At 49.6% G+C, this 72,089-nt stretch overlaps 1 long non-coding RNA gene across 1 annotated transcript; it reads right to left on the reverse strand.

The window, feature by feature from the left end:
- Positions 1 to 23,371: 23,371 nt before the first annotated feature.
- On the reverse strand, positions 23,372 to 43,909 carry LOC128122999 (uncharacterized). The gene is made up of 3 exons (XR_008222551.1): positions 43,069 to 43,909; positions 38,777 to 38,949; positions 23,372 to 30,631 (listed from the first exon to the last, which is right to left on the reverse strand). It is a non-coding gene; the product is annotated as an uncharacterized LOC128122999 (long non-coding RNA).
- Positions 43,910 to 72,089: the final 28,180 nt, after the last annotated feature.

Here is a 72,089-nt window from a genome sequence, read left to right on the forward strand (position 1 = left end):
AAGACTCTCTGCGCGGGTCTTTCAAAAGGAATTTAAGTGGAGTTGACATATAATAGGGATGACAATGTCCCAGCTAGACATCATACGCCATCAAGAAAAAGCCCAGGTACCAGGAATGGGTTTTTTCTTGTTGAGTTGTTGGCTAAAAGAGTCCCACAGACCACTCCCCCAACACTGAAGACTATTGTCAGTGCTACTGGTTACCCTTCTTGGCCTGATAGTAAGGCCCTATTGCTGAAGACATCATGTGCTTATGCATCATAAGTGAGAATTACATTGGTGCTCAACAAGAAGGTTCACCACTTTTGACTAGCAGTCATAGTGCTGGAAGGTATTGTATAGACTATCAGAGGAGAAAAGTAATCGTCAATCAGTCTCACCCAGCTATGAACCCTGTAACCTACAACAGTGACCCATCTGCAAGATACACTGATGCAGTAGTGGTATGAATGGTGTGGAAGTAACCAACTACTTTTTGATTGAGTTTTGTTTTGTTTTGTTTTGGTTTTGGTTTTTTGAGACAGGCTTTCTCTGTGTAGCTTTGCGCCTCTCCTGGAACTCACTTGGTAGCCCAGGCTGGCCTCAAACTCACAGAGATCCACCTGGCTCTGCCTCCCCAGTGCTGGGATTAAAGGCATGAGCCACCACCGCCCGGCTTGCGCCACCACCGCCCGGCTTTGATTGGGTTTAAGGAGCAGTGCATGAGATGAAACCTACACCTGACATTGTCAACGAGGCCAAGAACCTGAGATTGGGTAGGTCATAGGCCCCAGGGGAAAACCTACTGCAATTATTCTTTAGAACATAGGACTAAAATGACTCTCAATGACACGGCTATATTCATAGATCAGTGCATTGCTCAACCCTTACCAGAGAAACTTCTTCTTGCAGTAGGTGGTAATTAACACAGAGGCACACAACTGGACAACGTGTGGACAGTGAGACTTTGGAGCACTCAAGCCCTAAATAGGATAGTTTCATCAAACCCCTTCCCTCCATGCTCAGGGATCTATGAGGAAGAAGAGACAGAAGAGCCTGAGGTGGTGAATGACTCTAAGAAACAGTGTTCTCCAGACAAACAGGGATGATGCGATATGAATTCACAGAGACTGTGACAGCATGCACAGGTTCAAACCAGACAAAATCCCAGCATGGAGAGGAGAAGCAGACATAACATCCCACCCCTAACCAAGAAGCTATTTGTAATTGATACCTAATGGCAGAGGGAAAGATCAGTTTTCTCCAGTGGAGTGTCACTGGGAATATCAACCACACTCCAGGGCAGGCCTCACGCTCAGGTGTTAAGATTGTAATTAATATTAAGCCTCTGAATGATTATTTTATAAACTGCTGCAGGCAGAATGGGACCCAGAAAAACTTCCAGCTACACTCAGGAATATTAGCCAACACATAATGGACTTCATTGTTTTTTGTTTGTGCTTTTTATTGTTGTTATTGTTTGGTGTTTTTTGTTTTGTTTTGTTAATTTTTGTCTTTGTAATTTTTATTTTGTTTTGTTTTTAAGAGAGAGAGAAAGGACATGAAGTTGAGTGGGTAGGGAGATGTGAAGGATCTAGGAAGACATTGGGGTGGGGAAAGTATATGATCAAAATATAGTGTATGAAAACAGTTTCAAAGAGAGTAGAAACCTCCAGATCTTTGGAATGGTCACATGCCATTGGTTACAGCAATGAAGGCCAGTTCTGATTCGATAGTGTATTGTGTCCCTCCCCACTATTCATGGCCACCCAGAACTTGGAAATAGGGACTTTGAGGATGTAACTAAGGATCTGCAGTTAGTGGTCCTAGATTTGGGATGCGGCTGAACTCTAACAGATTCTCTTACAGAAAGGGAAGACATTGAGATGGGGAGATGCAGGATGGTGTTTGGAGGGATGCAGCCATTGTCAAGGAGTGCCAGCAGAGCTGGAAGAGAGGCATGGGGTGGAGTCCCCACTGGAGCCTCATGACCCTCCTGACACCTTGACTGGACCTGACTCACCCGAGCTGCTGGGTCTGCAGCAGCTCTGAGACACCCAGACAGGGGGACACAGATTCCACTTCTTAGGAGTGAGGTGGGGGGATGGACCAGGAAGGTGGGCAGGAGGGGAGCCACATTGCAATCTTGCACCTTGGTTTTTCTCAGCTCCCAATCCACTATTGGCATTTACCTTGAAATCAAAGAGCAGCCATCGGATGGCAGACACCAGCCCGCCACAGCCCGCTGGTTCTATTTCAGCGCCGGCGCCTGAGAGAATGAGCATGAGGTGTCATCGATCCACAGCTGCCTCCCTTGCAACAGCCTTTCCTCACCACAGATTCTTCACCACATCCGGCTGGACTTAGGCCCTGTCAGCTCTGTCTAGGAAGGCAGGATGGCCAAGTGGGGTGCAGCCTGAGCTCCAGGGGACATCTTCCTCACCTCCATTCCAAGTGGCCTGGGCCGACCTAGATTCTTGCCTCCTCCATAGATCCAAGCCTGTCCCCGGTGCACAGGAGGGGACTCTCTATTGATAGGAAGACAATTTGGAGAGAGTACATTTCATCTGCAGGCCCTGGGGCTTGCTCTCTTAGGAGACTGACTACAGCTCCAGGGGACCATCAGCCCGTGTGCTCAGAATCCCCGCTGCACACAGGGCTCCTGGATGCAAAGGCACCCGACGCCTGAATCCTGTTTTTAAGAGCTGACAGTGTCAAGGGGGCACCCTCAACCACACTGCCAAGTTCCTGGAACTCCAGGCAGTGGGTTACAAGGCAGAGCAAAGAACATAGTCCACAGGAAGACTGTGTGGAGAACCTTCCCCCCGGCATTAAGTCATGAAGTCACTAGCACCTGCACCAGGGAGCTCCTGGCTCATGGGATCCTGCTGCAGCAGCCTCCCCAGGAGCTGAGATGACAGGTCGACACCGTGCACCCCTGATCACAGCTTTCCCTTGGTGCGGTCACCAAGGGCAATAGTCCAGTGGGAGGTGGAACCTGGGACGCTGGTGGTAGGAGATGAAGAGTGGGTCGAATAGTGCCCCCCTCCGATTCATGTTGATTTGGAACCCCAGAACACGATATTTTGTGGAAATGGAGCCACCAGCCATGTCCTTGGTGAAAACAAAGTCACACTGGTATAGAGCAACTCCTTGAACACCATAGAACCACTGCCCTTGTAAGAAGAGAAAATAACCAGCTATGTAGGACCAGAGAGAGACCACATGTGGCAGAAGCAGAAACGGGCATCATGCAGCCAGAAGCCAAAGATCTCCCGCAGCTTGGAGAGGTAGGAAGGACCCCTGTTCCAGAACCTTCAGAGGGGTGTGGCCCTGACTGCACCGTCACTCCAGCCTAGAGCCTCCAGGGCTGTGAGAGAATCATACTCTGTTACTGGGAGGTTCTAGGCTGTGGTATCTTGTTACAGTGACTACAGGAGACTCAGATGAAGTCATTCAGGGGGTGGGGTGGGTAGAATATTCCAGGCCCAGGAAGATAGGTACAGATGCAGTAGGGAGAAAGTTGTTAGAGCCACAGAAAGGATGTTGAGGGTGCAGCTAGTACAGAGATGGATCCAGATGGGGCTGGAACCCAGGAGCAGGGTCGTGTGAGCTACCGTGACCCTTTGTGAGAAGTCACTGAAGGATCTTAAAAGAAAAAAGACCATAGTTTGAAGTTCCTTAAGAAAATATCACATCAAGCCGAGTGTGGTGGCACATGCCTTTAGTCCCAGCATTCAAGAGGCAGAAGCAGGCAGATTTCTGTGAGTTCGAGGCCAGCCTGGTCTACACAGTGAGTTCCAGGACAGCCAGGGGAAAAAATAAAGGAAGGCAGGGAGGAGGCAGAACAGCCACATATGGCAGGCAGAACAGCCCGTCATATCTTTGGACCAGTAGATATGAAGTCACTTTAGAAGACACAGTGCTTCCACTCGTAGAAAATGAAAGCAATAACTACACAACACATGGATCTTTACAGCATCTTGGAATAGCTCAAAAACAGGCATAAAACAAATCTCTACGAGGTGACGACAAATGGATATGGAACACATCGTCTGTCCATAGAAGGGGATATTATTTAGCTAGGAAAAGGAATAAAGTTCTGACATTTCTTGAAACATGTCACACACAGAAAGAAGCAGGCTAAGTGAAGGGGCAACCACACAAAAGACCACCTAAGAGTCTGTCCTTCTGTCCAGAACCTGAGACTCCATTGTGATGGGTTGATGAGTAACAGCTTTGGATTGGAAAGGGGCAAGGGCTTAAGGGGTATGGAGTCTCTTTCTCAGGTGATGGAAATGTCCTAAACTGATGATGCTGATAGTGCACACACATGGAACATGCTAGCAACCATGGAGCTACTCATGTTGAATGGGTGTGCTCTCTGGTGCATAATTTATACCACAAGTAAGCTGTTTTAAAGAGAGAGACTGTAAAGGAGGGAAGGCGGAGAGGGAGCTACAGAGGCTGCTGAAGAGGAAGTCGTGGGTGAGCCTTAGAATAGAGACAGCAAGGAGGGATGAGAGCAGTGACTGGCTGAAGGCAGTGTAAACAATGGATGGAGAGATGAACAAAATATAAACTGTCTACCCAGAGGGATCTTACTCCCGGGTAAAAACATCACACCAGGCTGGGAAGATGGTTCATGTGCTTTGCTGCGCAATCTTGAGGACTAGAGTTTAGATCCCCACCACCCGTGTTGATGCTGGTCTGGGTGGGCATGGTGGCCTGTGATTCCAGCAGCCAGAGGGGGGATATGGGAAGGATGCCCCCCGATCAAGCTGGCTAGATAGACTAGCCAAATTGGCACACTCTGAGTTCAAGTGAGAGACTCTGCCTCAATATGTAAGGTGGGGAGTGGTCCAGGAAGACACATCAACTTCTGGCCTGTGCACACATGTGTGCCCACACAGTCCAAAAACCACGTGCACATATGTGTGCACAACACACACACACCAACACACAAAACCATTATGCCAAGTGAAATAAGCCAGGCACAGTGATTGGTCATCATGATCCCACTTATACAAAGCGTCTAGAACAAGCAAGTTCACGGAATGGGAGAACAGAACTTCCCAGAAAGTAAGTGGGAGGAAAGAGCAAGAAATTACCACCTCGCCATTACTGAATGGGCTGGGATGATGGAAGTTCCAGAAATAGTTCTGAAGTCACACAGTTTGAATGTTTCTGAAGCCATCAATCAGATGGCACACAGTGGCTTCAGTGTAAATTGTGTGAGATTTGTGTTTGTTTCCCCATGAAGAAGGCAAAGACAAAGTGCAGGAGCGGTGGGCACAGACCCACCTTCTGAGATGTGGGGCTGGCGGTGGCAGGGGGTACAGGGTGTACAAGGGCACTGGTCAGGGGTGCTTTCATACATCAAGGCACAAACAGATGACCAACTCTATGGCATGGAGGACCCGAGTGTTAGTTCTAACAGTGCCACTCACAGGATAGGAGAGTATGGCATGTTGGACATCCCCGTAGTCATCCAGCTGGGCCTTTCCAGGGTCTCTTCCCTCACACGGTGCCTGGACCATTCAAGGCTGGTAAACCCCCAAACCTGGGAAAGGTTGGACACTTGAGGGACAGAGGAGAGGTGAGGCTAGAGATTTGGCTCTGGGGAAGGTGAGCTGGGACACAGACGGGTGCCACCAGATGTCCTTCGTGCCTTGGGTGTGGGCTGTTTTCCCAGCGCAGAAGGCAGCTGAGACGGAAGAGGTCACCAGATGTCCCGCAGGTGTCCCACAGGTGTCCCGCAGGTGTCCCACAGGTGTCCCGCAGGTGTCCCGCAGGTGAAATAGTGGCAGCATGCATAGCAACTTCGCCTTCTTTGCTGTCTTAAAAACCAGCTGAGATGCCCTTTCCAGGCCTAGACTTCACCCACTCCAAGCATCCGGTCCAGTTGCTATTGGTGTATTTCAAGTGGATAACTATCACCCTCATGAATTTTAGAACATTTTCATTTTCCAAGACCTCTCTGCACTCCTCAGCCATCACCAATAGCTAAAGTGACTGCGTAGGACCTCTCCTCGGCAGCTAGCACCCTTTGGTGACAGCTTCATGCCATGCTGTTTCTCCCTTCTCCTGGCCTGGACGCTATGTGACTGTCAACTTTCTCAGACGGAGCCATGTCCACACCTCCTCCTTGCCTGGGGTGAGGGTCAGAGTAGCTGTCTTCAGATGAAGGATCACCAGACAAAGGGAGAGAAGCCAGGCCACAGTGCTCCAGAGGCCACTGGCTCTGCCGGACATGTCCAGAAAACTAAAGGCCTTTTCAGCTCCCTCCTCAAAATTGCTTTGTGCTCGGAAACCTCCAGGCACATTGACCCTGGGTCCCTCCCAGGAAAGATGGAAGCAGGGAGGACCCTGTGTCTCTGCTCTGTCTTCCCCTCATTTCCTGGCCCCTGAGTGACTTCCTTCTCCATGAGGTAAGGGAGCTGCCTGCCACCCCCCTCCCATTCCCAGCACTGCCCTCTGTGTGTCCTGCCTGAATTCCTAGGAGGAGCTCGAGGGGCATCAGAGGCAAAGCCAGCCTGCCTTCAGAAGACTGAACTCTCTGGAGGCTCCAGGAACACGTCCTGGGGTCTCGGGGCTGGGGGGAAGGGGAGATATGACACTTGGGCATCACACAGTGCCCCCTGCCTACTTGTTTTCATACACCACTCTTCTTGTTTTAAAAAGCAAACAAACAAACATCCAATCACCTTTTTCAGGAGGCTGGGCTTTTCTGTTTGCACTGCTCCCCCATCCCCAAACAAGTTAGTCAGCTAGTTTGGGAAAGGTATTCCGTAGGTCTCAGGCACTGAAATTGAGGACCCCTCCCCTGGAGGGGGGCAACACAGATAATTCCGTACAGCCCAGGTAGTCCTGGGCTTAATTAAACTCTAACAGGGAAAGGCGGCTTGGAGCTTCTAAACTACCCAAAGTCTGGGGACTGAGTATTCCAGAGGTCTGCAGAGGGGTAGCCCAGTGCTCAGCCTCCTCGATGGAACCAAACGTAGCTTTCTCCTCTTCTGAGTATTCCTCTCCACCTCTTCTTTGTGGTTCCTGCATCTCTAGGGGAGGGGCACAGACGGGCCCTGTAGTCCGAGGACCCAAGCTTTGATTCCATCCTAAGCTGTGTGACCTCTCTGGTCAAACTTATTTCATCATCTGTGAAACAAAACTTAGAGTATCTACCTTAGCTATCACACGATGAAAAAAAGTGTTACAGAGCACGGGGGCATGTTCTTATGGGTTTCCTACCCAACCGGGAGCAAATGCCCGATACACTGTCCCCCAAGACCAGGGCACAGGAGAAATTGGCCACCAGCACTGTCTTTCCCACCTGATGAGAGCTCCGGAGAAGGAGACTGTAGTGGAGAGCAGGCTAGAAGTCGGCCAAGGGCCCCCGAGTGAGAAGAGAGCCCCTACAGGCCCTCTGATTGTTAAAACCAGAGTTTGGCCCCATGTGGAGGGACAGCCCTCACCACACAGGCTTCAAAGGTGGCGGCGGAAGTCCCAGATGTTTGTGCAGGCACTCTGCGTGTAGCATTGAAGTCCCCGTGAAAGAGCAAGTGTGGCTATGGGCAAGGCCAGGCCCAGTGTCTTCTAGGGAGAGACACACTGCCCCTCCCCGAAATGCTGTCTGGAAGTTCGTGGGAGACTCCACACCAGCTTATTTGTCTCATGTCCGCGGTCCTCATTCCTACGGGGTTTAAAGTGCTGGGGAAAGGGGCCACTTCTCTGCAGGGAGGGAGAGAGCTGGGCCTTGAGAACTGAGACCCGCTGTGGGTGGAGGGATAAGGGAATGCCGAAGGACCCGACCATTGAAGGCCTTGGCTCCAAGCGGCACCTTTCTCCTCTCCACTTGTTGGAGGTCTAAAGCAGTACCTCATCTAGTGTGCAGGGTAATGATTGCCAACCTCCAGTTCCCGGTAGAGCCAGTTACACTGAGGAAATCCCCCAGAGAGAGCTGATTTGGACCAAAAAAACTGTGATCTGCAAATCTCAGCACTCATGGAATCCTCCTGTCCCACTGGCCCCCATATCCACTTACACCTTTACTTGCAAGAAAAACCCCTCAAGCGCCACCTCCCCTGGGAAGGTTTCTGGGAATGGCCCCAGAGGGAAGTGTTCATTGCTGTGGCGCCCGTCTCCCTGGCCATCTTTGCCTGAGCCCTTTGGGGATAGAGGTTTTATCTCCTTTGTCCCTCGGCTTTTCTCTGGTTACTGGATTTTGCTCTGGATGGAGACCTAGATATGAGGACCGGGACTCACGGCTCCTGGGCATCCCGGCTCGCTCTTGGAAGTTCAGAATTGCTTTTTGCACCATGTGCGCCACGCAGCCATTTACTGAGAAAAGTGAAGGGATAATTTCCTGACCTTAATATGCAAGCTGAGATTTTCTCAGCGGCTAATGATCAAAGTGCTGCCCCTGCCTCCTTAGCCCCAGGACGGGGAGGCCGCCGGGCTTAGTAAATGGCTTTAGACATCATCTCAGCCTGGACCTCCGTAATTAAATTTTACATGTTAATCTGAAAGGAGTCGTTTTGAAGGGCTTCCCGTCAGCCCAGCAGGACTAATTTAGTGAAGCCAGGGCCAGGAAACAGAATGGCCGCCACCTGCAGGTCAGGCACAGGAAGTCAATTTATGCTAATGAGGGTGTTTGGCCTGCCTGAGGAGCATTGTGGGAACAACATGTGTCCTGTTAATAGGTTGTGGTTTTTCTGCTGGGTCTGCCTTGGTGTCCCAGGACCACATGCAGCGCCACCTGCAGGTCTATCTGGGTTGGTGCAGGCTGGCTGATAACCTTCCTTCCCCATGGCACTATCAGGTAGAGGTGAGTGACATCCCCAAATTTTGCCATTCCTGTGCTTCTTGCAATATTAACTATGTGAAGAATCCCGTTAGGATATGGTCATCCCTGTTTCTCTGCTGAAACTTACTATTGTAGAACTTTTTTTGGTTACATGCTTCTTCCTGAAGCTCTTGGCTTAGTGTTATCAAACTGGGGGGGGGGGGTGTGTCACAACCTGTGCCCCAAGCCACGACCAGCCAGCCTATCCTCAATATGTCAACTAAAAGAGTCAAATTAATAATGCAAAGTAGGAAAGGGAGATTTATTCCATATGGCCACATTGGGAAGAGAAAACAGATCTAGAAAACCTCTCAATTCTGTCTTCAGGGTCTCAAAGTGAGACTAACATTTAAACAGGGGGACAAGGATATTCTTACCACGGATCTGTCACTGGGCTTCAGTCTCATCCTGTCAGGGGGTTTGACAAGTTGTTAGAACTGTGTGGAACCTCTTTCCAGTTCTCCCTCTTTTCCTTCTCCCAGCTTGAGATTCCTGAGGAAATACCCACTTTTGGGGGGTGGGGGAGAGTTGGGGACAAGTACATTGTTCAACAGTCTGAAAGCCAGATTGAGAGATGTAAGCATCTGTTTGCACTATATCCATTTCTGCCCAGCCCGTTCTATTAGTGGCTCTCAGTTAGGGGGAGCAGAGCGAACTCTTGTTGGTTGAATAACTTGGTGGGCTTCTACATGCAGCTTAGGACTCGGGTCAGAGGTCTGGGGGTTCTGAGCTCTGTTCAAATGCCTCCACCTCACCCACCTTCACTGGGGACAGACTAGCTTTCCGGAAGTTCCTAATGGAAGACCAAGGAGGGGGATCAGCCTGGACATGCCTGCTTAGGGGCCTGCCGTGCAAAAACAGGTAGGAGTAGGTACACTCTCAGAGCAAAGTGTGCTGTTTGTGCTACTTAGCAAATAGGAGACCGAGGCGTAGGGAGCTTAAGGGGAGGGAGTCCAAAGGGAGGAGAGGGCTGAGGGAGGGGGTGTGATGTGAGGGGCTCAGAGACCACATTGGCTTCTGTGACGGGTGGAAGGCATGGGTTTGGTGCCATGGTCCCTCCCACTGTGTAGAAGTGGCATGTTACAGGCAACCTGCAGTTCTGAGGGAGATCGGGTACTGTGGGGGACATGCTGTCTTTTAGGTTAGTAATGGGGAAGTATAGTCTTGCTCCCACAGAACGTGCTTATGTCCCCCAAATCTAATGCTTATAAGAATCATCTTGAGGCTGGTGGTGTAGCCATGTTGATAGAGTGCTTGCCTAAAATGCATAAAGATGGGTTTGATTCCCAGCATCACATAAGCTAGGCATGATGATACACATTTGTAATCCCAGCACTCAGGAGCTGAGAGTTCAAAGTCACCCCCATCTGCATAGGGAGACCAGAGCATCTTAGGCTACATGAGACCCTGTCTCAGAGTTGTTGGGGAAACTAGTTCACATTCAGAGTCCCTGGGCACGGTAGTTTGAAAGAAAATGCCCCGCAAAGGGAATGGCACTATTAGGAGGTATGGCATTGTTGGCTTAGGTGTGGTCCTATTGGAGGAAGCATGTTACTGTGGAAGGCGGGCTTTGAGGTCTCATATATGCTCAAGCCACACCCAGTGAGACAGACCACTTCTTGTTGCCTGCTGTTCAAGATGTAGGACTCTCAGCTACTTCTCCAGCATCATGTCTGCCTGCATACCGCCACATCACACCATGATGATAATGGACTAAACCTCTGAAAATGTAAGCTACCCCAACTAAATTTTTTCCTTTACAAGAGTTGCCATGGTCATGGTGTGTCTTCACAGCAATAGAAACCCTAACTAAGACACTGGGCTTTGCGTGTAGGAGTCTGAGGAATCTTGGGGATCTATCTGAGTGTAGCCAGGCAGGTTGGTACTGATACTCAGATGGCCTAGATGTGGGTGGCACAAGAAACTTCTTTGGAGGAAATATCCCGGTGAGCCAGAACATCCAGAGGTTTTATTGAGTTTTTCATTATAAAGGATGCCTAGTGGCTGCGACACTCTGTCTTCCAAAACACTGGGGTATCAACACACATTGCGGATCTTAACAGGACAAAATGATTGCCATAGAGAGGAGTCTTATAGAGAATGGGAAATTGGATTCTGCTCTGCGAGGTCTTCATACCAGTGTACTCCCCACTCAACCCAAATAGATAGACAGTACGACCCAACTCAGCAAACTTAGTTCAGGAAGGAGCCAACCACTGTGGGTAGGGGTTAGCCTGGCAGGCTGCACGTGAACTCCTCACCTGCACGTGAACTCACCTGCTGGACCAGAATAGGAGGAAAAGTTTCCTAAGTACATCATTGGGGGTCAACTGGCTGGGTAGTCACTAGTACAGTCTGCAGTGTGGAATGATGGTTTGTGATGGTTTGTGGGACGTCTGTGGTGATATTGTGTTCCCCAAAATATTGTGCACCCTAATAAACTTATCTGGGGTCAGAGAACAGAACAGCTACTAGATATAGAGGCCAGAAAATGGTGGCACACACGCCTTTAATCCTGTCACTTGGGAGGCAGAGATCCAGATGGATCTCTGTGAGTCCAAAGCCACACTGGAAACAGCCAGGCATGGTGACACATGCCTTTAATCCCAGGAAGTGATGGCAGGAAGCAGAAAGGTATATAAGGCGTGAAAACCAGGAACTAGAGCTGGTTAAGCTTTTAGGCTTCTGAGCCACAGTTCAGTTGAGATCCATTCTGGATGAGGACTCAGAGGCTTCCAGCCTGAGGAAACAGGATCAGCTGAGGAATTGGTGAGGTGAGGTGGCTGTGGCTTGTTCTGCTTCTCTAATCATTCAGCATTCACCCCAATAACTGAATCCAGATTTATTCTTATTTAATAAGACCTTTTAAGATTCATGCTACAGACATCCTCTTGGTTAGGGTGTTTCTTCGTGCACAGTTTCCTGGCATGTAATTCATACCATGCAAAGGAGAATGGTTGAGACCAGCCAGTGCACGGTTCTGAGAGAACAATGTAAGCTGCGGGGCATGTCACTTCCGGTCTTGTCCTTAGCTTTTTCTCAAGAAAATGTCGTGTTGAATCTGGGTGTGGTGGCATGGGCCTATCATACCAGCACACAGGAGGCTGAGGCCAGAGGATTGTAAGCTGTAGGCCAGCCTGGGCAACTCTGCCCCAGTCCCGTGTCGGGGTACCCCCCCTCCCCCGTCTCGTTGAAACTCTGTCTCCTTGTGCCCTTGTCTGTCTTGCCGGCTTCTCATGGAACACAGAGGCGATGCTGGAGAGACTGCCAGAAAGTGGGTGCAGGTGCGGACTCGGTGCCGAGGCGTTTGTCACATCCTGTGGTAAGGGAGGGAAGGATTTTGCCTGTGAAACCTTGGAGAGCTTTTAACCATCTTGGCACCAGGCAAAGAAGATATTCTAAAGAGACACTATGCCCCGCCCTCCCTTGGGCTATCAGAGCGCTGAAACAATGGACCCCCGGGAATTAGAACATCCCTGGAGTCTCATGCTGGAAGGAGGAGGAGAAGGCTGAAGGCTGGTGCGGCCAGAGGGAGGCTTGTCTCCCAGGAAGAGATCTCACACAGTCTGACTACTAGTCCAACTACCTCGCAGGACAGACAGGAGCTAGAGGATGGGCCAGTCATGGGTAGGACCACACCTTGACCAGGACTGCTTAGCCATATGCATACCTCTTGTCCTCTATTTGAACCTAAACCTCATGTCAGGACCCCCAAGATGAACTTGGGGGAGTGGTCACTAGACCGCTTTATTCTTCTCCCCAAGTGGCTACATGGAACAAACCTCCCTTTTCTGTTTCTCACTATGACTCTAGTGTTGAATTGGTCTATTGAGGACCGGTGCTGAGGCTAACTTGTTAGAGCCCAGGTTAGACCCTGACAGCTTTGTTCATTGAGAACCAGTTGCTTATTTTCACGCTCCAGGAGCCTAGACTGCTGTCCTCTGCTCTGGGTTAATCCCTGGCTCCCAGCCACTCTTCATCGTCTTGGGGTCCCCCATTCTGCTTGTCTGCTCTAGACTGACACACACGTGGCTGCTGGAAACACTCACTGTTTTCCAAAACAAACTGCTGCAGTGTGTGTTGAAGTTCAGTGTATCCTTGATCGTCTTGACCCGCTAAGGAGACAAGCTGGACCAGAAAACACATGCATAGACCCGAAAATGAAAACTGATTGATGGGGGCTAGGGAAATGGCTCAGCAGGTAAGAGTCCCTGCACTGCACACACAAGGACCTGAGTTTGAATCCCCAGTGCCTATGTAAAAAGCCTGGCATGGCTATGCCTGCTTGGAACCCCAGCACTGGCAGGGCAGAGACAAGTGGATCCCAAGAGTTCCCTGGGCAGCTAGCCTAGTCCAAACTGAGCTCTCAGTTCAGGGAGAGACTCAGGCTGAGAGGAAGGCACAGACATGCTGTTCTGGTCTCTCTGTATGCACATGTGGGTTAGGCACCTGCTCATTCACATGCATGTGTCATACATCTACCACACACTTACCACAACAATAACACACACACACACACACACACACACACACACGCACACACACACACACACACACACACACACACACACACACACACACACACACAGTGATCCACACCAGAGTGGACAAAGAATTTGGGCCTATGCCGGCTCTGGGTGTCTCTGCCCAGTCACCCTTCCCACAGTGCTGGCCATATCCCTGATCTCCAGTCCTGTATTTAAAGGGACCTGGTTCCTTCTTGCCCAGAGGCCTGAGTGAGCTAGTAGGAGCCTTTCCTGGGGTTTTTCATACTGACATATATACGCCAGCCTCTCTTCCAGTCCCCCACCAGCAGCAGATCCTTGGATTCCATCCCATTCCTACCCACCCCAACCCCCATCAGCAAGGTGAGCTGTGCAAAAGCTTCCTGCCTGGGAAGAGGCTCCAGCTGTTGACGGAGCTACCGCTGTCCCTGAATGGGGACCACCTGGCAGCAGAGGAAGGATTGGCTTTTCTTTATTGAGGTGGATCAGTTTACTGGGGAAGTGGCAGTCGCAGAATCCTCGAGGTAGCAGAGACGACAATTTACTCTCAAAAAGAGCTAAGAGGTTTGCAGTAGTTACAGCGTATTCTAAACAATCATGGGCTTTATCTGTGTCCCCGAACCCCCACTGCACATTGGAGTCACCTAGAAAGCTTTGGAAGAAAGTCCCGGCTCTCACCAGGCACAGTTAATTGGTTTAGGGTGGGGACTCCACATCGGTTTTGAAAGCTCCCGGGCGATTCTCACATGTAGTCAAGGTTAAGATTAAACCAGTGCTCTTCAGACTTCAGTGAGATCAAATACACCTGGAAGGCTGGGTTAAAACTGCGGGTTCCACCCAGGGAGGGGGGGGGCAGGCTGCGGGTTGGGGGGGGCGAGGCAGAAGGTTTGGGGAAGGAATGCAAGGATTTGCATTTCTAGGGGCTTGATTGGTGCCTGCCTTGCAAGCAAGAGGACCTGAGTCCCATGCCTAGAATCTGTGTAAAATAAATCAATACATTCAAGCCCGTGTTGAGCTGAGGGCTCAGTGGGTAAAAGCGGCACTTACCTCAGAGCCTGGTGACATCAGTTCAATCCCCAGTACCCTCATGAGGTGAGAGGATAGAATAGATTCCGCAAAATTGTCCTTGGACCTCTACACATACATCACGCACATACACAAAATAATTTGCATTTCTGACAGGGTCTGACCTGACCCCTGACCCCCTCTCTGCTTTAACTACCATGGATAAAGTAGGCATTAGTTGAGAAACTGTCCTTGTGTCTTTAAACACTGCTATGACAGTCCTTAGGGATTGACAGTGACTCTTAATTCCAGCAAACCTCTTTTCCACAGCATTTCTATTTTCAAAGGGAGGCTAGTTGGGGAGTACCCAGGACTTCATTTCTCTGCTAGGCTTGCAGGGGCTACCCTGCCTCCTTGGTCTGCTGAGCCTAAGGAGGTCTGCTTGCCTGGATTTCATATAAATAACAAGGCGTGTGTGTGTGTGTGTGTGTGTGTGTGTGTGTGTGTGTGTGTGTGTCCGTGTGTCCGTGTGTCCGTGTGTCCATGTGTCTGTGTCTGTATAACAAGAGCCTCTCCATACCCTGATTGATCAGAACGCTCTACTCTCCCAGCTGGCATCATTTCTGAAACATGGTGTCTCCTGGAGAGAAGGTTCATGGCGGGAGCAGGGGATGTGCTTAAATGGACTACCATTCCTGTCTGTACCCCAGAAGTAGGTAAGGACACGCTGCTGGGGCAAGCAACTCAGCCCTCCTCCCCTAACCCTGAGCACTGAAGGGATGATGTGTTAGAATACCAGACCAGGCTCTGCTGGAGTTATGGCCATATCAGCAGCCCTCTCTAGCTCTGTCCTCATAGTTGATTGTGGGATCCCTGCTGTACAGAAGAGAATGACACTCTAGGAGCCTGTCTGAATTTGTAAACAGACACCCCAAGTGCTCAGATTCCAGGAGAATGAGAGGTACCATTCTAATTTCCCTAAGGAAGCATACAAACCTCAGGTTGCCAGGCTCGAATATCAGAGAACTACTGGTGGCCGTGGCCATTTGTACCCCCACCTTCTCCTGGATAATGGGTACAGCTCAACTAGATGTATCCCTTTTTATCAATCCCTCTCCTCGGAGTCTCACATTCCTTCCCCTACCACCCAGGAATCAGGGACAGCTTGGATGCAGTCCTATGAGGCCACCCCCTTTCTCTCTAAGACCTTTAAGAGACCCCCCACTCTGCCTCATGGCTCTGAACTCTTATTACAGGCTCTGCTGTCTGTCTGTCTGTCTGTCTGTCCATGTCACTGATGTATTAACTTAACAAACTACAACTTCCACTACCAGAGAAGCTGAGCTGTTACAGGCAGCCCACCAGAGATGACCACTCGTACACAGTTTATAGCTAAGTTCATCAAGGTCTTTATTCCAGCTGGCTGGATCCACACTCAAGTACTTGGGACCTAAGCATAGCATTAAGTGTCCAGAGCACAGGGTTTTTAAAGACAAAAAAACATATCCTGGCATCTCACTCTTGGCAGATGCAAACGGTTTAACAGAAGCTAAGATGAGTAGTTAGCTGGAGAGGAGGTTTGTACAAGTAGGCAGTTTAACAGAAACTAAAATAAATTAGTTAGGACATCCTGATGTTGGGTTCCTAGAATAGAGTTGGGAAAATTTTCCATGGGATTCTCCATCAAGGAAATCAAACTCTAGTTAAACCTGAAGTGGCCTCAGCAAGATGGAGGAACCTTTGCGCCGCCTTGCCCTGTCATAGAGTATCATCAGATAACATCCCAGGCCCGTAGCTGAGATCTCACTTCCTTTACTGGAACCCACCTCTCTGGTGTTGCCACCCATATATTTTCAAAGTGCTTTGTTTTATGGCTTTCTTTGTTCTGTTACCATAAAACTTCATGAAAGTGTTTCCACATTGGAACATGGAATTTGGGGTGACCTAAATCTCCATTCTCAGGCCATGACCATTCATATTTGGCTCCAGAATCAACCATCTCTTATTTATTTCCTTAAGGTGAGAATTGTGCTTTTGTGTCTATGTTCTCTAAATTTCCAACCAACTCTGTGAGCTCTACTTTCTCTCTTTCTGCTACAATTAACCTAGGTCAGCCCCTAGACTCCATAGGAGATACCAGAAAGTTCCCTATGTTTGGATTCCTGTTCAGAATTCCAGATGGCCTAAGCAAGGGCAAGGAGGTGAGAAACCGTGTTCAGGTTATTTATCTTGTCTTTAAGATACAGGCTATAGTGGGAAGCTCAAAGAGTCGGGGTGAGGGAAGCCAGGCTGGAGGAAGAACAAGGGAGGTCAGAGAGGAGGTGGCATGATGTGTCATAGACAGCATGGTGCCCAAGAAGCCAGTGCATGGCTGGGCCTTTCCTCCAGGGCATGTCAGGCACAGGGAACATTGTTAGTCGGGGAATGGTAGCAATGGTCCAGATTGCTTTTCTCTCCCTGGGCTATCAGGGGGATGAACTTTCCCCATTTCTAATGTAGCATAACCATCATATCGACAGGCGTTCCAGTGAGGTTAAGAGAGAGAGAGAGATGCTACCCCATCTTTCACAGAAGCTAAGGCACTGCCGATTGCTAGCTGTGCCATTATTTTATGTAACCAGAAAGGGGAAAAAAATCTACCAAATAAATTACAACATTGATTGCAAAAGTGTGTCCAACTCTAGAAAATAGAAAAATATGAAGAAATGGTGTCTTTGAATCAATAACATACAGTAATGATAATAAAATACTAAACTCGCTCTTATTTATGACATCCTCTGCCAAACTCTTTACTTCCGTCTCCTCCCAGAGCCCCTCAGGAGCCCGTCATGGCAGGGGCTATTATGCCTCAGAAAAAACGAGGCTTAAACATTTGAGTAAATTGGCCTCTCGGCTGGGGGATGGGGGCGTTGAACTCAGGGTCTTCTGGCTTCTTTAGAGTGAGCTGATAAGCAAGTTGGAGCAGAGCGAGGAAGGATCTCCTCTTATTGTAGTTTGTCAGAAATGAAGATGCTCAATAAGTAACTGAAGGGAGAGACTGGTCCACACAGGCAAAACACATTTGATGGAGGTTTGATAGCAGAGCAGTGATGGCGTAAATCGCTGTTCGCTCTCTGGAAATCTAGCTAGCGGGTAGTATGTAGCGGATAGTATGACCTTCCTCCATCCTCTCTCCAGGGCCTCCACCCCGGGAGAAACAACCCCATCATTTTGGTGTGCAGTCTGAATGTTTTATATGTATATACACACAGTGGGGATGTGGGTATTTTCGTACATATGGAAAATATGCTTCTTTAAAAATTCACTTCTAGAGGCCAAAGAGGTGGCTCCGTGGTCAGGAATCCTCGCTGGTCTTACACAGGGCTCAGGTGTGGTTTTCAGCACTCACATGGCAGGTCCCAACCATCTATAACTCCAGTTCCATGGCATCTGAAACCCTCTTCTAATGACTCCAGGTGCATGCACACACATGGTACCCATACATACACTCAGGCACACACATGCATACATATAAAATAAGTTTTGTTTTGTTTTGTTTTAAATCTCACTTCTTTAAAAATTTATTTTATTCAGTGGCCAGGGAGAGGCCTGTGCTAACCTAAGGTTTTGTGTGTGTTTTGTTTCATTTTGACATAGCCAGGGTCATCTGGGAAGAGGGAACCTTAATGAATAAAAAGCATTTCTTGATTAATGGTTGATATGGAAGGGCCCTAGCCCACTGGCCTTGGTGGCACCTGTGGGCAGGTGGTCCAAGGTTGTATAAGAAGTCAGGCTGAACAAGCCATGATGAGCCAGTAAGCAGTATTCCTCCATGGCCTCTGCTTCCAGGTTCAAGAAGTTCCCCAGCTCCGACTTCCCTTAGTGATGGACTGTTTGTTACCCGAAAGTGCAAGTAAAATTCACCCTTTCTTCCTCAATTTGCTTTTGGTCATGTTATTCCATCACAGTAATAGAACACTAACTAAGATATGACGCAAGACTTTCATTTCTCCACATTAACCCAGAGGACATACAATACATACCCAAGTCTCCCGTGCTAATGTTCCTTGGCATTTTTATCACTAAAAGCCCTTGGTTTATCCAAACCCATACATTTCCATGTGATTCTCTGGAATTCTCCATGGCATCTCAATCTTGAATCACGTAAAGGAAAACCCTTGATTAGGTATCTTTGTGCTGAGAAGCTCTAGTTGGCCATGTTAGCTCTACATGTTTGCATATACAGTTCTGCAGAAAGGGGGTGACAGTCCCCTTCTTCCATACTCACGACAGCCTGGCTGATGTCATCCTCCTGAGCAGGGGGAGGGAAAGGACTTCCAGATCTTGGGTTCTCACCAGACTGGGGCATCTGAGTCTGCGGGAGAGCATATTTGTGATGCTGTTCTGGCTGCACCATGACGAGGACAGCTGGATGCTTTTGCATGAGCCTGAGGGAGTGTGTTCAATCTGCATTGCTGTGACAGAGCAGAAAACAACTTTGTGACTTCTTTGAGCTCACAGTTTGAGGGCGTCTCGGTCCATTGTGGTGCAGAAGACATGGCTGTGGGATCATGGGGCAGGGACTCTTCATAGAGTAGTGGACAATGAATCAGAGAGAGCAGAGGGAACAAAGAGCCTAATATCCTTAATGCTTAACAGCTTGCAGAGGGCTTTCTGATGATCATTTAGCGGTGGAGCACCTATGGGGGGGGGGGCCTGGGGCGGGAGGAAGGTACAGGGCATGCTACATTGAGAGTAACACCTCTGTCTGCAAGGAGTTTGAGCCATCAGACTGATAATACCTCGTGGAAAGAGCTAGATGGAGGTGTGTGCACACCTATTACCTCTTTAATTTAATCATATAAATTTAAGTGATAGCACATAAAAAGCTAATACTACAAGGTGTGACCCGCCTCGTGCTGATTGAGTAGCGCAGATGGCAAAGGACAGTAATTTCCTGGTTTGAGAGCTCCTGTCACACACGGTGGTCAAGGCTCACTGGAAACAGGTCCACCCCCAGTGACCCACTTACCCCCAGCCAAGGCCTACCCCTAAAGTTCCACAGCCTTCCAAAAAAAGCAGTGGGAGATAGGGAACAAGTCTTCAAAATGTCTCCCGGGAGGCATTCTGCGTTCAAACCGCAATAGGAGGAATCATTACTTCAGATCTGGAACCTCCAGCTGGAGGTGGGAGAGAAAACCCCTCTTGTCTCTACTCTCCTCTTCTTCCCAGCTCTTGATTCTCCGCTCTGCCTTTTGACATCCTACCCACCGAAGTTCTCTCTCCAGAGAACCCACCCTTGACCACCTTGTGTGACAGTAGCTCTATTACCAGGAAATTACTGTCCTTTGCCATCTGCTCAATCAGCACGAGCAGGTCACACCTTGTGATATTAGCCTTTTACTGAGATCGCTTAAATTTATATGATTAAATTAAAAGAGGTGATAGGTGTGCACACGCCTCCATCTAGCTCTTTCCGCGTGGTATTCTCAGTCTGATAGCTTGGACTCCTTGTAGATGGAAGCCTCACTCCCTTTCCAGTGTCTCCTGCACCTGGCTCCCAGTAGATGCTCCACAGTTAAAAGACTCTCAGAAAGTCCTCTGCAAGATGTAAAGTGTTAAGAATGCTTAGAGCATGCTGGTGATGAATTCTGATGATGCTGTTTCAAGCACTTCCGCAGCACAGTCCTCGTTTCTGTGAATACATGGGAAGGCTCATCTTGTGTCCCATGTACATGGTGAGTGCAATGCCCACATCTGCCGATTCATTTTAACAAACTCTGGTTGACTCCCATATCCCTGACCCCTGTCTGGAACATGCATGCAGCCGGAGCTTTAAGTTGCAAACAGGTGAACAGTCCACATCCTGCTCTACTGGTGACCTGGCCAAGTCCCCATCATCTCTGAGACTCTTAAAAAAAAAACTCTGTGTGTGTATGAATACAGATTTTGTGTGTGTGTGTGTGTGTGTGTGTGTGTGTGTGTGTGTGTGTGTGTGTGTATGCTCCTGTGGGAGTGGGAGTGTGTGCACACCATGTGTCAGAGGTCAACCTCAGGTGTGGCTCCTCATCTTCCACCTTGCTTGAGATGGAGCCTGTTTTCCTTTACTCTTTGCACACTAGGCTAGCTGACTTGCAGACTTCTGAGAATGTGCTATCACTTACATTTATTCTCCTTCTGCCGTAAGAGCATTGGGATTACAGATGCGTGATACACCCTACTGCATCCAGCTTTACGGGGGTGCTTTGGGCAGCAAGTATTTTTACACCTACCCACCCACCCCCTGCATCCTCCTCAGCCCCTGGCTTCTTTCTCATATGCAAAAAGAGAGTAAAGGAGCTCAATCCCGACATGCCCAGCACCACTTCTGATCTCAGCACGGGGAACTACGTCACCAACAGGGTCCAGGGAGGTTCTTGGGTGTCAGATGTTGTTCACCAGCCAACGCTTCCCCTACAAGAAAGCTGGGCAGAGGGTGAGCAGGGCTGGAATCAGTCATCAACCACAACACAGCTGTGACAGGGAGGCAGCTCCGTGCAAAAGCAATCTCCCTTTAGAATTCCAGGCCGGCAGTGTGTGCCTTGGATAAAGTTCAGGTAATCGTGCCTGCAGCCTGCCTCCTCCCCCTCTTGCTCTCCCCAGCTCTGAGCTGACAGAGTTATAATAATTGGGTGCCTCTGCTTAAGCTCATCAGCTCTGGCTTCCTGAAAGGAACGTGGCAATTAGCAGTCCTCACCCTGTAATAAAGCCTTTAATATCCACTTTCATGGTTCATATTACAGTCATTCAGGCCTGTCCCCTTGCACACGGCCTGTCAGGCAGCGGGGCTGTAGATGCCCACCAGGGAGCTGCCCCCACTGAACGGCTCGGCACACAATGGTTGCAGAGGCCCCAGCAATCCAGGCCAGGCAGCTGGGGAATAGGGCTGGAAATGAGAAGGGATATTTCTGCCCGCTGAGGTTCCAGGGGAGCTGATGGGGGAGATGAGCAGGAGGCAGGAGACATGGGGTAGTATCCCTGCCTCTCCTGTGAGTCTCCCACCATCCACCAGCCCTCCAGGCTTTCTTACCATTGACATACCACTCTACAGTTCCACTACTGGACATTTTAGAAGCACAAGAAAATGGAGGTGGTGCTGGGGGTGGTGGGGACGGAAAAGTTCTGGATGGAGGCTCTGCATGTGTGTGCACCTGCTGGTTGATTGCACACTTCCCAGGGGAGATGATTTTGCTAAACAGCAAGTACAGGGAGCATGCATGTGCCTGGGAGGGAGGCAGCTCCAGCTAGCGCCTCTGGCCACCCTCTCCTGAGCATGGTCATCCCGGGAAGTACCTAACCTGCTCTGTAAAGAGCACAGGCGACATCAGGGTCTTCTTCCATCTCTCAGTCAATTGTGAACTGGCTAACAATGAGCACTGCCCACTGTGTGCATTCATGGATCCAGAGGAAAGCATAAAGAATAACAGCAGTGTATACAGTAGGAGGATAATAGGAGCAAGGAAAGAAACAGGATTAGCCTGTCCAGGAGGGGTGCATCTGTATCAGTGTTCCTGTTGCTGTGACAAAATGCCTGTAAGGGCAATTTGAGGAAGAAAAGAGTTCTTTGGAGTCACAGTTTAAGAAGGAATATGGTCCATTGTGGCAAGGAATGTGTGGCTTCAGAAGCCACGACACAGCCGTTCACATTGCATCCACAGTCAGGAAATAGAGACTAGGCAGGGAGTGATGATGGGTTGTAAAACTTCAAGCTCACCCCCAAGAGTGACCCACTTTCCCTAGTGAGTTCCACCTCTTACGGGGTCCATGACCTTCCAAAAACCATCGCCCCAGCTGAAGACCAAAGTGCTACATCGTCCTGGGGAACACACAGTCCTGGGGAAACACACGGTCCTGAGGAAACACACGGTTTTGGGGAGCACACGGCCCTGGGGAGCACATGGCCCTGGGGAACACATGGTCCTGGGGAGCACACGGCCCTGGGGAACACATGGTCCTGGGGAGCACACGGCCCTGGGGAGCACATGGTCCTGGGGAGCACATCTCACCTTCAAACTGCAATGGCACACAGGGCCTCCTGGAGGAGGGGCTGTCTTGTGGTGAGTTGTATTTTCTTAAAGGAGCGTTATACACTATTCCATGTCATGTGCTGTCTCTAAACCCTGCCACACCCACTCCGAGTGATGAAGTCTGTGTTCTTTCCCATGACCCTGGGCAGACCCTAGTGGCAACCTTGCTCAGTAAAATATGAGATAAGGAAGGCTGCAGGACTCCCGGGTGAGGTGAGGGAAAAGTTACAGGCTTTCTCTTGATGTCTGTCCTTCTGGATGGTTGTTCTAGGAACAAAGCCGCCATGTTGGGAGGAAGCCTAAGCCACATGGGAAGGCTGTGTGCAGATGTCCTAGTCCACAGCGTCAGTCTATGGACAGAATTGACCCAGTTGGATGTATAGTTGAGAAAGCATTCAAGGAGACTCCAAACCCAGACTCTAATTGCAATGAGACCATTAAGAAGAACCACCCAGTGAGCCCAGCCAAGTCCAGAGCATGGGACATGATAATAAGAAATTGTTACTATTTGAAGACTCCACGTTTAGGGAATTCCTTATACGTCAGTGATTCTTAGTTTACAATAGAGGTTGACCAGGTGGTGGACAAATGGAGTTCTAGGCAAAAAATACATACAAAGCAAAAATCCATGAAGTAGATACCTTTTACATAGATTTAAGGGAGTTACAAGGTTTAGAGGGAGTCCATCCTACTCAACTGGGGAGTTATGGAGGGTTTCAAGCAAGGGAAAGACCTCCAGGATTTAATGAGGACCAGCAGCAATATGGACAATGGGATGAAGGAAGAACAACCCACTTATGACTAGACCAGTGCCAACTTCTTGAACACTCTCTAGGGAAGATGCATAGAGAGACGGCTACTCTATGAACCTACTCCGGAGAAGAAGACAATGTCCAGGTAGTGGAATTGTGAGTCCTGTGATATTTCAGATGTGTGATCAGTTTTGTGGTTGGATAAATATGAGAGGAGGGAAGGACTTTTGGATTTGCAAAGGTGTTCTGGTTTCATTTGTGTGGCTGTGATAAAACACCCCGACATGCAATTTTAAGGAAGGGTTTATTTAGCTTACAATTTCAGGTTACAGACCATCATTGCAGGAATGTCAAAGCAGTTTGAAGTAGCTAGTCACACCCACAGTCAAGAGCAGAGGAAGAATGAATGTACGTGTGCCTGTTGGTTCTCTCTCACCTTGATGCAGTCTCACATCCCTACTTAAGGAATGGTGCCCTCCACAGTTGGCTGGACCTTCCCTCATCAATGAACACAGTCAAGATAATTCCCCCACAGACATGTCCACCACCAATCTGATCTAGACAATCGCTCATTGAGATTCACTTCCCAGGTGACTCTGGATTGTGTCAAGTTGACAGCAGAAGGGGTTGTCAGGCCCAGAAATAGAAAATAGTAGAAGCACTTGTAGGGAAGAACATGAAGGTTTCCTCTTGAGACACACACACACACGTGTGTGTGTGTGTGTGTGTGTGTGTGTGTGTGTGTGTGTGTGTGTGTGTGTTCTGATTTTTTGAGATAGGGTTTCTCTGTGTAGCCTTTGCTGTCCTGGAACTCATTTTATAGACCAGGCTGGCCTTGAACTCAGAGATTTGCCTGCCTCTGTCTCCCGAGTGCTGGGATTAAAGCGTGTGTCACTACCACCTGGCTTTTTTTTTTTTTAACAGATAAATATGTCTTGTGGATGGCTAGAGTCACAAATCTTAGAACTCAGAAGAAAAACTGGACGGACTTAAAGAACAGATGTGAAATTTATCTAAACAACTGAGCTGTAAGGCTTAGAAAATGGGAACCGAGGAGGCTCCAGAGCAAGTTTCTGCAGGTTGCGGGCATCTGAAGGTGGTGAGCTGAAGAGGGGATGGAGAGAGAGAAGAAATGGTATGTGTGTGGGGGTGGGAGAGTGGGACAGCCAGAGGTAGACAAGAAGCCAAGGACAGCATTCAGGTAGGCGCATCACTCATTGCCAATATCAGGTTTCCAATGTGTGCAGTCATTAAAAGGAGCAAGGGAGGCAAGGCTAGAAGTCAGTACCTCTTTTCCTGGGAAAGAGTGAATCAGGTCTCTCCCACTGGGGTAGGTAGTCCTCTGTAAAGGAAAGGGGTGGGATGCGGTGAACTAGGTGTGTCTCTTGTCTGAGGTGACCAGAATGTGCCCTGTGCTGGCAATACTTGTAGTTTGCTTTCTGTTGCTATGACCAAATACTTAAGGCTGAGTATGGTAGAAAGAAGGGAAGTTAATTTAAACCACAGTTTCGGAGGCTGAAAAGTTAAGATTGGGTATCCCTATTGGTGCAGGGCCCTGTGAACCCCCTACCCCTCTGCTGCTGCTGCCTACATTGTATCATGGCTGAGAAAATCACGATAGGACTGAGTTAGAATCATGTTAGGAGTGCCCTTGAGGAGGACGGATCGTGCGGCCAGATGGGAGGAGGAGAGATCGCCTTTGTTCACTTCCGGGTCCGTCTGTGCCCACAGCTGGTTGGCCAGTACCTGCTCTCATTCAGAACAGGTCCTCCCTGCTCACTGTGCTGCTCTAGGCGCTGATCTGTGGAAACATCTTGTGATGGTTCATGTTGTCAACTTGATAGGATCTAGAATTGAGTGAGAGACAAACCTCTGACATGTCTACAAAGGATTGGGTCACTTGTGAGAATGTGCACCCTTACTGTGGGCGGCACCATCCCAGAGGCTGGGGGCTAGAACTAAGTAAGGAGAGGAATTGAGATCAGCAGCTGCGTTGATCTCTGTCTGCTTTCTAATGGTGGCTACAATGTGGCCCGTCACCTCCATGGTGGACTATAGTCTCAAACTGTGAGCCCCCAAAACCTTCCTTAAGTTACTTTTGTCATAGCAATGAGAGAAGCAACCCTTACCACATACCTACTTACCAATTCCATAGGCAACCCTCAGTCCCATTACATTGACACCCAAAACTAACGTTGGGTACCATTTTGTAGGTAAAGACACCCGCATAGTAACAAAGGGATTTTTGGTTTTGGGTGAGAATAAGGAGTATACTGGGGCCCAGTCACTCAGACGAGAATTCTCCCTCTCCTTTTTGTCTATGATAGTTTTAACTGTCAATTTGCTACAACCTAGAATCACCTGGGAAGAGAGTCTCAGTTGAGGAATTTTCTGGATCAGGCTGGCCTGTGGGCATGTCTATGGGGATGGTTGTCTTGGTTGTTAATTGATCCAATCCACTGTGGGCAGTGCCATTCCCCAGGCTGGATCTTACACTGTGCAGGTGTGAGGAAAGCTAGCTGAGCCAGCAAAAATGCCTATGTTCTCTCTTTGCTCTTGACTGTGGATACAATGTGACCAGCATTGCAAACTCCTTCCAGGCAACTACCCTGCTATGATGGACCTTAACGTGGAATTTTTGGAACCTGGAATTGTAAGCCAAATAATGTAGTGGGTAGCCATTCCAGCTTTGATCTGGAAGTTCCAACCCCCATTGAGACTTCGGCAACTGTCATGCCTACAAGGCGGGGCCAAGGGAGGCGCCTGGAGACCTGAGCTCTGGATGGTCGGCGCAGTCACTCGGTTCCGGGACCTTGGATAGTGAAGGTGGGCCAAGCAGAGCTCCAGAGAACACGGCTGGACTGCGATACACCTTCCCCAGACCCCGCGACCTACCTATCCCTTAACTTGTAAGTTACGCCATTAAATAAATCTCCTTTTAACTACGTGGAGTGGCCTTAATAATTTCACCAATAAAATAACCCCTAGGTTGCCTCTTGCCAGGATATTTGTCACAGCAAGAGAAATGAAACTAGAACACTCCCCAATTCCCAGAGCAGCAGAAAGGCAGACAGCTCCCTGACCCGGCTGTCCTGCTTTGGGGGTGGCTGCTGAAGCCATCTCTCTCCCAACTTCCCATCCTTCTTCCTCCAGCTGGGGACAACTTCCACTTCCCTCACTTCTACAGTCATTTCCACTCGGTCCAGCCTTCTTCAGCACCTGCTCCTCGCGCTGTCACCTGCTCCCCGAGATGCCCGTGAGTGGGTGGCAGTGAGCTGTGGAAGGATGGGGACTGAGAAGAGTGTGTTGGCTTCGGGGGTGGGGGGTGGGGAAGCAGAGGGCAGGAGGGAAGGGCAAGGCTGTCTCCCCAGGCCCCCCGCCAGCCTCTGCCTACCTGCCGAGCCCAGCACCATGGAACCAAAGCACATTAAGGGTAGGCAGGCAGGTGCTCAGTGCCTCTAATGTCTCTAATGTGTTCCATTACAACCGTTCCACAATAAGGTAATTATGCGAGGAAATAATAAACGTGTCCGTCTTTCTGGAAATATTTTTACTTCCAGCAAGAGGGAAGCAGCGCCATTGTTTTTCGAGAGCATCTCTGCTCCTGTACATATTAATTAACTGTGCTCCCCGGCTCCAGCACCTCACGGCATTTGTATTATTCATAAATGTCTCGGGGACGCGGTAACTTATGTACTCCCCTCCTCGGCTTGAAATCGTTTTTTAATTTCAAGTTCTTTTTTGACTAATTGCACTTGTGGTTTGTGCCTTCTGTGCCACGGGCTCCACTCCCTAAAATGTACCCCCACACTTTCTTCCCTTCCCTCTCATTCTGCTGTTACGAGGGGCTCTGACCTACAAGGTCTTTTTCAGGTCCAAACAGATGCGAGTTTGGGTTCTGTGTGGGAGGAACATCTTTAAGAGCCCTGCTCCTCTTAGAGTTGGTTTCTAACTTTTCTTCTCATTCCCACCCTCCCTGCTTAGCCTTCCCACGGTGAGTCCATCCTCCCTTTCTTTCTCCACCTTGCATTTTTCTTGCAGCGAACAGACTATGATTTTAAGCAGTTTGCAGGGGGGAAAATGACTTGACAGTACAGAGAGTTCCCATGTGCCTCCTCACTCCCACCTCACTTGCTCCTGCTGGGAGTGTCTTGATTAGTGTGGTGTGGGGCAAGAGGACTAGGGCGATGGGTTACATTAGACGAAGCCACAGTCTGCACTAGGGTTACTGTTGATGGTATACATGTGGTGTGTCTGGGCAAATGTCTAGTGTCCTGTCTGCCATCTAGAAGCATTTCACTGCCCTAAAACCCCCTTTACTGCACCCATTCATCCTTCTCTCCCTGGTTCGGTTCCCTGAACTTCTGGTGAACAATGGTCTGTTTTCTGTCTCCATGGTCTTGCCTTCTCTAGAATGTTCTATAGCAGGAATCAGAATGTATGTATCCTGCTCAGATCTCCTTGCATGTTTCTGGATTCAAGTCTTAGTTCTTGAGTGCATGGAGTCCACCCCATGGCCAGGCTGTGAACTCCTCAGAGATAAAGACCATGCCATTGCATGGACTTTTCCTGGCTGTCTAGAAATGGGTCACTGTGGACTGAGATACCAAAGGTAAAGGCAAGGGCAGGTCGAGGCCCCATTCCTCTCTAGTTGGTTTAACCAGATGGTCATAAGATCCGAGACTCTGAGGACAAACCTACTGACCCCTAGGCTCTCTGTGCAGAAATTGCCAGTCCCAAAAGGATGGTGGCAGAGCTGGCTTGCCTTCCCAGTGTCCCTTCTCATCTTAATGAGCCTGAGGTCTTAGGGGGATGACCAGTGACATGGAGTCCTCTCAGAGAGACAGGGTGTGGCACCACTGACCCTCAGGGAAGCCAGTGGGGCTGGCCATCGCAGCCTAGCCTTCTCACGTGAGGCCCCAGGGAGCAAGTGATTCTCTGTTCTGCACGGGTGAACCATGCAGCTCTCCCTCACCCTCACCCTAACCACTGTCTACTGCAGTAAGTCTGGAAAATGTGAGCTCTCTCACTGAGTCAGACCTTTGCTCCAGGATCCTGGACAACAAAGAGAAAGCCAGAAGCAGCCCATCCTCCATGCTTAGCTGAGATTTCAGCCAAAGATGTGTCAACTGGAGAGTCAGAGAGACAAGACCCATGGCCGCAGACTGGGTGTCCTGATTTCCCCTCCTGGAAGTCCCTTCTGCAACATAACCTCTAGCCACCACGTGGCACGTGCCCCATCAAGACATTCTGACAAGTGTGGATCTTTTCACTCTCTCCAGTTTACTGCTCTGTCCGCTTTGAGACAGAAACAGTGGCTGCATTGCAGTTGACAAAGGGCCGGAGGAAGAAGAGCGGTCACCCCCCAGTGAAACAGGCAAGAGCCAAGACACACATTCTGCTGATGCAGGGAAAGCCGCTCCCCCAAGCACATCTGTGACAGACCCGAAAGCCAGACGCCCAGGTGGGAGCCCTCTAGGGCAGCTCTCTCTAGCTACCCCAATCCTTTGCTATTCCTCCTGTGTCAACACAGTTGGCTACAGTGCCGATTTAAAGCCTGGGAGAGGATTCTACCCCATCCACTCAGGGCAGGGGTCCCAGGGGCCGGTGCTCTGTAGGATGCGAAGCCCTCCCAGGGTGGCCACTTCTCCAAGGCTCTGATTTCTAGTTACCATCTTTAGTTATGCATAAGGAGTTATGTTCTGAATAATGGACAGATGGGAGTGGAAACAAAGGCTTTGAATGGGAGGTCCTTTGGCCAGTGTCGCCAGAAGGGTCCATATCGAGAGACACAAGCCAGGGCAAACACAGCTCTTCTGTACCAGGGGTACATAATGGCACCCTCCTTCTCCTTGGGCTGGGATGTCTGGGTGTAGCTCATGGAGACTGGGATTACAAATGGGAAGGATCCTCCCGGGACAGCAAGCCTCTGGCCTAGCAACTGCACAGCTGGGAAGAAAGACAGTCCCCCCCCCCCCCCAACCTTGCTGCGCACAACTCTGGCTGTGCTGTCGAAGCGGCTCCAGCTGGTGCCCTCCTCTCTGGGCCCCCAGCCAGTCTGGCTGGTGTCTCTACAAGTCTGGAAAGGCATGGATGAAGGCTTGAGAATAGGAAGGAAACTGAATAGCCCTCCCTCTGAGCCCTGACTGCTACCCCAGCTCACTGTCAAGGTGAGGCCAGAGGTGTTTCCCCACTTGGACCCTGTTGGCCTTTAGTTCCAATCTGGGTGCTCTGTTTTCCTGGCTGTGAGCAGAAGCTCATTTATGATCTTGGGGCAGGTAGGCTGGTCCCTCTGGGAGTGAGCGGCAGAGGTTGGATCAGTCTGTCCTTGCCTATTCTGCTACGCCTTTCAGCTTGGATGCTCCGTGCGTGCTCTTGGGTGCAAACTTCTTCCAGCTGCATATGGACTTTATGGATGTCAGCCATTTGGACACCTCAAGCAAGCTTCAGTCCTCACATCTGTAAAGTAGGGACAGCCAGCCCAACTTGGGAGCCTGCCTGTCAGGTCAGGTTGCTGGGTGAATGGGAGTGCCCAGAATCCAGCAGTATCCTGCTGCCCTGCTCGCTCCTGTTCCAAGGATGAGAAAACCCAGCCCCTTTGTCTTTTCAGCCAGCTGGTGCTTGCTTCCTACCCCTTTGGCCTGTTCATCTTTCCTTCTGCATTTCTGCTTACTTCTGATTAGCAGCCTTTGTGCATTTCACAGAGCGGCGGAGGTCTGTAGCTATGTTCATCCCATAAATATTTGACAGGTGGCTATTCCACGGCAGGCCGTGCGCTAGGCACAGGGCTTATACCCAGGGGAGAGACAGGAGTGCATCTTGCTCATGTCAAAATGATAGTCTGGTGGGGAAAGTTGGTGTTCAACAAGTGATTTCAATAGCACACAAAGGTTACTACCACCTAGCATGGGGCAGTAGGGCTGGTCAAAATCACCAGGAATGTGAGCCACCAAACAGAAGGCACGAGCCAGAGGAAGAGGGGAGAGGGGTGCTGTCACAAACCAAAAATCACATGGAAGGGACATATGAGGAGGATCTTCCCGGGGCTGGTGGGGGGATACACCCTCAAACAAGCTGCTCTTTTTTATAGAAGCAATTCCTAAGGTTGCCTTTTGGAGTTACTGAGGATCAGATCCAATGCCCCCTTGCTTTTCTGTGACATTTAAGTGGTGGCTCCACAAAAAGGAGCCTACTGATATTTCTTCTTTTTTTTTTTTTCCGATCAAAACAGAGCTGTGTAGATGATCCAAAAGGCATTTCAAGTCATTAAAATATATATTCAAAAGGAAGAGGTCAAAACACAACCTGGTTTGACCTTGGCTCAGAATTATCAACAGATCCTCGGGGTGGCCATTCACACTGTGCACGATGTTTAAAGCATCTTCCAGCCGCCTAGGATATGTTCATAACTCTTGGGCGATAAACAACTCCTTCCGTGAAGCCAGAAGTCATCGGGTCAGGAACAGCTGCAGCCCATCTGAGGCTCTCTCTGTCAGATTGTTCCTGGAAATGAAAAAAGGATGTCAAAGTCAAGAATTGTAGAATAAACTACTGACTTCCCATCTGCCCCTCAGGGACAATTACTGGTTTGAGAAACCCATGTTTAGAGTATGTGAAGCAAGCTATTCGATATGCAGTTTCCAAGAAAATAGTAAATAGACATTGTAAGATGGAAGAGCAAAAATTCCTGTCTTTACTCATGGACTAGTAATAATGAGGGCCAACAGGCTGGCACAGTGCCATATAAAATCCCATCAGGGATGATGGGGCAGGATCTGTTGAATTGTTACATCCTGTATTCATTTGATTTCCTGGTGCCATGATAAAACACTGATCAAAAGGAACTTGGGCCAGGAAACTGCTTATTTGGCTTACAGACTACAGTCCCTCTTCAAGGGAAGACAGGGTGAGAACTCAAGGCAGGATCCTGGGGGCAGAAAGTGAAACAAAGACCCTGGAGGTCACTTAAGGGTTTGCTCCCCATGGCTTGCTCAACATCCTTTCTTATATAGCCCAGGACCACCTGACCAGGGGTGACACAACCTGCAGTGGCCTGGACCCTCCCACATCAATTGTTAATCAAGAAAATGTCCCCACAGACATGCCCTTTCCTTGGTAGCTCTAGTTAAGACACATGTCCTCTGATCCCCAGAGACCAGGAGAGGGAATGCAATACTACCCAAAGGGTCCATTGTAGGAAGTGGCTGGTGCTGTTGGTTGGAACACCCCAAGGTGATCATACAGGACAGCTCCCGGGGTGTGACTGCCTGGTCTCACTTCTTCCTTTTCAGCCCTGGGAAACCACGGAGAGTAGGAGGCTGTGGATAGGCTCTATTCAGGCCACTTAAGGAGTAGAGGGAACAGTAGGAAGAGGTGTGGAGACAAGTAGGACTCATGCCACCTTCATTCATTCCTGTCTTCATGGCTTGCCTCTTGAAAGACTTTCTATTCCCTGTTTTTGGGGATGCCAGGCAAGCCCCCTACCAACAGAGCTACACCCCAGCAGAACTTTTTCTTCTTTTGATATACTTATATAAAACGGCTCAATAAATTCACACACCATGGCTGGGAGCCCCAGTGTTAGAGTTGGACATCCTTGGGCAGACTGCCCTACTCTATGGGTCCCTGGACAAGTTACTCATTCTTTCTGCATCTCAGTTCTCTCTAGAACAGTGGTTCCCAACCTATGGGTCACAACTCTCTTGGGAATCGAATGGCCCTTTCATAGGGGTCACCTAAGACCATCAGGAAACACAGATATTGACATTACTGTTCGTAACAGTAGCAAAATTACAGTTATGAAGTAGCAACAAAAATAATTTTACAATTGGAGGCCACCACAGTTTGAGGAATTGTATTAAAGGGTTGAAGCATTAGGAAGGTTGAGAACCGTTGGTCTAGAGTAAAATAGACATAATGCTATCTTCACTGAAGTATTAGGAGAGGGTGATCTGTGGAGAGGTGACCCAGCAGGTAAAGGAGCTTGCTGCCGAAGTGCTGAGTTTGATCCCTGGGACCCACATGGTGGAAGGGAAGAGCTGACTCTAATAAGCTGTCCTCTGACCTGCACATGCGCACACCACCATGGCAAGCACACACCCCTCCCACATATAAATAAACAAGGGTATTTTTCTAAGAAGAGGTAGGAAAAATCAATGTGCTTTCAGTGCCTACAAGACATTGCAAATGAAAAACCTCACCCCGATCTCATGTGGCAGCTTATAGCTAAAATGAAGGTGTGTGAAACACATCACAAAGTTATCATTTGGTGATGTGCATGTCTAGGAAGCAGAGAAAAAAAAATTCCTGTTTTTTTGAGTTGGATCCCATCCCTAAGATGTTTCATTATGGAAATCCAAATAATCCAAAAGTTTAAAAAGGGAATCTCAAATCTTCTGGCCTCAGTGCTTCAGATAAAGGCCACCCAGCCTGTGCCCATCACTGCCTCTGTGCCTTTCAACTCCCATTTTTCAAGACTCTTCCTGCCACTGTCAAGTACGTTCTGACTCAAGCAGGTCTGTTCCAGCTCTGTTGGCACTCCCTTTGTGTTGGTAGGGGCATTTTCTGCACCTTCCACATGCTGGTCTAGGGCAGCTGGGCACAAGAGTGGCAATGATTCTACAGAGTAAGACCCCACCCCCACCCCACCCAGAGCCTTGGAAGCTGGGATGGGGTCCTTCCTGGACTTGACAGGGAAAGTGCTCTGGCTGAAGAGGAGAGATGGCCCAGCCTGCAAAGGAGAGGGGTCTCAGCACAGGTAACGGTTACAGGGTGCCCCCCCCGCCCCGTGTGTGTGTATATGTGAGTTCACGTGGGTATGCAGGTACATGTGTAGGTGTGTGGAGGTCAGAAGTCAATGTCAGATGTCTTCTTCTGTTGCTCTTTACTATTTATTTTAAGTCAGGATCTGTCACTGAACCTGGGGCTTACTGGTTCAACTAAGCTTTGCTGGCCAATGAGCTCCAGTGGTCTGCTTGTCTTCCTGACCCCTGACTCTCACGGTGCTGGGGTTACAAGTCCACACTGCTGCTTGCGCTGGGGGTCTGGAATTGGGTCCTCATGCTTCGGCGGCAGGCTCTTTACTGACTGAACTCTCTCCCTGGCCCCTTCAAGGTCTTTCTTTTTGGGAAGTTGGGTGGTGCAGGGGCTCAGCTATAGAGTGGGCTCTATGGAGATCGTACACAGATTGTGTCAGGGGGGAGGGGGGATCCTCTGCCCCTCAGGCGGCTTCTGCGATATCATAACTCCAGGAGATAAGACCCCTAATCTACCAGCAACCCAGGTGAGTGATGTTTTCTCAGAGCTACTCTCCAAGCCCTGGGCAAACACCAATTAGTTCTCCTTCTGTGCAGCTTGGTGGCAGCCCGGGGAACCCCTCATGAAGGGCAGACTTTCTCCACAAGAGCAGTCAGAGCTCATAGACAGAGCTGGAGTCTCTGTGCCCCTCCCTGGCTGGATGTGTCAGGGTGATGGTGTGTCCCTTCCTGTGACCAACTTAGAAGTACAAAATATGCCCCCCTTTTAGTTTCTTTAGCCGTGTGTGTGTGTGTGTGTGTGTGTGTGTGTGTGTGTTCCTGTGTGTGTTCGCGTGTGTGTGTTCGCGTGCATGTGCGTACATGTACACACACACACACACACACACACACACACACACACACACACACACACATATCTAGAGACAAAGAGGGAGTGAGATGGAGAGGGGGCATATAACAGAGAGCTCACAAGCACATAAGGTATGAGGAGAGGAGAGGGAGATTTCACAGATTTTAAATATAGGAGTATAAATATTTGAAAATCTGAGGAGCTGTGGGAAGATGCAGATTGGCTTATGGAGTCAGGTCTCAGGAAGCAACATCCTCCTTCTCCTGAAATGCTGTGAAAAGAGGCTTGTGCTTGTTAAGGACTTTCTCGTCTGTCTCTCTGTCTGTCTGTCTCTCTCACATACACACACGGGGTCGAGGGAAGATACACACAGAATAGACACAGACATGGGTGCACAAATACCCTTACAAGCATGTACAGGCCAGCCATCAGGATGGCTCAGAGGTAAGGCCTTTGCTGTACAAGCCTGATGACCCAAGCTTGATCCCCAGAGCCCAGGTAAAAAGTGGAATGTGATGGGATGCATCTGTAATCACACTGCTTCTGCTGGGAGCTAGGAGGCTGAAACAGGAAGGTCATGGGCCAGCTAGGTTGAAGTATACAGTGCAGCAGAAACAGCAAGTTGGTCTTACCTCAATAAGATGGAAGGAGAGAACCAGCTCCTGAAAGCTGTCCTCTGATCTCCACAAGTATGCCAGGGAGCATGTGCCCTACATACACTACATACACACTAATAATAAGTATATACAAGTTTCCACCTTGGAATATCCATGCATCACCCATAGATGTCTGAGTGCTAGTGTATGAAGACACAGCCAGGAGCAAGCCTCCATCCCCTCTCCTAAGGGTACTGCAGCTAGCTGATGGTTGTAACTGAGATATAACCCCCTACACATGAAGCCATAGTGTTGGGGGTACTGTTGGGGGTGCATGCTCAGGAGCTAGGCCTCATCAAAGGAAGACAAGAGGGGTTACCAGCTCCTGTCACTTGTCTCGTCACAGACCCACAGAAGACAAACACATGAATGTGTAGGATTGTGAATCAGTGGCTATGCTGTTAAGTAGCAATACAGAGAAGATGGGCTTAGGAAAGGTCCTCGCATGCAGGAGGAGTGAAGCCCTCAAGGGCCAGCCAGGCCTCCTGTGGGCTCTGAACTTCCAGGGCTGGCTTGGGAGGTGTGGTGGGAGTTGATGCCAGCCTGCAGCTTGGAAAGTAGAAGTTCTGATAAGCTTTAGAAATCTGAGGTCACTCCCTGTGTTCCCCTAGGGATGGAACTTACTCTCCCTCTCTCCTGGAGTAAGGTGCCCCCCCGCCCCCCAGCGATCCTGTAGACTAATACCTGCTCAGATGTTCTCTGGTTTTGGCAGTAAGGGACAGGACTATACCAATGATTGTCTTTAAACCTCATATAATCACCTCCCTGCTGCCCCTCTGCACTGTGAGCATTCTCAGACAGCAAAAGCAGAGCTCCAAGGGCTTCTAACCAGGTTCCTCCCGCCCCACTGGATGGCCAAGAGTTGAATGGCACTAGGCTGTAGCAGGTGCTGTGGGTGCCTGTCCATACCCCTCAGACCCCACCCTCAGCTACACAGGGAGTTGCAGTCCAGCCTGGGCTATGCAAGACCCTGTTTTTTTGTTTTTTTAAATCAAAACTGAAATGAAAAATGAAAAAAGGCAGTTGGGCATAGAAAATCTAAGTTTTGGGCCATACAGATGTGTTGTTGAATATTACTTTAACGATGTAAAGATGTGTTACATTTGTTTATGCTATGGAATATTACTTTAACTATAACTACATTTGTTTATGCCACATTTGTTTAATTATGTAAAGATGTGTTGCTGTTTTACCTTGCCTAATACATCTGATTGGTCTAATAAAAAGCTGAATGGCCAATAGCTAGGCAGTAGAGGGACAGGAGGGGCTGGCGGACAGAGAATAAATAGGAGGAGGACTCTAGGCTCAAGAGAACTAGGGACAAAGAGAGGGAGACATCTGGGGACAGTCATCCAGGCAGCTGCCAGGCAGCCAGACACAGAGAAGAGCAGGAAAAGCAGGACACACAGAATGAAAGAAAGGTAAAAAGCCCGAGACAAAATGTAGATGAAGAGAAACAGGTTAATTTAAGTTATAAGAGCTAGTGGGACAAGCATAAGACAAGGCTGAGCATTCATAACTAATAATAAGTCTCTGTGTCTTTATTTGGGATCTGATTGGTGGCCCAAAAGAAAGCTTGCTACACAGATGTGACCGTTGAGCCCCACCTCCACCACCTCCAGGCTCCATGGACAAGACCTGACCAGCCTCTAGCCACCAAGATCTACACTACTCAGCCAGCTGGAGGGTTTTCCCCAAACTGGCAGGCTGCTCCATCCACAGGAAGAGCTGGGAAGTTAGCCTGTTCCCAGGCAGCCCTGTACCAGAGTCTCCCATGGGCCGTTGTCTAGACACCTCCAGGCAGGGCAAGCACAGCCTGTTCCAGAGTTTCCCTAGTAGTGCCCTCCCCCCCAGGGGGGCAGCTCTAACCCTTCTTTGTACCCTTTCCTGAGGCCACCCCTCCCCACCACAGTCCCTCTTTCTTCTAACCAAAGTACAAGTGTCCTGTAGCCAAAGGGAAGGCTATAAATTCATTTCTTTAGAATAGCTTTGGTATTGCCAACATGCTACATAAGCACCTGGGTCCTTTGTGGCCAGTTTTTGGGACCCAGGATGACACACACACACACACACACACACACACACACACACACACACACACACACACACACACACGTACACCAAGCTCATGGTCAAATCTGCTGCCCCTAAGGCCATGCTCAGGTAAAGCCACCTCCCCCAAGGAGCTAGCTCTCATTAGGAGACTAATGAGGGGCTTTTGCAGGGGCCCAGCTGGGTCTGGAGAAGATGGGGGGGTTGTCTTCTGTGCCCTTGGATGCAAGGCTTGAGTTCAGGCTACAGGAAAATTTCTGAGGGCCCCACTTTTCTCACCCCACCAGGGGCATTCTCTTCCTGATTCTTTCTGGGGTGCTTTCCAGAGGTAGGGGAGAAAACCCACCCCGGGGCAATGCCGGAGAAAAGGCATGGGGCTTTTTGGACAACTCATAACCTGAAGAGGCAATAATGGCTTGGTACATGATATAAATATATTACAACATTTGAGGCACCCCTAGCTACTTTAGAGATTGATATAATATGGCTGCAGGGTAGAGGGTTCTCACTACAGAAAATGCAGAGTTTCTTTGGGGGCATGATCAAAATAGTCTAAAATTGACCTTGGTGATGATATCTGTCCATATCTGAGAATATACCCCAAACACCATGGCATGGTATCCTTTAATGGGAGAATTAGCATGTGCGTGTGTGTGTGTCTGTGTGCATACACGCACATGCATGCACATGTGTGTGTGGCAATAGGCTTCTGGGCATGCCTGTGGGAGAACTATCTCTATTACATTAATTATCTTAACTGTGGGTAGGGCTGTCCCCCTGGGCAGGAGATCCTGGACTGTATAAAGTGGGGAAAGGGAGCTGAACACTAATGTGTGTACATTTGTCCTCTGATCCTAATCATGGATGCCATGTGACCAGCTCCCTCAACCTTGGGTGCCATTTCTCAGGAGCCAGCCACCTTGTTTTCTGATGCAAGTTCTCTTGTTGGCCTGCAACTCTCTTATGAGACTAGGGTAGTTGGCTACCCTAGTGACCTCCCCAGTGCTGCGATTACAAGTGTACGCCACATCTGGAGTCTTCACCCGGGCTCTGGGGAGTGAATTTAGACCACATGTGTGCACAACACGCACCTTGCCTACTGAGCTCTCCCCTGCTCCAGTGGGCCAATTGCATAGTGTGTATGTTCTATCACAATATAGCTCTTTTTAAAGAAGTATTTAGGAACTAGAGAGATGGTTCAGTGGTTAATAGCCTTTGCTGCTCTTCCAGAAGGTCTGAATTTGGTTTCTAGCATCAACATCAGTTGGCTCACAAACACCTGTAACTCCAGCTCCAGAAGATATGACACCTTCTTCTGGCCTCACCTGAACACACATTGCATGCACACACACATAAATAAAAATAACAATTTCTTTAAAACAACAACAACAAAAAAAAGAGGTAGATGTGTGTGACTGTTATCCCAGGACTTGGGAGTTGAGGCAAGAGAATCAGGAAGTCAGGGTTATCCTCAGCTACATAGGAAATCTGAGGCCAGCTCAGGTTGTGTGAGACCCTGCCTCAAAAATATCTCAAAGTAAAAAGAGGCAGCTGGATACAGAAGATCTCAGTTTGGGGGCTAAAGAGATGGCTCAGGAGTTAAGAGTGCTTACTGCGGTTTGAAGCATCCACGTCAGGTGGTTAACAATTGCCTACAACTCTAGCTCCAGGAGATTCAGTGAAACTCTACCTTCAGGGGACCTAATGCCCTCTTCTGGTCTCCACAGGCACCTGCACTCATGTGTACATACCCCCCCACACACACAAATACACACACATGCACATAATTGAAAATAAAATAAGTCATAAAGAATGAAACTCTCGGCCGGGCGGTAGTGGTGCATGCCTTTAATCCCAGCACTCGGGAGGCAGAGGCAGGCGGATCTCTGTGAGTTTGAGGCCAGCCTGGTCTACAGAGTGAGATCCAGGACAGGCACCAAAACTACACAGAGAAACCCTGTCTCAAAAAAACAAACAAACAAAAAAGAACAAAACTCTCAGCTCTGAGTTATACAGTTGTGATGTGGATTCCCACCTCTGCCACTTCCTGGCCCCAATGACAAGACATTTACCCCCTTGAAGCATCAGCTTCTTGAGGTAATCATCCTTTCACTCTAAGATTATTGAATAGACTCCAAATGACTCTAGAAAGCAATTGAAATGTTCCTGGAACATTCAGGGTCCTTACTTTTAATAATTCTTAATAATGATAATTAACAGCTGAAAATTACACAGAACCCGCTACTAGAAATCACCATTGCATATGAGATGCTCATTCATTAGCTGGGAGGGTAATTAGAGGCAAAGCAAGCCTCCCTCTCCCAATGAGGCTTACCTGGGACCTCGGTTGGTTTAAGAGTAGTGGTAAGGGCTGGATAGGTGGCTCCCTGGTTAAGAGCAGGTACAGCTCTTGCAGAGGACCTGAATTCGGTTCTTAGCACCCATTCCAGGCAGCCTGTAACTCCAGCTCCAAGGGATCTGACACCTTCTTTTGGCCTTCTTGGACACCTGCACTCATGTACACAAATCCACATACGTACACATAATTAAAACAAAATAAAAATTTAAAAAAGAAGGTTGCTAAAACTAACTTTTGAAGATACCGAGAGGCCTGGCCCATGGTCATCCATTTGTGCGTATACATTTGTGTGCACATGTGTGGGTATGCTCATCTTGCTCGTGTGTGTGGAAAGCAGAGGTAGACATCAGGCATCTTGCTCTATCATTGTTCATCTTAGTTTTCCTGACAGTCTCTCCCTGAACCTGAAGCTCTACTCCTGGGTAAACCACCCACCAGAAAGCCCTGGCGATGCACCTGTCTTCACCTCTCAGATGTGGGACTGTAGGTGTATCCACATCCACACACCTGACCCTTCTAGTGGGGGCTGGGGATCTGAACTCAGGTCCTCAGGCTTGCACGGTGGGCTCTTTACCCACTGAGCTGGCCTCCCGCCCTGACCATCTAGCTTCTAAAAATGTCAAAACTTTAAAGAGAAATGATCCCAGTCCAAGGGTCACACAGGCCACCAGAATTCACACCAGAAGTGAAATCTCTCATTTGAAAAGTAAGTGGGCGAAGGGGGGTATGCTCCTGTCCTGACACCCCCAGTGTGGGTGCCCTCAGGCTGACAAGGCAAGGCTGTGCCAGCTTTGCCTATGCTGATCCAGAGGCCCTTCTGCAGGATCCAGGGCAAGTAAAGAGGGGCCATTGCCAAGCTTTGAAGCTAACAGGGCATCCCCTTAGACCCACGGCTTCTCTCTCTCTCTCTCTCTCTCTCTCTCTCTCTCTCTCTCTCTCTCTCTCTCTAACTCTTGCACAGAGTCAGTCTGTTTATTTGTCTCACAGAAAGGAGATGGGGACTCGTCAGTGCCATCATCCTTGTAATGGCAAAGCCGAGTTGACAGAGGGTCTGGATTCCGCCATATGTGCTGTCTCCTCGCCTGCTTCTCCAGCTCCTGAACACACAGGCTTAGAAGAAAAGGATCAAGGCACCAGACCCAAACTCATCACCAGGAACCTGGCAGAGTATGAGTTCCTATTCCTAAGCCCACAAGGCAGCTGAGGTCCAGCTGTGTCACAGACACTGGCAGGAAACCAGACACTTGAGGCTCAGGACAAAGGAGAGTTTACCGCCCCCATCGTGGTATCCAGATGGTGTCGCCTGTGCGCCTGTCCCTCCAGCCACAGTTCCCACAGACTGTACAAAGAAAGCCTGGTAGTACCTGTGTACACAATGGGACAAAAGCGGAACCTTGAGCCTAGGGACTCTGTCTTTCATCACAGACAAGTGAGTCTGCCCACTCTCTGTTCAGAGGGCAACAGCATCTCTCCCAAAGCTGTTTACCATGCAGAGTCCTACAGAGTTCAGAATAAAGGGACTCTGCTTGCAGGAAACATAGAAATATCAGTCTCAGGCCAGCTGGATGGCTCAGTGGGTAAAGGTGCTTGCCACCAAGCCTGATGGCCCGAGTTCTGTCCCTAGAACCTACATGGCAGAAGGAGAGAACTGGCTCCATAAAGTTGTCCTCTGACCTCCACATGCTGTGACACACATGTACACAAATACATACACACAAACATGCACACAATAAATAAATAAAAGTTTCCCAAAGATTTTTTTTAAAGAAATATGAAACTAGTGGGAAACAGTCCCTCACCACTACGAGCTTTGTAAATTGGAGTGAGGTACCTGTCCTGTTCAAGACTTAGTTTCCCCATCTAAAATTCAGTAGACAATACCCTGTAGCATATGGCCAGAGAGAATAAATAAAATTCCAGCCTACTTTCCTGTTGATGGGATAAAACAGCATGACCAAAGCAACTTGTAGAAGTGTTTATTTTGGCTTAAGTTTCCAGAGTTCATCATGGCAGGGAGGCTGGGTAGCAAGGACATAAAGCTGAGAACTCACGTCCTCAACCACAAGCATGAAGCAGAGACAAAGTGTAAACAGGGCAGGGCTATATAACCTCAAAGCCCATTTCCCAGTGCCGCACTTCCGCCAAGAAAGGCTACTGCACCCCCTAAACCTCCCCCGCACAGCGCCCCCAACTGGGAACCAGGTGTGCAAATACTTTATGCTGAAGATATCTGTACGCTGTGAATGTGTTGCTATGATTGATTGATAAATAAAATGCTGACTGGCCAGTAGCCAGGCAGGAAGTATAGGCAGGACAAAGAGAGGAGAATTCTGGGAAGTGGAAGGCTGAGTTAGGAGATGCCAGCCCGCCGTCCAGGGAGCAGCATGTAACAGGCACACAGGTAAAGCCACACGTGGCAACATATGGATTAACAGAAATGGGCTGAGTTTAAGTGTAAGAGCTAGTCAGTGGTAGGCCTGAGCTAATGACCGAGCAGTTTTAAATAATATTAGCCTGTGTGTGTTTATTTGGGTCTGAGTGGCTGCAGGCCCATGTGGGACTGGAGATAACTCCAGCTACAACTTGACCCTATTGGGAGGGGGGGGTGCCATTTCTCATTCAAACCACACAGTCTTCCAAGCACATAGACATTTAAGAAATAGCCACTACTCCCCACCACAACCTCCTTCAACTACACAGCAGTTTAGCAAAGACTTTGGGGGCTAGAGGTGGCTCTGTGGATAAGGCTGATTGTTGTGCAAGCATGAGGAACTGAGTTCAAATCCCCAATACCCATATAAAAGCTGGGCCTGGTGTCATGTGCACCTGTGCTCTCAACACTGGGAGGGAGGCAGGGACAGGAGGATAGATGGGGTTTGTTGGCTGCCTACCAGCCTAGCCCTGACTCAGTGAGAGATTCTGGCTCAAGGGAATAAGGTGGAGCGTGCTCAGGCAGGACAGCTCACATCCTCCATGAACACAAAAGACTGGATGTGGTACAAGTTACCCTTGCACAGACCGACTCTCGTTAGGACCAGTTGCCATCATACCCATGTGAAAATTTCGCATGGCTGTTTTGTTTCAAGGTGGTGGCCTACTTGGCAGATAGAATGTGTGTCTTGATCCCATTAACAGCATATCAAACCTGATCAGTTTTGGTGCGAAGACTTAACTGATGAGTGCTTTGAAACTTTTAAATCGAGATTTTGTGGATGGTTAAATCACCTGTGGAAGCTGTGCCCCTCTCCACGTGTGTGCGTGTGTGCGTGTGTGTGTGTATGGGTGGGTGTGCACATGTGGGGAGGCCACACTGGGTGTCTTCCTTAATTTCTCTGTTCTCCACTTTAGTTTTTGAGACAGGATATCTCACTAAACCTAGAGCTTGCAAATTGGCTAGGCTAGCTGGCCAGCAAGCCCCAGGGATCCTCCCTCTCCCCACCATGCCCTGGGAATATTGCCACACTTGCTTTTTTTACATGGGTACTGGGGATCCCAGCTCAGGTCCTCACACTGTGCAGCAAGCATTTACCCCTCCCCCTGGCCATCACACCAGCCCTCCCCTGGAGAGAACATCAAAAATATAAATTCCATCGCCTCCAATCCCAACTAAATCACACTCTCTGGGGAGTATGGCTCAGGCACCAACAGTTTGAAGCCTTCTCTAGGTGAAAACAGTGAGAGGCCGGGTGCTGGCACTTACCCAAGGCTGGCGATTACTCACTCGACCACAACAATTTAAACATGCGTCTCTCCGGTGCTTAAGCCATTTTATTTGAGTGTAATTGGTCCAGCTCTGAAAAGGTCATCATGAATTTGCAGGTGCTGCATGAAGCCCAGTAGGAACTGTGATCAGGGAGAGGGAGGGAGGAAGGGACACAGAGAAGGAACGGAGAAGTACATGCTATGTGTGGTGGGGGTGAGGGGGATGCTTTAACTGAAAATAAGGGGGAGCCCCTGTGACCTTTGGAGTGCCATCTTGGCAAGAGGCAGATCTATACATCCGGGGAGTTCTGGCCATGAACACTCGCAAATGTTCTCAGCTTTCCAGTGCAACCATTGCCAGCATCAAGCATTCTGTATGCACACTCCGGGTTGAAAATAGCTTCAGCCCTCGCCTTGCTCCCGGCAGACTAGATTAGAGGATTAACTCTTTGCTTCCTGGCAGGTCTGCAGGAACCCTCTTTCCCTCCTTTCCTTCCATCTGGACAATCAATATGATCAATTCGAGCTTTTTCCCCCCTCCCTTCTCTCCATGGAGCCATCCTTACCTTTGCTTTGCCAGCATGACTAGAAGGAGAAACTGAGGCTGGCCAAGCCCCGGTGATGCCTCCTGCTCTGGTTAGGAGATGGGTTCCTGGCCTGCTCACTGCAGGCTTGCTCTTTGTGACTCTCCTCTTGCAGGTGGGGGTAGAAAGGAGCAGGGGCCAGGACCTCAAGGGCTTCCATTCCAAAGTCTGAATTTGGAATCTGCTTTGAGCTAGCGTTCAATCACCCTCACTCGTAAACATGCAAATCACCCAGGTAATTGGGACACCTGAAGTCCACGTGAGCTCAATCCATCTAAATAATTCAGGCCGCAGGTAAATTACCAGAAACTCAGTGCGGTGGGGCTTGCACACTGGGGAAAGCCTGCCAGCGTCTCTGTTTCTAAATGGAGACTGTGTTTTCCTCTTGGAGTCAGATATTTAAAAAAAAAAAAAAATGCACCAGGCATCACCTAGCGGAACCAGAGTGTGGGGAGGTGTTCCGTCCTTGAGTCCCAGCTGAGCCCCACTTCTGGAAGTCACTTGGCATTACAGAACCCAGGTGGCGTTTTGTCAACCCCAAAGGAGCCTTTTTTCCCTAGATCTAGGGGCATGGCTGGGCCCACCTAGAGGTGCAGAAAGGGTGATGTAGTCAGACCTTGAGGGCTGGGGGGCTTCGGGACACTCCTGTTAGAAGGTGGATTGACAGGTTGAGTCCCACTGGGAAAACTGGGTCCTAGAACCCTTTGGTATCCTTTCCACCAGGATCGAGTGGCTTTCTAAATTATAGCTCTTCAGACAGTAGTGTGGAGGCTGCATAGGCGTTTGGGAAAGCCGGGCTCAGCAATGTTAACTCAACTTGCTTGTGGAATGACCTTGGACCCACTCAGACTCCATTTCTATCCCTCCACGCCACCCCCCCACCCCACCCCCATTTTCCACTATTCTATGGCTGATGGCATGCAAACAAGGTCTTTGTTTCTCCTGTCTTCCTGGGTACCTGATGCTGTGGTCCCTCCCACCTGAAGACTCACCGGCCTAGGCCTATGACATCACAAGCCTGGTCGCTGCGGAAACGGGCAATGAGGTCGGACAGCAGGGGTCTGATGGCTTTGGGCAAGGGATGGAGGGGCTAGTGTTTGCAGAATGGAGCTTGAAAGCTATTAAGAGGTGACACATGGAAGGAAAATGTAGCCAGCCAGCTTCCCCAAACAGGGAGAAGGCTGGGACTGCGATTCAGACAAAGTGGATTAGCGGCCCCTGCCTGAGCCGCGCCCCGCCCAGAGCCGGCGCTGCACCCCGAGCCTGATTGCCTATTCTGAACTGGTTCAACTCGTAATTTGTTGGCTCAAAGGTCGGAATGGACTCCTAAGGAAGACAGATTTCCTAGTGGCCAATCCTTGGGGACTGAGCTCTCGAAACCAATTGGCCCAAATTTCAGCTGTGTTCGGGTTTTAAATTCCCACTGGGGCGAGAATAGTTCACACGAGGGAGAGTAAAAGGAGCATCAGAGGCAAGTGGCAGTTGGGGGCTTTGAAGTCGGGGCAGGGGGGGGGGCTGTACATCCCCAAGGGGCAGAGGCCTCCCTGCAGGGGAGACAGGGAGGGACAGGGAGAGTTGATGGAGCCCCAGGAGGCCCAGGGAGCGGACACTTTATAAATCACAAGCTCCTTCGTAAAAATGGAGTTTAGCCTCCCCCAGCTTTGCTTTTGAATTTATTAGAGGTTTCATTTCCTTGGGTAATAATTCATTATCTCGTTCCCAGTCCAGGGAGCGGTGCTGGCCCAGAAGTGGCATTTACCTTCCCACCTCAAAGTGAAGCTTTTTTTAGCTATGTCATCTTGTGATCACTCTCAGCCCCAGCCCCATGACAGCTGCATCCTTAACATGCCCCAGACCCCACAGGACCCCTAGGCAGGGCTGACCAGTGAAGGATGGCCCCAGCGGGGTTTCCTAGTCTCGCTACCCCGCCTGCACCCTGCACACTTCAGCCTGTCTTTCCGGAGCTGTGTACTGTCTTCGGGGCCCTGAGCCTCTCTATTGTGGCAGAGACAGCTGAAGACCCCTGAGATAGAGCTGTTCTTCCGGAGCTCAGATAACTGCTGCTGGGGGGACTCCTTGGAGAGCTGGGGGGGGGGCACAGGTGACAGCTTAACTGGAAGATCTGAAAAAGCTATTTCAATCCCGTCTCCATGTGGGAGACAGGCGGATGCCCTTCTGTGGAATGAAACTTGCTCTCCTCCATCATCTTTGTTGAGGAAGGAGGAGGGACCACTCACAGGGGCCAGACAATTCTTGATTTTTTCACCAGGAAAACATCCTTTTCCAAATCCCATCTTGTCTGGAATCACAAAATATCTGGTGTTAGCCAACCCCCACTGCTGAGTGTGCCCTACCCCAGACTCGTTTCTGCTCTGTGTTTTTGATCTTCGGCCTGGTGTCTCAGTGGGCAAAGCCGTTGTGGTCTCTACTCACCTAATTGTCAAGTGGTCTGAGATTTATATCACATTTTTATTAATTCTTTGAGAATTCTGTATATGTTTACAATGTATTTTCATATTCACCCCGACTCCTTAACTACTCCCAGACCCACCCCCTCCCGTCTTCATGGCCTCGCTCTGTTTTATTGTATAACTTACTGAGCTCAATTTGTGCTGCCCATGTATTCACTGGAGCATGGTTGACCTACTAGGGACCACATCCTAAAGAATATTGGCTCTCCCTCCTCTAGAAGCCATTATCCATCAATAGCTCCCAGCTCATGAGCCCCATCCTCCCACCCCTTCCCTGATGGAGTGTTGGCTGGCTTAATCTCGGACACTGTTTTGTGTTGGTCCTCTCCAACCTCTGGCTCTTAGTCCTTCTGGTCCCTCTGTCTTGATGGCTTCTGAGCCGTGTGTGTGTATGTGTATGCACATGTGTGTGTATGTGTATGCGCGCGCGCGCGCGTGTGTGTGTGTGTGTGTGTGTGTGTGTGTGTGTGTGTGTGTGCGTAATATAGATGTTTTATTTATGGCTGAGCAATCTACAGACACTTATTCTCAACACTGACCAGATGTTAGGTTTCAAGTTAACCAACATCAAGTGGTCAGATTTTGCCATTTGGCAAATGTGGTCTGAATATGAAATGTTCCCCACATACTCAAGTGTTTGAATGCTTGGTCCCCAGCTGGCAGCGCTGTGTTTAGAACATGGTGGAATCTTAAGGAGGTGAGCCTCGCTGGGGTTAGTGGGTCAGTGGGGACAGGCCTTGATGTTTGCTAGCCCAGCTCCACATCCCTGCTTCCTGCTTCCTCTCTATGAGACCAGCTGTGCCATAGTCCTTCCTGTCATCGTAGACTGTAGATCCTCACATTGAGCAAGGCAAACTCACCCTTATTTGCGTTCACATGATACCTAAGGCAGGGACCAGACAGCCAGGCTCTCTGAGGGACCTAGTAGCACATGAATCCCACATATGGACATATTTGAATATCAGTGGCCGGCATGTACCTCCTCATGGTTATACAGCAACCCTGCATGTGTGTGGAAATGCGGGATTGAGGCCCCAGCGCACTAGGGTCTGCATTTTAACCAGCCCCAAGTGGCAGTCAAGCATCTCCTCTCCTGTAGGGATAACGCCTGCGCTACTACCACCCGTTCACCATGTCCGAGCGGGCGTTATCCCTACACTCTCGTGGGTATTGAAATCTCATAGAGGATCTGTCCCCTGGAGCCCTGGGCTCAGGGCTGCTTTATTCCTCTTACTCCACCAGCCTTGCTGCATTGTACATGGGACTCACAAGTCCCCGGGGAAGGAGAGAGGGTCTCACCCTTCTCCAGGACTGGCTATCAACACATTTCATCTCCAATCTGCAGAAAGGGCTGGAGAGAAGAGAGTAAGGAAGAGAAGAGGCCCAGATCCCATAGGAGAATGCCTATCAACCAGCAACGGTGGCTCCTGGCTTTAGAACTGGCAAGTGGGGGAAGAACTTGCAGAGAGATTGAGGTCTACTCATGCCCCAGTTCCCTCCTCATGACCACCAGCTCACCATGGTCCAGGCCAGTGCACCAGAGCCCTACAAATAGAAGAAGGGCAAGGAAGAGTAGAGCCCAATTACACCTAAGCAACCCCCCATTCCTGCCTATCCATCCACTCACTACCAGGAACTGTAACTAGACTTGGGGAGAGGTGCTCTTGACTCCTCTTACATTTGAGTCTTGTTTGTCAAAATGGTAGCATGCGTCAAGCACGCATGGCTGAGTGGTCCCTTCAGGTGGGCAGTGGCTTCTACAAATTGGCACCAGGTGGCCTCCTGGCAGCACAGTTGGGTGTCTCCACCACTGGGAGCTGCCCCTTCTGACATCTGGGCATCTCATGGGAGCCCTCGAGAGACACTGCAGGAGGCTGTGGCCGGGCACTGTCCTGAGTGCTGTCCCATGAGTCCCCCCACCCCCCGGGGCCTCCTGGTGTGTGTCTGCCATCTCTAGTTAACATCACACACAGGCAGATCTCTTTCTTGTCATTCCTGATGGCCTCTTCCTCCTGGGACTGTTTCCATCCCCCAAGTGAAAGTAGAGCCTGGAATTGCAATCTCAGAGGTCAGAGTTCAAGCCTAGCCTCTGCCACAAGCCACATGACTTCAGGGGAGCCACACAATTTCTTCCAGCATGGGTAATTCCATCTGTTAAAAGGGAAGAGGAGTGGTTAGCAAGATGGCTAAGTATGTACAGAGCTTGCCTTGCAAACATGAGGTGCCGGCTTCAGTCCCCCAAATCCGTGTGAAAACCAGGCATTAGGCCAGAAGATGGGTCACTGAAACATTTTTTGCCCAGCCTGACATGTTTGATTTCTGGAACCCACTTGACAGAGATAACCCACTCCAGCAAGTTGTTCTGTGACCTCAATATGTGTACTGTGGCACATGTGTGCCCCCATACATACTCATGTGCACACACAAATGTGTATACACACACACACACACACACACACACACACACACACACACACTAATGAGGTACTGTGATCAAGTTTCCTAACACAGTGGCCAGTACATTGTAGGGCTCAAGTAGGTGCTGGTTTCTACATCTCTGCCAATCAAATCCAAGTAGTTGATGTAGCAGCATCTTCAGGGAACTTGCTAGAAGGCTGATTCCCAAGCTCAGCTCTAGACCAATACAGTCAAGCTTTCTAGAAGGGTCCAGGTATCTATGGTCTAATAGGCTCTTTGAATGACTTTGTTCCATTTGTAGCAAGGGTGTGGTACTAAATGCCACATAAAACAGGGCACAACCACCTTCATGTTGTGTGTTTCTTGGAGGGGGATAATACATGTGTGAGGACAGTTTGTGCTCACTGCTGACGCATCACAACACTGGGTGCTGGGTGCTGATGTCCCAGAGCTGATGTCCACACCACACAGAGGTAAAGACATGTTCATGAGATGGAGCTGGTGGGATCTAACATCTAGTGTTCTGCTTCTAGAGGCAATGTGGGCCTACTTCCTGGGAGAGCAAGGCTACGGGAGGAAACGTGGAGGGAGGGCCACCAGAGCAGCATGCAACAGGGTATGTCTGGAGAATCAGGACCATATGACCCCTTTATGACGGAGCCATATCTAAAGTGGGGTATTTGCACTTTCAGCCTTAGGTTTGTTGAGGCAGTAGCTTGTAGTGCAGAGGTGGACAGCCAGAATATTGGCAGCCCAGGAGGTCAAAGGTCAGAAGCTGGAAGAGGAAGGAATAGTTACACACATCAGACAGGAAGATGAAATGCAGGGGAGGAATTCTACTAGAGGGCTTCCTTAAGCTCATGCTCTCTGACGTCACACTCATACAGCCCCTGTAGCTCCTCACCTGCCTCTGTCAACAATGCAAATCAGAGATGTACTGTGCTCAGGTTTGTTCACTGTCCATATTACTCACCAGACTGTACGCTCCATGATGGCAAGGGTGATGGCCAATGAAACAGCCAGGGTTCATGATGGAACCATGGTACCTGGCATGAAACATGCAAATGATGTTTGCTGAATGGACGGACGGATGGGTGGGTGGATAGATGGACAGACGAATGAATAAATTGATGGTGAGTAGGTGGGTGGGTTGGCTGATGAATGGATGGATGGGTGGGTGGGTGGATAGATGGATGGATGAATGGATGGGGGATGGACAGATAAATAGATGGGTGGATGGACAGATGGATGCATGGATGAACAAGTGAAAGAACATTGGCAACATGCCCTTCTCCCACTGTGATTAACGATTGTCACGTCTGTTTTCCTTCTAGACTGAGAACCCCTATGGCCACACAGAATCTTAATCAGATCCATGTTATCATTCACAGGACAATGACTGGTTTCATGTGCTTTTGTTCAGTGACGCCCAATCAAATTTTGTTTCTTATTTTTTTGAGAAACAGGGTCTCATGTAGCCCAGGCTGGCCTGGAACTCACTCTGCAGTGGAAGATAGCCTTGGACTTCTGATCTTCCCATCTCCACCTCCCTGGTGCCTGAATAACAGGACTGCATCACCATGCTTGGTTATGGTGGTGCTGGGAACCAAACCCAGAGCTTCACATACGGGAGGCAAGCTCTCACTCACACAAGCCACATTATTCTCTTGTCACATGTGTCCTTTCTCATAGGAAAGTTCTCAAGAGTCCATCTGTGATCTCAGCACTCAAGAGGGAGGGGCAGGAAGACTGAGTTATAGCCAGCCTGGGCCTGTAGAGAGAAATAAAAGGGATGAGCAACAGACACACAGATTCTAACACCCTGAAGCTGAGACCAAGCAGCCTGCTTCTCGGGCATGAGGATGGAGCCAGGGCAGAGTTCCACCTTCCCCAGCAGCTCAGTCCACAGAGTGGAGAACTTGAAGATTCAAGGTAAACAGCTCCTGCCAAAGGCCTCCACTTGACCCTCTTTGTAAACCTAAGATTGTAAGTAAACCCTCAATTAACCTCTTCTCCTAGATTCTGCTCAATACAAAAGGTTTCGTTCCAAAGGGGAATGCTATTTTAAAACTACCTCTGTTGCTATATGGATAGCCAGCCAGAATAGGTCAATGCTCTGCCTGTGTGGCCAGAAATACCTGTTCTCAGCTGCCAAGGAGGTAGAAATGCCATGCCGCTAGGGGGATGCCCGTGTCTCTTACCCACTGTTGGCCTCCTGAGCTCCTCTTCTGGTACAGCTGCAGGGGGACATTTTCATTTGTATTAGAAGTCCCATTAAAAGGATCAGGCCATGGGGCTGGAGAGATGGCTCAGGAGTAAAGTGCTTGCCTTATAAGCATGAAGGACTGAGTTCAGATGCACAAAACTCAATGTCAAGCACATGGGGCTGGAGAGATGGCTCAGTGGTTAAGAGCACTGGCTGCTCTTCCAAAGAGCCCAGATTTGATTCCCAACACCCATACAGGGATTCACAACCATTTGTAACTTCAGCCCCAGGGGTCTAACTCCTCCTCCTGGCTTCCTTGGGTACTGCACACATGTGCTGCACATACATACATGCAGCCAAAATACCCACACATATAAAAATAAATATTCTTTTAAGAAGTCCTTGGAGCCTGAGATTGGAGAAATAAATCTTGTGTCCCAGGGACATAAAAAATAAAAATAAAAATTCAGGTGCGGTGGCATGCACCTATAACCAGCACTGAGGTGGAGACAGGAGGATCACTGGAGCTCACTGGCCAGCCAGCCTAGCTAAATCAGGGAGCTTCAAGATCAGTGGGAGACCCTGTCTCCAAAATAAGGTGGAGAGTGAGTTAGGAAGACATGAGAGATCGACCTCTAGTATCTGTGTGTACGAGTGCACAGGCACACACACACACACACACACACACACACACACACACACCACCACCACCACCACCACCACCACCACCACCACCACTACCACCACCACCATCACCACTACCACCAGGCCCTGATTTTCTCTTTTTTCTTCCACTGGCTCCCAGATACTTCTTGACCCACCCACAGCCATCTTTAGTAGACAAAAGGGTGTGTTCTCATACAAATGGATGGACAGACAGGCGAAGGAACTCTATTTGGGGGACATACCTAAGCTAGTATCTCAACCTTATTTTCCTCCTTAACTTACTTAGCATGAACCAAAAGGCCAGGCTACTGTGTTCAGGGCACCTTCCAGGAAAGGAGCCAAGAGACAGGAAGACCAAAGCAAGATGATGTGGCAAGAGGTAATGCAGCAAAGGTTACTTTATCCCAAAAGGCCTCATCTCCACACAGAAGGGCACATCATGGAGATATTGATTTGCCTTAGCTGCACCCTCTGTATATTCATGAGGCTGTGACTTTGATATTATTAGGAATGTTTCAGATCTACATTTATTGACCAGGGTGGAAGCCACTATTTCTTATCCAAGTAGCAAATGTATTAATGGAGGCCAGGGAAGAGAAGGGGATGGAGAGATGGACAACTATGTAATGCTGTATTCGTGAAGGAATAGTATGCAGCCATTTAAAATATATGAGTAGGGCCCGAGAGATGGGTATGTGGATAAAGATACTTTTGTGCCAAGCCTGACACCCAGAGTTTGATCCTTTGGACCCACAGGGTAGAAGGAGAAAACCAACCTCTAAAAGTTGTAGGCTGTCCTCTGACCTCCACAAGTCTACAGAAAATGCCCCTCCCAGCAGAGGTTGTGTGTGTGTGTGTGTGTGTGTGTGTGTGTGTGTGTGTGTGTATGTGTGTGTGTGCATGTACATGCACACACGGAGTCTTTAATGACCTGGAAACTGCTCACAATGTAAAATAAGCTTGTAAAAGATTATTATGCATTTAAGGCCAGCCACATACTATTTGTTGAAGGACTGGGAAGAAACAGACCCAAGACTTTTCAATATGCCTTTATTTGGCCTAGTTTTATTTTTTCTTCTTTTAAATACCCTAAAAAAAAGAAAATCATAAGATGTTCTCCAATAAATTCTAATTATACAGACAACCAATTCAAATCTTATGTATATATGTATGGCTGTCCCTGACTCTCACTAGAGGTAATCATTGAGCCTGTGGTCTCCAGAGCTCTCACTGTAGTGTGAATGGGTAACTGTGCACTCACAGGTTTGGCATCCCTTACCTGTAATCCTGGAGACCTGATATGTTTCCTACCTTTTTCTAAGTTTGGAAAATTTGCCTATTCATCATACGATGTCTTGGGGCAGGACCCCATGTTTAAGCAGAACATTTATCTATATTGTTTAGTATTTAACTTATACACCTAGCCTGGAGGGGAGTCTGGGCCCTAGGGACCCTGCACTTCCACATCGGCCCAGGCTTACCAGATTGTCCACGTATCAGATTATGAGCTTAGAAACTTCAGGCTGGGGGAGGGGGCCGTGCTCAGCCCAGACATGGTGTCCTGTGTCATTTCTGCGTCTGGGACAAAATGGCTGACAAAGCAGCTTGAGGAAGGGAAGGTTTATGTAGCTCCAGGTCACAGTCCATCACAGCAGGGAAGGTCAAGGCAGGGACAGAGAGAAATGAATACAAGTATGTGCAGTGCTGGGATAGCTTTCTCTGCTCTTATATAGCCCAGAACCCAACCTAGGGAATAGTTCCTCCCACAGTGGGATGGGCCTCTGCACCATAATTAGCCTAATTAAAGAAGAAAAAAACCCTCAAAGATGTACCGACTGGCCAACCTGATGTAGACACTCCCCTACTGAGACTCTCTTTACAGGTGATTCTAGCGTGTGTCCAATCAACAAAGCTGACCACACTGCATAGGCATGTATATACACAGGGATTTTCAGAATACAATAAAGGAAGCAGAGTGTTGTGGGGTACAGCAGTGACCCCTGCACTTGGGAGGTATAGGCAGAAGGATCAGATGGAGGCTCAGCTCGTGTGGTGGTCGTAGAAATGGGGAGAATGATGGTGGGGTATGGAATTCCTGATGGAAGGAATGTAAAGTGTGGGAGGAAAAGGAGAGTCTGTGATAGCATAGAGCCAAGTGGCCTGAAGGAGAAACCAAAAGGGCCATCCTGTTTACCCTGGGCTGTTCTCCGGTAATCCAACAGTGTGGTGACTCCCTCTGAGCATGACATCTCAGTGGAACGGTCAGTAACCAGTATGCTATTCAGGCATTGTAGGTGTGTGTGTGTGTGTGTCTGTGTGTCTTTGTGTCTGTGTGTGTGTATATCTCTGTGTGTGTGTGTGTGTGTGTGTGTGTGTGTGTGTGTGCTTTCAGAGAGTGATGGCTTTGATGTGTCTCATAGCAGCTGACCCAAACAGCCCCTGAACTGAGAGAAGCATTACTAAGGGAATCCTGGCATGGTGGCACACTACTGCAATCTCAGCACTTGGTAGGAGGAGGAAAGAGGATCAGGAGTTCAAGGTCATCCTCTGGCTACATAATGACTTCAAGGCCAGCCTGGTTTACAGGAGACCTGGTCTCAAAACAAAACAAAACAAATGAAAAACTGACCAAGATGACAACACAACAGCCAGCCTCCGGAAGTGCCTGAGAGTCTCGTGGGTGCCCCCTGGTGGGAAGGTATGGCACTACAAAGAAGCCAGCAACACTCCATCCTCCTCCATTGCTGAGCCACATCTTGCTCCTGGCTCCCTAAACATTCCGATGATTGAATGTGAATTGCTCGCTCAGTTAAGCCTCTGAGCCGCTGGCATCAGGAGACAGGATGAAGAGTGTTGATGTGAATTAGCACACAGCAAGTCCTGAGCACCCATATTTCTTTGCAAGAGTTGGGACAGAAATGAGGAGCCAGTTTTAAACAGAAGAAACATCACATAAATACACTTAAAAAAAAAAAAGTCCCAACTGGGTGTGGTGGACCATACCTATAACCCCAGGATTTTTGATAATGAGGTATGAGGACCACAAATTCAAGGCCAGATGGGGCTACCTAGCAGGGGCCCAGTGTCAATGCTAACAGTGACAACAGACCCCGAAGGTGATGCCAGACAGGACAAAAATGGGAGTCCCAGAGAAGACGGGTATGGGGGAGGAAGCTCCAGGGTCCCCTAATAAGCTGTCAGCACCAGGAGGCCGGGCCTGCCGAGGAAGTAACTGGCTATTGTCAGCAGTGTCATGAAGCTTTGGGCTAGAGAGCTGCGGTGGACGTTGTCGCCTGCTGCTTCGGGTGTTTAGGACACAGATCTTGATTTCTGGACCCAAAGATCAGCACACAGAGTCCTCAGCTTCACAAAAGTCCTCAGCAGGGCAGCTGCACAAGCGGTGTTTCCTCTAATGGTAAGTTTCGGTTTATAGACTGAGGTTTGCTTTAAAAAGAAAGCGTGTCTCTCGATGTGTAAGATGTGTGGTGGGAATGTGGGCGCATGCATGCCATGGCAGGCTTGTGGAGGTCAGAGGACAACTTACAGAGTGAGTACTCTCCTTCCGCCATGTAGGACCCAGGAACTACACTCAGGTTGCTGAGCTTCATGGAAGACATATTATCCTTTGGGCCGCCTCTCAGGCCCTCACTTTGATATTGAGGCAATGTCTCTCTGGTTCCTATTTGATGATATTCCAGGCAGTTCTCTTCTCTCTCTCTGCCTCCTGTCTCATTGTAGGAACATTGAGATTACAGACTCATGCCACTACATCTGGCTTTTTAAGTGATATGTGTGGCTTTCATACACTGAGCCATTTCATTGGCCCAAGAAGGGACCACTTTTGACATAGTCCAAGAGTAGAAACCTGATGAACAACCAAGTCCATGTGACTCTGAGGGGTAAAGGGCATGGAGCTCTGGACCCTGGGGGCTGGATGAGGATGGAGAAGCAAGGTCCCACATTTCAGCAGGGTCCCCACATCCCAGTAGGGTCCCCCTAGTCATATTACACTCGCTCTCCAGCCCCTGCTTCTGTTGATGAGGACAGTGAATGCCCATGGGTAGGAAGTTACATCTTGGAAGCTTCCTGTATATCAGTCAGTCTGTGAGCAAACATCTCTATATGGTTTGCTTTGTGCTAGGCTCCTGCTAGGACCCATCATAGAAGAGGCTTTCAATAAATATTTGTGAGCTTTGGGGAATATAAACCTAGGAGCTTTCCCTCGGCTGAAAGCCAGCTCCCACCTCCAAGTACTTCCAGCAATTTCCCTGGAAGCAGTGTCCAGGGAGAGGGGGTGAACAGAGCAAGAATTGCAGGTGCCCAGAAGCGGGAAGGTGCCATGTCCCTTCCACACCAGCATCCGCCAGGCTTGCTGAGGTAGCTCCCTGTTATTCTACCACCTTCCAGAAAACACACGGCGCCACTGGCCTTGATAAACACCATCTCTCATTCCGGCCTTTGCCTCACTGTGTGCCTTTCTCTCAGGCACTTAGTCCCACTAACTCGATCTGCATTTTTGACTCTGGGCTCCCGTCACGTGAGTCCCCAAGTCCAGTGGCTTTAGGGGCTAATGGATCACAGGGTCCACGCCGAGGCAGCCATGTCTGTGCAGTCACACTTGGTTATAAATATCTATAGAGTGCAATACTAAATAATTGTGGGGCATATTTCACCCTGCCTGTTGAACACATCGCAAGAAAGGAATTGATCCCTGCTGTTTCATTTATTAGATGGTGTAATACCACAAAAATCGTTTCCACAATATCCCAAACTAAATCATTTATTCTTGACAAAAATCCAATAAAGAGCTCGATCCTTCTCCATAGGCAGATAAAGTACAGATTAATGGGGCTGCCTAGATCAAAAAATACTGGGAAAATGAAAGTGAGATAGAGAGAGAAAGCTCCTTCCTCCTCCTCACTTCCCCAAGGCTGCCTCGGCTCAGGGTTTTATTACAAAAAGCCGCCTAAGTATTACAGGCTAATCCGTAAATCCCAGCCTAGTAAAATATGTGACGGATTTGTAAATCGTGCCCTTTACAAATCAGATTGAACTTTTTTTTTTCCCGAAGAGTTTGCCTTCCTCGTTCCCCCTTTCTTCTCACTTCCCCCCACCTCGTCAAATTCTCTCACTGCTGTCCCAGACTCTGATGTCCCAGGCTCCATAACCAGGGCCTAGGTCTCCCCATCACCTTCCTGGGTTGGTTCAGCCCTGCTCTGTGACCCTTTTCCAACATGATATATGGAGGGTTGGAATCAGAGATGGGTCAAGAGGCTGATGTACATCACCATACACCAGGAAGTCAGATGCTGGGGGTAGTGTCTAGGCTAAGGTTGGCATCAGGCATACCAGGAGGCAGAGTCACAGGCCTAACTACAGCCAAGTACAAATAGGTCAAGGATTTGAAGGCACTCTACATTGTTTCAGTGGAGAACAAAGAGACCAAGTGGGCGAACCTCAGAACCTAGGCAAACCCACTGGAAGAGGCTTGCCAGATTTGCTGGTTGGTTTCTGTCAAGTTGACACAAACAAGGGTCAACTGGAAGAAGGACCCTCCCTTAAGGGACTGCCTCCATCAAGTTGACCTGTGGGTATGTCTGTGGGGTGTTTTCTTGATTAATGATTGACATAGGAGGGTCTATGGGTGACCCAGCCCACTATGGGTGGTGTCATCCCCTAGCAGGTGGCCCTAGGTTGTGTAAGAAAGCAGGTTGAGCAAGCCATGGAGAGCAAGCCAGTAAGCAGCTTTCTCCAATGATGCTTCAGCTCCTGCCTCCAGGTCCCTGCCTTGGCTTCCCTTGATGACGGACCATCACTTGGAAGTGTAAGCTGAAACAAACTCTTTCTTCCCCTTAGTTGATGCTGGGCAGTATTTTATTGCAGACACAGAGAAGCAAACTAAAGCACCAGTGGATCTATTTCTGTGTCCTATTTCACCCTAAACCACCTTGAACCACACATGGCGTGCAGTTCCTCAGGGTCCATCCAAGGTATCTACCCAGTACTCTCCACTATACATATCAGTTCCTGAGGACCCGAGGACTTCAGTGTGCCCTGGATCAAGACTAGGGGTGCTCCTCGGATACAGGACACTCATCATAAATCCACCAAAGTCCCAAGCAAATAGCTAAGTTATCTACCTTGCGCCCTCCACTTAAAGCTCTGGTTGCTCAGGCTGACTTTCAGCGGCCCCTGTTCACTTCCCTCAATGAAGCCAACAGACATGTCAGCAGTTGGCTGGACAGTCATTTGGTTCTGCGCTTGAGTCCCAGACATGTCACTTTCTAACCTGTGGGTACTGGCCAAGCCACAGTCTTTCCTAGCCTCAGTTTCCCCGAAGGAAAATGGGAATGTTAGCTATTCCATAGTAGATATTGAGTCAACACTAAACATGTTTCCTTCAATAAAAAAGTCATAGGATGAGAAAATCCCAGAAAGCTGTAGGGTGATGCCTTTCCTCCACCCACAGCAGGAGCGCCCTACTATGGGAGCCTAGCTAGAGCCTGGCTGGAAGCCTTTAAAGCAGCTCATACTGCAAACTGCTGAGGAGCAGAGGATGCCGGGACCACTCTTTCTGCTTGGTGCTATGTTTCGCATCATTTTGATCCTGGGAGAGAGGACCCAAGCACCCCAACAAAAATGTCTGCTGCTCTTGTCACAGATTTTCAAAGGCAAGGGAAAGAGTGAGCTGGGATGGTTGCCCTGGCAACTTTCCTTCCGGATCCCCATCACTACCACCTCCACCACACACACACACACACACACACACACACACACACACACACACACACACACACACGAGGGGGGGCAGGGGAAGAGTTTGGCCCGTTCACTATGAAAGCAGGTCAGCAGAGGAGGGAGGGAAGGGTACTGGGGCCAGCAGTTCCTGGAATGGCATTTTGCAGCTTTATAGAAATGCAATAAAATGGTAATTGCCTTAGAACTCTAACTGCAGCTGCCTCAATCCATGCCCATTCCATTCTTCCATTTGCCATTGCAGGATGGAGCTGTCCCTCAAATTCCTGAGTGGTGACTGCTGGGAAATTCACTGTACTGTTCCACCTCCATCTTGTTGAAGGAATGTGGTGGGGGCTGGAGAGAGGGCTCAGTCCCTAAAGTGCTTCATGAGTACCTGAGTTTGGATCTGCAGCACCCGTCTATAAAAACAGGTGCAGTAGTGTCTGTCTGTCCCTCCAGTACTGAAAGGGGATTCAGGGAGCTCACTGATCAGCCAGTCTAGCTGATTCAGTGAGAGACCCTGCCTCAAAAAGTAAGGTGAGAACAATCAAAGAAGACAAGCTTGTGACCTTGAGCCACTGCATGAGCCACACACCCACACAGACACTTGTATATACATTATGTGCTTCCACTTGTGTGCATAAGTGGTTGAATTCAAGAGAGATGTGGAAGTAGGTGGGAGACAGAGGAAGGGACGGGGGCAGTTAGATCCAAAAGACCTCTTTCTCTTGACTGGGGCAGTTAGATCCAAAGGACCTCATTCTCTTGACTGGGGCAGTTAGATCCAAAGACCTCATTCTCTTGACTGGGGTACTTAGATCCAAAGGACCTCATTCTCTTGGCTGGGGCAATTAGATCCAAAGGACCTCATTCTCTTGGCTGGGGCAGTTAGATCCAAAGGACCTCATTCTCTTGACTCATCCCACTTCAAAAAGACCCAGAGAATTCAAGCTGCCCAGTGTGAGCAGGAATGGAAAGGAACACAGGGCCTGCTGGAGACGAGACCTGTAGGGATGGTTGTCTGAGCTTCACCCCTGAAGCACCACCCCAAGTAGGCAGCAGGTAACTGCTAGGTACCTGCCCCCACCCAGGGAGTGACCAAGACCTGAGATGTGTATGTGCTTGCTCTCTCTTGGCTACCTCGTGATCCTGGATGCTGGATGCTGGACTGCGGACCAAATCAGAGTTCTCCAGAGAACCACACTGGACTGTGCCTCACATCTCCTGGATCCCTTAACCGACCCCTTTACTCGCTGTAAGTTGACCCAAAATAAACCTCTTTTGACTATCAGATAAACTACATGGAATTGTCTCATTAATTTCCACGATAGAGACCCTTTGAAAAGCAATATATGGACAGGGCATCTGCTTCCCAGGAACATCCTAGGAAAGGCAGGGCTGTGTATCAGAAAGCAGAGGGATGTGAGACATGACCTCAGCTGCTCCCCCAGAGCCAGGGTGCCCTTCCATCCCTGTAGCAGTCGGGCATCCTCTGCTTCCCTCGTTAACCTTTGTCGTCGGGTTTTCCACTGAGAGCTCACCCCGGTGACCTAGAGAGCTGACCCTGATCACAATGGGGGCAGCTCAGAGAACAGTGTCCCAGCGCCATTGTCCTGTGGGGTCTCCCAGGCATTTGCTGCTACCCTTTGGGATCTTGGCATTGAGATGCAGCCTGCAACCACTCAGACTGTGTTGTTAGTGGGGCTGTGGTGGCAGTGGTGGTGGGAAAGCAGGCAAGTGGTGGCAAGAGCAGGTCCCTGAGCACCTGGGCAATGGGTATGTAGATGAGGAGAAAGCAAGTCCTACAATTCCGTGGATGTGGAGGAGAAAGAAGTCAATGAGACACTCTTTTGTGGGCCCAATATAAGAGCATTTACAATGTGTCTGGCTTCTCTCTCTGGGCTTCAGGACAGATGGTTTGAAAAGGGGGAACCTGAAAGAGGGACCTTCATTCAGTTGCTTGTCTATCCCTCCACCTACCACCCAAAGGGTCCAAGTTAACAGGACATGGTAGCGGGAGTGGAGGGTCTTAGTGTAGCCTGGGGCCTGGGTTCAAGCCCCTTGGTTGCTACCTGGTCCCATTCTCACTCCTAGGCTGCCTTGAACAACCAGGCCTCTCTAGGTCACATGGATCCAGTTCCCTTTTGGAGGATAAAAAAGTTTTATTACATGTATTTGTTTGTGTGTGCCAGCACTCATTCGTAGTCTGCACGTGGAGGTCAAAGGACAACATGCAGAAGTTGCTTCTCCTATGTGGGTCCAGGGGATTGAACTTAGGTAGTTAGTCTTGTCTGCAAGCATCTTGACCCGTGGAGCCATCTCTCCAGCCCATCCTGAGGGGTTTTAGAGGGAAGAAAGGAAGGCAGTGAGCAAGCCCAAGAGAGTATTGCTTATGCGGCTACCTCACCGAAGCTTGTCTGTGTAGGTTAGGCTATTCTTGTATCCCCAACTCATCAAAAACAGCAGAGATCTGGCCAATGGGGCGGGCCCCTGCCATCCTTGCTCCTGCCATCACCCATAAGATCACAGGATGGATTTGGGTGGAGGGACTGGCAAAGCAAACCCATCAGGGTCAGGGCGGGCTTCTCAGTAACTTCTTATTTATTGGCTTCCTCCAGTCCCGCGGTTGCCGGTTCTGCTCAATATTTTATTCTTGTTGTACCTGCTCAGAAGCAGAGCTGCAGGCAGTTTTGATAAATGGATTGAAAGGAAGGTTTGTCTGGTTTTGCTGAAGCTTCTATAAGTGCCTCTGGATCTCGGGCTGAAATGATATTTTCCCAACTTCCTGCTGCGATCTTGCCCCCCAGTGGCTCTTCTCTTCCTCCCCGCTCGCTCTCCCTGTGCACTCCGCTTCCCAGCCCCCATGCATGCACACATGTGCAAGGATGCACAGATCTGTATACTCACTCAGGACCACTCAGGGCACCAATGTGTGAGAGGGCAGAGTGTATCTTCCTGTGGAGTGGGAAGCCCACGTAACAGTCATGTGCACAGACATGCCCTCGGTGCACATGAATGCACACGCATACTCTGTCCTTTCTGAGTTCAGCTACTCTGACCTTGAGGGAGCACCACAGGGAAGTTCTGGATGAGCATGGGTAGAGATGAATAGATTCCAAGAGGGAGGAGCCTGGAACTCTGGACATCTCTGCTGGAGCCCCCATGAGCTCCAAGGAGCCCTGCCCCCATCTGCTGGATTCCTCCAGCCTTCCTCCTTCCTCCTCTGCCTGCCTGCCGGCCTCTGAGGCCCCACTGGGCCAGCTGGAAGCTCTATCCAACCACATCTGAAACGGCTCAGGATCTGGAGCTATGCCCGGCCGCCAGCCGTTTCCATAAATAACTTGCTGGGCCTGGCTCCTTGCCTTCCTGGTGATGTCATTGGCGTGGGCTTGGTGATGAAGTCATAGGCTTCCCTTCCCTGGGCCCTCCCTTTGGGTGGAGTGAGAGCACCACACACACACACACACACACACACACACACACACACACACACACACACACACACACATCCCGTGAGTCCCCTGCTACTTGCTGGGAACTTTCCTGTCTGTCTGCACCTCTTCCTGTTCCCACCCGGCCAGGTATTGGATACAGGCTCTCTACCATCTGGACCGACTAAACATGATGGTGCCAGACAGCTCATCTCCCCTCCCCATTGTGAGTTCCTGAACAGCCTCCCAACTTTCCCATCTTCCCTGGATATTGTTTCCAGGTGACAGCAGACTTCAGTTTCAAGGGTGGCAGAGAAGGGTTGGCATCTTGACGCAGCTCTAGGCAAGTCATCCCAGCTGTGGGACATCTGACAAAACTCCTTGCTCCTCTGTACTGAGTTTCCTCTTCTTTGAAGTGAAGGTAGGAGGGAACCCGGGGCTGGCTAAGTCTGCCTTGGGTTCATGCTGTAAAACACTGAGCTTGGAGCATCGACACACTGAGTGGGACCATCATGTGAACACATTTCCACAGAGCTCTAGTTTTGTATGTTCTCTACTCTGTGACTTCTCTGTGGTGCTCACATCTGGAGCGGGGGATCTGTCTGTTTCCCTCACATATTTCTTGCTATGTAGCCAAGGATGACCTTGATCTTCTGACCCTTCTGCCTCCACCTAACAAGCATCGGGATTGCAGGTATGCACTGATGCACCTAGCTTCCTCGTTCCCGTATGGCTGACAGTTTTTACTCACTTCTGGTACTACCTGCTTTGGCACCAGGCGCTGGAAGAACCAGGGAGTGGGGGGCACTGGTAGAGCAGCTTTGAGGAGCTCAAGCCCTACCTACCCTGCACCCTACGGACAGAAGAAAACATCTTCCTCCTCAGACAATCTCAAGGTAGCTTCTAAGATTACCCTTATTTTCTATATGAAGAAACCGAGGCAGGCCTGGGGAGATATCTCCACCAGTAAAGGCTTGCCATGGAAGCATGAGGACCTGAGTTCAGTGCCCAGAACCCACACATACACCAGGCCAGGGGCATGTGCTCATAATCCCAATCCTGGGGAGATGAAGTTAAGCAGGTCCCTCACTGGGGCTCATGGGCAGCCAGCCAAACTAACCAGTGAGCCCTGGGCCAGAGGGAGGCTGCCTCAAAACAAGAGTGGGATGAGCTAGCCCAGCCATTAAAGGCCAAGGCACTCTCTGTCTCTGTCTCTGTCTCTGTCTCTCTGTCTCTGTCTCTCTCTCTCTCTCTCTCTCTCTCTCACACACACACACACACACACACACACACACACACACACACACAAACACACAGAGGGAAACTGAGGCAGAGAGATTAAACATCTTACTACAGGGACAAACATCCATGGCATCCTCAGACACCATGGACCTGTACAGAACCCCTACCTGATTCCCAGATGTGTGGGTTGAGAGTGTTCACTGTATCAGAGATACAGGAGACTGTATCTCTGAACTCAGTAGTAGAGGTGAGACATGGTTTCTGTGTCCCACATGGTGGCCATGGAGCCTCAGGAACTGTGTCGGTGAGATGCATACCGGATTTTGATGATTTTGTATGGAAAAGAGAACACAAGAGAGCTCAGGAATAATTCCTTGGGATTTATTATGTGTCGAGCTGATAATGTTTTTCATGTGTTGAGCTAACTAAAAGTATGTCATTACCATCACCTGCTTCTTTTTGCTTTTTATGAGGTGGTTATCAGAGGTTTAAAACCGCATGCATGGATCCTGTTAGATTTCTCTCGGGTGGCTCTGTTCTGATGCCTGGCTGAGTACTGAAGAATGTTCACTGTCCTTCCCTTGCTGGGGGTTCTGACCCAGTTAGCATAATGCCTTTAAAGATGAGGGCTGCTGCCTTCTGCCAAAGTAGCCACTGTCCCTGCTCTGGGGTCTTGAAGGGACAGGTCAGTTAAGCAGGTATGACTGCTCAGCTTCGTCTTCATATGTGGTCCAGAACCCTGAATTTGGCCTCACACACTTGGGAGAGAATCTCAAAGTTGTCCAGGCACCCCAAAGATGCCAAGTCCTCAGTCGAGGCCACACCTGGCAGCCTGGCCTGCTGGGTTCCATGTTATTCATTTGTCCTAAAGCCTTGGTTCTAGTCTCCAGTCACATGAGCCTTACTCATTCTTCAAAACCAAAATCAGAAGTCACCTCACCCAGGAAGCCTTCCCAGACTCTTTTTGAATTTGTGTATTGTGTTGTGTCTATGCATGCATGTATTTGAGTGTGTGATCATCTATGTGTGTAAAGGCCAGAACAAGATTTGGATATCTTCTCCTTTCCCGCTCTCCATCTTATTGCTGGGAACAGTCTCTTGCTGAGCTGGAAGCTTGCCTTTTTGGCTAGGCTGGCTGGCCACAGAGCTCTCAGGATCTACCTGTCTGGACTTCAAACAACACTGGTGTTACAGGCATGTGCAGCCATGTTCAGCTTTTGAAAAAATAATATTGTATTATCTAATGTGTATGAGGGTTTGCACGCAAGTATGCCTGTGTACCACATGACTGTCTGGTGTCCACAGAGGTCAGAAGAGGGCATTGGATCCTTGGAAACTGGAGTTTACAGTTGTGAGCTGCCATGTGGGTGCTGGGACTGAAACTTGGGTCTTCTGGATGAGAATCCAATGCTTTTAACCACTGAGCCATCTCTCCAGCTCCTATGTCCAGCTTTGCATGTGGGTTTTTGGTGTTCAAACTCAGGTCCTCAGATCCCCAAGCCTGCAAAGCAGGTGCTTTTATCAATTATGCTGTCTCTCTAGCTCCCAAGACACCTTCAATGTACAACCAATCACGACACGCCGGACCATCAGAATTTGTCAAAATGTTACTAAACCATGGATGAGGGCCCTCCCTGAGAAAAATTAGTATGTGCATACATCTCCAGCATTCTCTGACAAGGTAGTTACTGGGATGATTCTTAATTCTGTGTGGGGAAACTGAGGCACAGAGAAATGAAGTATCTCACCGAGATGGAAGAATTTAAAAGTAGAGAAAGCAAGATTTGGTCTAGTCTCAGGCCAACTCTCTTCTGAAGACCCAAGGTCTCAGTTACAGTCGCAGTGTCCCTGGTAACCCCTCAGAGACAATAGTGTGAACCAGAGGCCCAGTTCATCCACTACTAAAATCCCCACGGCACCCAGCCAGGTCCTGCATACAGTGGGCGGCCAATAAATGAGGCCTGAATTAGATCAGGCCCGGGATGGCGACTCTTCAAAGCCCCCATCTCCACCGTGCTTTGCTGCTGCCTAGGTCTCACCCTGGCTCCACCTTCAGCTCTGTCAGCCCAGTGGCCTCTCCCCCTCTCCATCGCCTCTCCCCAGGGTCCTCTCTGCACCTGCTTAACACTCAGTGACTGTCATCTGACCTCTGCCAGCCGGGAATTAATTCCCCAGGTTACCACTGCATAAAAACCAAACTCTCTTTTTATGGTCTCTGCATACGATGCCCTTTCTTTTTATGCAGGTCCCACCGCACTGCCAAGGAATAAATAAATACAGTGCAACTTTTACCAGCTTTTATCTACTGTGGGCTGCAGACTCCCTGGGCCTGGAGTTACAAGGAAGCCCAGCAGTTGTGGCCAGGCACAAGGGAGGTGAGGACACCAGGAGGATTCTGGGTATCTGAGTCCTAAGCTTTGGGGCTCCCTAGATCCTCTGTATGGCCTCACCAGAGACTCTCAGATGGCTTTCTGGGGTGTGTCTGGGTGTTTGTGCATGTGTGTGCAGATGATTATTCATGATGTCAGAGGTCAGCCTCCACAGCCATTCCTCAGGATGCTATCCTGTCTTTTTTTTTTTTTGAGACCGGGACTTCAGTTGATTGGCTGGCTGGCTGGAGAGCCCCAGGACTCTGCCTGTCTCAGCCTCCCTAGACCAGGATTACGTCACTTGCCACCACATTCAGCTTTGTTTCACATGGCGTCTAGGGACTGAGCTCAATCCTCATGTTTCCATGGCAAGCCCTTTACCTCCTCGCCCTCTTTCTGCCTCACCCCCTGGTCTCTTGGCAGTTCCTGGTGTGACCCACTGAGCAGAAACGGAAAGGAATAGCCACTTGGTAAAACAGCAAGCCGAACCATGGCCTGGTAGAGGTGGAAATGGTGGGCACAGGGTCCTGATACATCCGTCAATCACTCTCCTCCCACCCCAGGCAGGAAAGGGCACCAAAGGACATTTCTGGGTCTTCCAGACAGTGACCGATAATCCCCAGGGTCACTGACATGGATGCTGATGTCTCTGGCCGCCTTGGGAAGTGAGACTCCTACTGGAGTTCAACAGTCCTTGCACAAACTCCCAGAAGCTCTGTGGTGGGGATGGAGGCACCGGGGCTGTGGAACAAGCCGCTGCTTGGTGGTCCTGTTGATTTCACTACCATCAACCTTTTGCAAAGTCCATCTCTGTTGACCGGTCTTTTTTAAAAAGCAACCCCTGGACTGGAGAGATGGCTCAGTTAATAACGTGTTTCCCACAAGACCATGAAAACCTGAGTTCAAGCCCCCAGCAATCATATTTTTTAAAAAAAGCCAGGCATGGTGGCCTGTGTGCATGGTTCCACGACAGGGGAGGGCGACGGGAAAATCCCGGGGACACACTGGCCAGCCAACCTAGCCTGTCAGCTCCAGGTCTCAGTGAGAGAACCTTTCTTAAAAACCAAAGTGGCCAGCACTCTAAGCAGATCTCTCTGAGTTCAAAGCCAGCCTGGTCTCTCTAGTTTCACTGGGCATCCTGTTGTCAACTTGCCAGTCCCCGTCCTGGCCATGGATTGGCCTTCCGGAAGGGACTGTGGGCTCTGAGGATACTCTGCCCACAGAAAGGCATTCTGTCATCCACCCTCCCACTGTGACCTTGGACTACGGGGGAGGTAGTTGTCCCTTCTGGGTAGTAGAATGGAGCTGCCTTCCCCTTCTGTCCTAGAAACCCCACCTAGGCTCCCTCAGCCTCTCCCTAAATCCAGCTCCCAGGGCCCCTGTGGGCTCAGCTCCCCTGTGCAGCTGCCAGCTAGTTCATTCACTCCCCAACCCTCTGTGTGTGTGTGCGTGTGTGTGCGTGTGTGTGTGTGTGTGTGTGTGTGTGTGTGTGTGTGTGTGTGTGTACGGGAACAGCAGAGTAGCCTTCAGGGCCAGTTTCCACACCCACCTTTGCAGCTGTCACACACGGTGCCACTGTGACCCTACCGCCACAGGGGAACTAACACACAGCCAGGACGAGTCTATATCTGGGGCTTCCCAAATGCTACACCCCCATCTTGTTGCTCCCCAACCTCCACAAGAAGTTCCCGGAGCTGAGAGAGCAGCTATTTTAGAGATAATTGCTTAATTAGGGGAAAATTACTTAAATTTCAGCAGCAGCATCGGCAGAAGCAGCAACAGTTATGGTCGTAAAATCCTCTAGTCTGAGTTCCTTCAGAGAACAGAGCTTTGCCCACACCACACCCATGGCTGCTTCTCCTAGGGGACAGAGGAGAGAGCTGGAGTGTGTCAGGGACCTTCCACCCATGCACATGCACACACACACACACACACACACACACACACACACACACACACACACGTACGTACGTCATCCTAACCACGAGCCTAGCCGGGCTCTGCCAGAAGCTGGTAAATTCTGTTTTTATTAAAGGCAGGAGATAACCCAAGTTATGACTGAGTAGTCTCCTCTAAACACATACTTGCCCAAACCCTAATGCTCTGTGTGGTAGTTAGAGATGGAGCCATTAGAAGGTGATTAGGATTTAATGGTGTCACAAGGGTGGGGCCCTCAGGGTAGGATTAGTGTCCTTATAAGAAAAGGGCCGGGCTGGCTAGAGGCCTCAGCAGGTAAAGGCACTTGCCATCAAGCCTGATAACTCGAGTTCCATCCCCAGGTTCCATATGGTAGAAAGAGAGAACTGACTCCCTCAAGTTGTCCTCTGACCTCTGACCTCCATGTGCATCCTGGGGCATGCATGCACGTAAGCACAAGACAAACAATTGTAATAACCACTTTGGAGAGAAGAGCTGCACTTGGCCCACTCCCCCTCACTTCCCCCACCCCATAGCTGCACTGCACTATCAGACTTCAGCTTCCAGAATACTGAGCTTTGAATGTCAGTCGCTAAAACCCGAGACCCAAGCCTCTGGTATTTTATTAAACAGTCCAGGCTCAGACAACACTGTGAAAACTAATGGTAAAATCCTGGCACACCAGGCTGCCTGGTACCTGCTGCATCCACTCTGCTGAGCACCAAGCTGAGAGCAGCCACGAGCAGTACTTCCACAAGAGGACACGGCTGTGTTCCAAGAAACTGTGATAAAAACAAGAGTGTGGGGGTAGGGCCACGCTGGCCCCTGAACCAGAGTTTGCTGGCATAGAGGCTGACTTGGGGGACACAGCTGCTGTGTCAGCTCAGGGGTCCTCGGTGCCGTGGGTAAGGGCCTGTGGGGGCAGTCCAGCCCCCCACAAACCAGGTGGCTCCCAGCAGGGACTGTGCTTGAAGGCTGTTGTAGATGTAGCTTCAAGGCTGTTGTAGATGTGAATACAAGCTTTGGGGACACACAGTTCTTGCGATGTGATCTGGTGCCAGATATTGAACTGAGTGTTTCCATTCTCCTGTCTCCAAATTGATAATAATCGTCACTCCTTCCTGCCAGGGTCACGGAGGTAATGAATTCAGATGGCTCGGGAACTCGGAGTTGGAAGGCACCGTGTGCTTGTTGGCACAGGCTTGCAGGAGCAAGACTCGGGGGAATGAGCTGGGGAGGGGTCTCAGTGTTTGGACCTCCAAGAGTGCTTTTTGTAAGAAAGCTTAGGGGGTGTCCAACCCCTCGTCTGGGGCCGTGTGTACCCCAGAATAGCTGTGAACTTAGTTAACACAATGTCAGGTTGATTATTTAGCAATTCTTTTTATAATTTTATTGTGTGGTTTATAAATATATTATTATTAATGATTATTGTGTGTATGTCTGATGTGAGTATATAAGTACAGATATGTGTGTGTCACTGCATACTTATGGAAATCAGAGGACAAGTCCTCATCTGGTTCTCTCCTTCCATCTTGCTGTCTGTTATTCTGCTTCTCCAGCTAGCCTAGACTCCTGCGGGATTCTCCTGTGTTCACCCCACTCTCACCACAGGAGTGCTGGGGTTACAGATGCATACCACCGCATCCAGCTTTTTAAGTGGGTCATGGGGACTGAACTCAGGTCATCGGGCCTGCACAGTAAGCATTTTTACTTATGAAACCATCTGGCTAGCCCGACTGCACGGACTTTGAGTATGAACTTTTTTGATGATGGTATGGCCCAGGAAAATCAAAAGGTTGAAGCTGGGCGGCGGCGGCGGCGGCGGCGGCGGCGGCGGCGGCGGCGGCGGCGGCGGCGGCGGCGGCGGCGGCGGCGGCGGCGGCGGCGGCGGCGGCGCACACCTTTAATCCCAGCACTCAGGAGGCAGAGCCAGGCAGATCTCTGTGAGTTTGAGGCCAGCCTGGGCTAGAGAGTGAGTTCCAGGATAGGCTCCAAAGCTAACCAGAGAAACCCTGTCTCGAAAAACCAAAAAAAAAAAAAAAAAAAAAGGTTGGACAGCCCTGTAAGAGATCTATCTCATCTTTGCCCTAAGCCTGCTACCATCCCTCCTCCCTTCTGACTGTGCTCTTGAGTACCCACTGGGCTCCTGCCAGTGTTCACAGAAAACATACTGGGAAGGCACAGGTGATCTCTGAGCAATACCCATGAATGCCCAGCTGGAGCTTGCTGGACCATCAGTGGAGAGCGCCAGATCCCAGAGTTAGACATTGTCTCAAAAAATAAAGTGGAGAGTGATTGAGGCAGAAACCTGACATGTATGTATCTCTGGCCTCCACGCCCATGCACACACATGCGTGTGCGCGCACGCGCACGCACACACACACACGAGAGAGAGAGAGAGAGAGAGAGAGAGAGAGAGAGAGGGAGGGAGGGAGGGAGGGAGAGAGAGAGAGAGAGAGAGAGAGAGAGAGAGAGAGAGAGAGAGAGAGAGAGAGAGTCATTCGGAAGCAAGAACTACTCAAGACCCAGGGGAGCTACATGCCAGGGCTCAGAACACTCAGGAAATAGGTATCTTGGCATGGACCCAAGAGAAGCGGCTGCACTGCACTCCTGGGGGAGTAGTTTAAGCCAGGAGCCATTCCACTTATACTCAGGTGAGAACTTAGGGTGGGCATGGGTGGGGACCAGAGTAGCAATCCCTGCTTATGTCCATGTGTTAGTGAGTGGCCAAAGACCCAGACCCAGGGTCTAGCCAGGAAACCAATCCGACATGAATCAAGTGGTGTGTGCCTAAGACATGACTAAGCCACGCGAGGTTTAGATATGGTTGCCCCTAAGCCCCAGTCAAATATTTTGAGTGGTTTAAATACTGTCTAGCTCAGTGGTTCTCAACCTTCCTAATGCTATGACTCTTAAATACAGTTTTTCATGTCAGTGACCCCAAATATAAAATTACTTCATTGCTACTTCATAACTATAAATTTGCCACTGTTATGAATCATAGTGTAAATGTCTGATATGCAGGATATCTGATGTACAACCCCCACAGGGGTCACAACCCACGGGTCGAGAACCACTCGTCTAGGGGTCGTGACCCACAGGTTGAGAAGCACTAGTCTAGCTGTGGCCAGCAGAAAAATCAAGACTTTGCCTTGGGAACAGAAGCCACATGGGAGGTTATCCACGCACTGGGGAACTTGTGGGTGAATCTTGGCTGCATGCTCCCTGACTGTCTCTCATGCCCATCTTATCTGTTCCTGGGTACCTGCCTAAAGCAGTTGGACTGCCTGCTGCCATGTCCCTCGAGATTCTCACCCTTCCCAGAGCCATCCTCCTGCAGACAACAGGTGGGCCAGAACCCAGGCCTTTGGGGTCAGTCTACACAGGGCCTGGGCCCCTGGGGCTCTGGTTCTGAGTAAGGCTGAACAGAAAGAAAATCAGAGGCCAGCAACAAGGTGTTTCAACCTTCTGATCATGAGGTTCAAGCTGTCCAACCCCACCCCCACTATTCCTAGGCCTGGCCTGGCTGCATATACAGCCCTTTCATCCTGTGTGTGTGAGAGAGAGGCGGGGGAGGGAGAGGGAAAGGGATGGACAGACAGACATAGATAAAGAATTATGCACATACATACCCGTGAGTGTGTGTGTGTGTGTGTGTGTGTGTGTGTGTGTGTGCACATGACAGGTGTGTCTGTGGGTCTTGAGGCCAGAGGACAACCCCGAGTGTTTCACAGAATTTCATTTCACAGAATCATCTGTCTCTTTTTGGACACAGCATCTTTCACTGGCCTGGAACTCTCCAAGGAGGCTAGGCTGTCTGGACAGTGAGCTCCAGGGGTTCCTCTGTCTATGTCTCCTCACTTCTGGGGTTACAAGCACAGGACAGCAGGGCCAGATTTTCATTCTTGTTTTACATGGGTTCTGGGGTGACATCTCCCTGTGCAAGGCAGGCACTTTGAACCATCTCTCCAGCTCCACTGTGTGCTTCTGACCTTTGTCCCCAGGCCCAGATGAAGCTGCAACAGTCTCCAGTCCTGGGACCCCCTTGTCTACAGCAGTGTGACCTTAAAGATCCCTGGCGTGGCTGCTTACCTGTGCAGCTGGTGGGGCCCCGCGCTCTGCCCTCAGTGCCCTCAGCTCCAAGACCTGCCTCCTGCTGCATCCCCCGGGGACTCAAGCTCTGCCTAGGACCGGTTTCCATTTCCCTGCTTGTCCTTCCTGGCTGCTTCCATCACCAGCTGCTTCGGCTCTTCTGAAATCATGTCACATTTCTGCCACCCACCTGCCACATCTGGGCCCTACCGCCACCCCCCTCGCTGCCACTATGTCACCAGCCTGCCGGTAGCAGGCGTTCTCTCAAGCCTGGCCTCTCCTATCACCCCGCCACCATCTCTCTCCTGCTGGTCTCTGCATTCTGTCACCCCCTCCCTCCGCCCCCATCTTGAACTCAGTAGATCCTGGACTCACAGTGACACCTGGAAACCGGTTAGTTAGAAGTGCAACCTCTCCGCCATAGCCCTAGACTCGAGTCAGACACTCTCAGGGTGGAGGCCAGCGATCTGTTTATACAAACCCTCCAGATGATGTTGATGCTGTCAAAGCTGAGAAGCACTGCCTAGCATGTCCTCTCAGGCCCTTCAAGAAGATTCTTTCCAAAGTCCAGGCCAACTCCTTAAATTCTCCTACCCAGCACCCAAGGGTCCTCTTCTCCTCTTCTCCTCTCCTCCTCTCCTCTATTCCTCTTCCCCTCCCCTCTCCTTCCCCTTCCCTCACCCCCTTCCCTCCTCTTCTCTTCTGTCCTCCTTCTTCCCTCCCTCTCTCTCTCTCCTGCTCCCCCTACCTCTCCCCCATCACCTCCTCTCCCATCTTTCTTCAGAATGAACTTCTTAAATACAGGATTCAAGTTCCTTTGTAACTGGTCAAGACATCCTTTTCAGCCTCCTGCCCTCTCCTAGTGGACCAGCCCTTTGCATCAAGCCATTTCTCCCTTTCTCTCCTAGGAAAGTCCTACCCAAACACTAGGTCCTGCTTCTCAGTGCTCTGAGGCCTTGGGCTTCCCTTCCTCCCAGACACACTTAGCACAGCATAACTACTCGAGGACACATTTTTCTTACCATTCACAATGAAGTTCAGAATCTGGGGTGGTGTTTGTGGTTTAATTTAACAGTATTGCCCCAGGGCTGGCCACTGGGCTGAGATCAGTTTTCGATACATGCTTACTGATGACAGGGATGACTATGATCCCCCTGTCTGTCTCCAAGCATCTTATTCCACTTCCTACAGTTCTACCAAGCCTACCTACTCTACCATCTTCATACAGTACCTCCACTCCTAGGGCCTCCTGGGATGTCTATTAATTTTCCTATATCCTAAGTCATTTCCATTCTGCTGGCAGGTCACATGTCGGAAGAGAGAGGGAGAAGCCTTTCCTGAGGCACCACTGAGCTGCAGAGGGTCCATTCCCCATTCTAGGATTGTTGGTGGGAAGCATCCTCAAACTCCCCTTTAGGTCCCTTCAAATGGCCCTTGGTAATGGAGGAAGGCA

Source organism: Peromyscus californicus, unplaced genomic scaffold (assembly GCF_007827085.1).
Source record: "Peromyscus californicus insignis strain IS unplaced genomic scaffold, ASM782708v3 Scaffold_3__1_contigs__length_106647218, whole genome shotgun sequence".
Lineage (NCBI taxonomy): Eukaryota > Metazoa > Chordata > Mammalia > Rodentia > Cricetidae > Peromyscus > Peromyscus californicus.